Source organism: Carassius auratus, unplaced genomic scaffold (assembly GCF_003368295.1).
Source record: "Carassius auratus strain Wakin unplaced genomic scaffold, ASM336829v1 scaf_tig00035252, whole genome shotgun sequence".
In the NCBI taxonomy this organism is placed as follows: Eukaryota; Metazoa; Chordata; class Actinopteri; order Cypriniformes; family Cyprinidae; genus Carassius; species Carassius auratus.
In genome coordinates this window covers 2,097-74,185 of record NW_020526215.1, presented here as the reverse complement: position 1 = coordinate 74,185, position 72,089 = coordinate 2,097, and the positions used below count along the sequence as shown (strand labels likewise).

The following is a 72,089-nucleotide window of genomic DNA, read 5'->3' as shown; positions in this document are numbered from 1 at the left end:
AAGAACCTTTTTTGTTGAATGATAAAGTTCCATGTTCTTTATTTTTAAAAATTTAAGGAATGGATTTCTGTAAACGCCTCCTTGAAGCAATATATATTTTGTTAAAATTCCATACAAGATAAAATGTACATGACTTGGCGTTCTGAATAATGCACGCTACTGATAAAAAGTATTATGCGTTGCAAAATGAAACCAGTCCTCCTGTGTGCAACAATAATACAGAACCCTCTAGTGGTCGTATGAAGATCTGCAGCAAGTGTGCGTCGCGTCACCAAGTTCTAAGCTGGAGGAGGAGATCTGGAGCTCTAGGGTCCACAGAGTCTCTGTAATCCAGTTTGGAGTGGTCGAGGATGCCATCAGAAGTAGCCTCTCCATAAGACCTGCAGTGCATCGGCACTGTGGTTTTATAGACGTGGGAGCATATTAGTTGCTTATTAGTTTATTCTACCTCAAAATAGTTTAAAAACACTTCAAATTATTTTACAGGTTATGCCACCACAGGAAAAAAAAAAAATAGGTGTAACGAGGTGTTCAACTGGCAACATTATACGTTTTATCGCACAAAGTAACGGATCCATCTGAGGAATCTGAAAACACCTTCAAGAGTGATGATGAAGACGAAACTCACCATGAACCGAGCAGTCAACACCTTCGGACCAAACCAGTGAAAGTCGTCTTTATGGAGTTTCAAAATGACATTTTCTAAACTGCTGAACGAGAGCAAGGATGAATTCCCCTCGGACTTTCTCTCCAACATCAGCAACACCACCTGTGAGGGCATCACCCTCGACTCTCAAGTCATCGGTGTCGGAGTCTTTCTGGCCGTTTTCATTTTGGTGGCCATCGTCGGAAACATTTTGGTTATTCTGTCGGTGCTGTGCAATAAACATTTGCAGACGGTCACCAACTTCTTCATTGTGAACCTGGCCATTGCGGACCTTCTGCTTAGCATCATTGTCCTCCCGTTCTCCGCGTCTCTGGAGGTGCTGGGATGCTGGGTGTTCGGTCGGGTCTTCTGCAACATCTGGGCAGCGGTGGATGTGCTCTGTTGCACGGCGTCTATTTTAAGTTTGTGCATTATATCTATAGACAGGTACATCGGGGTAAAGTACTGTCTGAAATACCCCACTATCATGACTGAACGGAAAGCGGGTGTCATCCTCGTGGTGGTCTGGGTTTCCTCGATGGTGATTTCCATCGGACCGCTTTTGGGATGGAAAGAGCCTCCACCTTCTGACGAGAGCATCTGCAGCATCACGGAGGAACCGGGTTATGCTCTGTTCTCCTCTTTATTCTCCTTCTACCTCCCGCTCATGGTGATTTTAGTCATGTACATTAGAGTATACATCGTGGCCCGCAGGACTACAAAAAGTTTGGAAGCGGGTGTGAAACGGGAGAGAGATAAATCAGTGGAGGTGGTGCTGAGGATACATTGCAGGAGCATGCCGGAGGATGCCAGCACGAACTCCAAAACCAAAAACCACCCGTTCAGAAGTTCACTGTCCGTGAGGCTCATGAAGTTCTCCAGGGAGAAGAAAGCTGCTAAAACCCTCGCCATCGTCGTGGGGATGTTCATTCTTTGTTGGCTACCGTTTTTCTTCGTTTTGCCGTTGGGTATGTATCAGTTATAGCTACTCTGTCTGATACCGAGATCTCGGGCAATAATATTCGTAATGGTTAGAGCAAAAATTAAAACGTGATGCTTTACATTAAATAATAATAATAATAAATACAAAATGAAACCAAATTAAACTACTTTACATTACATTGAAATTTTTTGAACTATTAAAACGCATAAAAACTAATCGAAATCAGAAATTGCCACCAAGTAAATGGGTGTACTCATTACTTGTGGATTTTCTATTAAATACATTAATCCTCTAATTATCAAATAAGATTATACTGGATAAAACAGAACTCAAGCATTACTTTTATTTATTTGGTATTGTATTGCTACTGGAGAGCGCTTTTGGAGTTTTAAAATACTTTTTTCTTTTACGTTTTTATTAATACGTTTTTATGTTATGATATTACACAAACATTTGAGCATTCTGGGGAAATTTTCATTTAGAAACAGGGTTGGTTCCAAATTAGGATAAAAAATTCCAATCGAATCATTTTGGTTACATCGTTCGTAAAAAAAAAAAAAAGAAGAAAAAAAAAAAAATCCGGGAATTGGAAGGGGAAGAAAAGCACTTGAGCAAATAACATGCACATTTATCTCGACAATGTGTTCATGTTTTACTTCATGAATAGGCAAAACAGAAATGTGTAGCCTGACAAAAAAAAATAAATAAAATAAAATAAAATTAAGCTTTAAGCATCGTTACTTTTCTCACCGATTACTTTCCACGCGTCACTTTACTGCATGTTGCATTCACAGTTAATACGATTCAATTAGAAGGCAAATGTGTGCATATGGAATGAATGGGGTTTTGAGCAGGATTTAACATCAACTCAATCTTACTAAATCTGAAGGGAGATTGTATTGATGTCTTACACTTGGTTATTAACGCTGTTGGTCTTTGTTTGGATAGCACAGTTATTTAGGATCCCAAAAAATAATATTGCATATTGAAGTGCAAGAACAAATGTAAAATCATTAGAATACAACCAAATACATGTTTATATGTATTAAATCAAATAACCAAATCAGATTTTGTTCTATTGCTGACTCCAGAAATGTTGCTGAATAAACAAAATGTAAAAAAATAAATAAAAAACAGTTAGGCATTCTGGTATGTATGACTGGAAAATATAAAGAAAACCCTATGTAACAACAGTTTAAATTTGCGATGAAACAAAGCATTTCTACTCCTAATAAACGTCTCCTTTTTTTATGCAACCAGGTCATGCTGAAAAAGAGCTATTGTTTGGTTAATTATCTTTATTAATGTGTAGCCTTCATGTGTGACCATGATATAACTGCACATGACAACAGTACACACCCTGATCTGTGTGTCGTCAAAACAAAGCACAATAATGAAGGCAGAAGTGAAAGGCTTGTGAGAGACATATGAACAATTTCCCCCTTTTTATAAAGGCTATGGCATGAAGAGTACAAGAACATGCTTTCCTCACATTTTGTAGTCCAATAGCTTTTAGTGATTTCATCATAATAGTACGTCTCATAATATCACCGCCCCTTTTATTAAAAAATAATTTGGCTTCCATGTCCTCAAGCAGCCAAGAATGGGTTATGGCTCATTTATAGTTGCATTACCCATGATTTTATGATATTAACACACTAAACACACAAATCAAGTGCTAACAAAAAGCATGTAAATGCAAAAGTTTCAAACATTTACCTATCTATCTATCTATCTATCTATCTATCTATCTATCTATCTATCTATCTATCTATATATATATATATATATATATATATATATATATATATATATATATATATACTGTACACAAAACACTGTCAGTCCATAGTAATGAATTCAAATCTTCCTGTAATCAAACTCCTTGAAAAACATGTGTTTTGTTGGGCCAAACAATCATTAAGTTCTGTGCATGCCAGGGTTAACTGATTCCTATAGAAAAAAAATGATTTTGACATACGCATAATGCAGAAATGATTAATTGCTAAAATTATGCTCAATCAAAGACCACCCCTGGGAGACTGAAGCAAATACATTAAATGCAGTGTTCCAGTCATGGAATCCATTACCCAAGATTATGACACAGAGGCCAAAACGTGTGCTAGAAATGGAAAAGAATAGTCTCCTATTACATTAAAAGGATTTTGGTGTCGCTGACATCATTGTCTAAAGCATGAAATGGGTACATCTTGAGTAGCATACAAATGACAGCAATTTTCATTTTGACTATTATTAGCAATTAATAATTAAAATACACATTAAAAAGAATAATAATGCATGGCTGGCATTGTACATTCCCAACGATGTATTGGTTTCCCCCCCAAACCCTCAATCCATTCCATCTCCGGGGTAATCCAAGAGTGTGGTTTTTTCCTGTCCCTGCTGGTATTCCACTCACAGTCACTATGGGGAAAAAATAGGGCAGCAGTGGTTGATAACATCTGCTGGCAAGCTTTGCATGTGGTGCTGGTGAAAGTCTGGGATCAACTCTTCATTCGTCCTTTTTTTTTTTTTTTTTTTTTTGAGGTTAGAGTCAATGGTTTGGGAAGAGGGACTTTGTTCAACCAGAGAAAATGAAGGACTCAGTTCCCTGACCTCCTTTTGCCCAATGCTCCACTGCCATAATCACAGCTATTAACGAGTTGAGTCAAAGAAGGTGCTTTCGTTTTCCAAAGCCTCAGCAACAGCCAGCCACCAGGACAGAAGAGGCATATGATATGGCTTAGATCCACACGTACGCTGCAGAAGAACAAACTGTAAGGCATTGTGTTATAACGACAGAAGTGAGGGATTGACTGATGTAAATCAAAATAAAAAGTGCTTTTGTGATCCATTTACAGTGCTCTCTAAAATTCTTGACTTTAATTCAATGTTGTCATTCGGTGTTGCAGTCTGAATCAGTCCACTCATCTGGGTAACTACAAGCAGCGCTACTTTTAGCTCTCACATTGCGAACTTTTTCTGTTTTATTTCATATAAATAAAATTTCCACTATCTTACGTCCCAAATGTAGTTGTGGTGAATAATTTCAACTCAGTTTAATGTTTCTTGTCCAACATATTTTACAGAGTAGCTGTGCAATAAGCAGGCAAAGTATAATCAGCTGGTCATTACTGCAAAATGAACCACTTCATGGTGATCCAAGGCCCCTCCGCTCCTCTTATATAATTACACTTTTTGTAGAAGGCTTTTAAAATGACAAGTCTACCCTCTAAATGATGGTCACATTTTTGGCATCAACATGCCCACCATGTTATTGTTAAGATACAGGGAAATGTTTTCCTTATGGTGTGTTTGTGCTAGACAGTGAAAGTCTTATTTCTGGTGACAAACAGAACTTAATGTTCCTGTTCTCCTAAAGGAAATGTTAAAAATATTTTTTCATGAAATTACAAGAGTAATTTCAAGTACAAGTACAAGTTTGATTAATTAAGTTGTTCAATAATCGCAAACATTGTCATTTTTAGAGTATACATGATTAATCTAGTGCAGCAAGTCCAGACGATATATAGATTCACTGCATTTCCTGGCAATGTAAAATTATGCAACATTATGAATTTAGATTTTTGTTATTTGGTCATTCAGTTTCCCAAATACCATCTTTTTAGACTAAAGTGAACTCTCTTTGCGAATGTTCTAAGAAATGCTTTAATAGTGTCTTTGATTTAAATTTCAGCAGCAAAATGAGATGAAAAGTCAGATTTATTTCCATACAATAACTTTGCCTGCCTGTCAAAATTATCTTGAACTTTTCTGACCCAAGCTGTTATGTTAGCCTCTAATACATTTACATCAAACTGACACAGAATGCAGCTTGACAGGAACTTACACATGTAGCCAATAACCACGGACCATAATAAAATATGTCTTGTGGTGATCAGTATGAGATGAGACAACTTTAACATGTGGCTACCTGCCAAACGCTCCTATAGCTCAAATGGCTCGTGCCAGGCAAATGCATTGCTAGAAAGCAAAGACTGCCAGCATGCGTTCAACACTCTCAGTTTACAGCTGTAAATGAATTTCCTACCTGACTGCTTTGGGTTTTTGGGACCCAGAAAAGATTTGAATTTTGATAACCCCCTTTTTGAACCTTTATTTTTAATAGTGTAAAGCAGTACATGCATGTTGGAAAAGCCTCATTGGATATAATTGCAAACTTACTTAATTTATAATCCCATAAATTATATCCCATCCTCATATGTTCATTTAAAAAATAGATATATTTGGCTTATTGATTATGCTTTCAGCTACCACAACATGTCTACTTTAAGATTGGCTTGATTTTCTAAGTCCTTTTAGCAGAATTCCTCAGATTTCCCCTAAAATCAGAACAGCAAATCTGGAAAAGTCAGAAGGTCCAAAAAAATTTCCTGCAGTGTACTGTAGGTACACAGAATCATTCCAGATTGCCCAGAGTAAGGGTTGCCACATTGTACATGATGCTCCGGCTAAAAGGAAGTTTTCTCTCAGTAGCTCCCAAACATCCTGTTTGGTGTGTCTCATAATTACAACAATTACCAAAAAGGAGCTTTCCAGGGACTGGCTTTCATCTCAAAGTCACAGTTGCAACCAATTGACGACCTCTGGCCAAGACCGGGAGCAGCGGATCTCTTTGTTCATCAAATTCTGTTTCAACAAGACCACATTATTTCCAGTTCTCCTGATATTTATTCCCTCTAGTGCTATTTTTATACATCTCCTTTGACAGGGAGGTATTCTGACCTCTTGTGACACTGAAATGCATGGCATGGGCGATGACAACTGTTTTATGTGTGAGATAATGCAGCGCTAGCCTCCTGTCACTCTCTGTGGGCAAAGCACAAGGCAGGGAGGAGATATTGGCAACATATGTGGTGTCTGTCGAAGGTAGACGGAGTGGAAATGTGCAGGTAGCGTAGATGTGTGGGAGGACAGGATGTGGAGAGAGACACAATGTAGACACATTCCATCTTAGCCCAAATCCATTCAACCCAAATCTCATGATCTGTATTTTAGGTTTGTGCAGGCTTAATATAACTAAAATATTGATTTGCCATTTAAAGTAAACATGAAAAAATGGCCTATTTACTCCCTTAAGTATCTTTTGTTCAATGGAAAGTTTCAATGGATGATTAACGTTCTTCATGGAACCGTCAATTTAATTAAGAACCTATATTTTTAAGAGTGGAGGCAAATTAGTTTTGGGGTGAACTATCTCTATTTAGTATGTGGTTCTGGTTTCATTGTGAACAATTCATTGGAGCGTGTTATTCCAAAGAAAACCATTTCTCGTAATCTTTGATCAGAATGCAACAACTTTCTATTTCCACTGACGTCACATTGGGTAATGTTAACCAATAGGTGAATAGCTATTTAAGTAATGTTTTATCAAGCCTGCATTTGGTCCACCCACTTTTCACAACCCAATCAATTCCCAATGGATAAAATCAAATTTTGCCTTGCATTCTTTTTTTCTTTAAACATCCTTCCCTCAGAAACGCATCAAATCACTGGAGTGAAATGGGTTGCAAACGGCAGTTCATGTTGATTATAATGACTAATGGCCTTGTGTGGCCAGTCTATCAAAGGTAATAGTGATTGTTTCGTTTGGAGGAGAATTTGGGGAATGACATATTGGCATTGCTCCCACAGGCAAGAAAAAAAAAAACACTGAAACTAAAGAGAAAACATGCCACGTACTCTCCAACAAGCTGAAGGAAAACAATGCGCAAAGTATATAATCTGTCTGCTGGGTATAATTAGGCACACATGGTTGAAAAGGGTGAACTCGTGAATTTGAACTTTTCAGTGTGTGGGAGGAGAATAGTAGCTTCAGGCTAAGTTTACTTGAGTCGCAGTGTTATTTCCTATGTAAATAATCTTGCTCTAGCTGACAACTAAATGTTTTTCCACCTCTCTCTCTCTATCTTTCTGATTTTTTTTTTTTTTTTTTTGCATCCTCAGGCTCTTTCTTCCCAGCTCTGAAACCCTCTGAGATGGTGTTCAAAGTAATCTTCTGGCTGGGCTACTTCAACAGTTGCATTAACCCTGTAATTTACCCTTGCTCGAGCAAGGAGTTCCAGCGCGCCTTCACCCGTCTGGTGCGCTGCCAGTGCGAGCGGCGCCGCCGAATCCTCCGCCGCTTCTACGACCAGCGCTGGAGAACAGCCATGCGAGGAGCCCGGAGGGACCCGCACGGAGACTACTGCTCTGGATTTCCCTTTCACGAGCAGTGTGGTAACTCTATCTATTCCTGCCAGAGCAAGAGCCGGCCTCTTAGTCTGAAGAGCTGGAGCTTCTTCCCCCCTTTACAGAAGTCCTCCATCCAGCTGAAGGAGAAAATGAACAACCTTTCCAATAAGATTAAGAACGGGACAGGGAAGAGTAGTACGTCTGCTCTGGCCCGGACAGAGATTGACACGGTCTCCATGGGGATCTATAACGACTGCGGCGATCAGAGCGGCTACCAGATCTACGACCTCACAGAGTGCTACGGCCTGAAGGAAACAGACATCTAAACAAAGACAGAGATTACTGTCTGTTTTCTCTGAGAGCTCTGACCCACTGCCAGTTCTTAGGAATTGTTTGAATTTTTTGTTTTTTGTTCTCAAAGACTAGTATTCTTGTCTTAAAACACAGGCCAATGACAAAAGGACAATGTGTGATAAAGAATATTAATTTTTTTCACATGGATAATTTAAAAATATTTCTTTAAAAGAGGGAAAAGTACACTGAATGGAAAAATGTATGTGGTGGGGAGGTAGTGGAGGGCTTATCCGCACTGGATCAGATTCAAAAGACTCATAGCTGCTGGGTATGTGTATACCGTGTTGTCCATGTGGCCTTCGAGAAGTAGTCTGTCGGGTGTTTCAAACTCTCTGATGACCAGCAATGATTTGAACTGTATTTACAATGAGAGATTGTTACAGTTTCTTTGACTTGCTGTCCATTAAGTGTGAATGGAAAACATGTTTGACTGTGATGTATTGAGACACTGTTGAATCCGTGACACTGATTTGTATTAATGATTCACTGTGGTTCACAGTGCTGTGGAATTCACTTTCAAATAATTCGAAATCGATTCCGATACCTTTAAATGTGAGGCACAGTTTGTAACCCAAACAGATTTTGTGCAGATGTTTTCAGTATTACAGAGGGTAGTTGAATACTGTGCTATCCATGTGCTATTCATGCTATTCTCATTTCAACCATGATATTTAAGTCATCCCTAAATGAAAAAAAAAAAAAAAAGATCATAATTCATGGACTACAACAAGTGTTGTTGAGAAAAGCTTTGAGTTTCTTTGTAATGCTGATGTGACAGTGTCTTTGAGTGTCAACTATTAAACATAATAAATCTGAAAAGAGCATGCAGTTGATCAAATATGTCTATTTGATGAATCCTGAAAACAGTGAATCTATTTAATTCAAACAACCATCCCATAAGGAAAAAAAAAATCTGATTATATCCTTTTAATAATGTTATTTGTACACAGCAATGATATTGCATTGAAATCAAGTACCTATCTTGTCAGACCTTTCTCCTGAGAAATACTTAAAGCAATAGTTCACCACCCCAAATTAAATTCAATGATCATTTACTTACACTCATGTTGTTCCAAACTTATAAGACTTTGGTTAATCTTCGAAAACTATTTAAGATATTGCCCCTCCATAGAACGCACAGGTAACCAAAAATAAAGCTGTTATAGAATAAATCCAGTCTTATGCAGAGGTACAATGGCTTTACATGATGAACAGATTTAATTTAGGCATTTACTCACAGATAAACGAAGAGAAACACATGGGAGCTTGTGCGATCGTAACAGGTTTCATTAAAAATCCTTAATTTGTGTTTAGGAGATTAACACAAATCAAATGGTTTTGGAATAACATGAGGGTGAGTAAACGATGATCATTTTTGGGTGAACTATCCCTTTAAGATTCCACAACTTCTCTTAATCACTACTCACACAGGCACATGTGTTGCACAAAAGTTCAGATGTTCATACTTGCATTCAGGATGCTCTTCGGTGGAAGTTTCCAAATCATGCCAGGAAACATGATTATCAGGCTTTAGAGTAACTTGGTGAGTTCATGCAGTGTTACATGCTGTGGCTGTGCTAAGATTTGCCAGGATGAGATGAACTTGAGACGTCTGAGACGAACTTGATACTTAACCAAATCAATACTGAGAACTCTATGATGTCTCCCAAGTCATGAAAAAAAGCAGTCTCTGCACAATTAAATAAGTCAGCTTATCAACTGCATTTTTCGCTGCATTAAATTACTCATTAATGATGAAAAATCTAAGATGGCCAGTAGAGGTCACTGTTAATGTAAATGCATTGCAAATTCCAATAATTTACAACAGAATTGCAAACACAATTGTTAACAAGAAACATTCGAAAGCAGTCTGAATCATCTCATATTATACTTAATTATAAAAGTGACGAGACTGTGGGTGTGAAGATGACTTGGGAGGATAGCAATTGGTTTCCTTTTCCATCTCCAGTTCTGAGAACTTAATGAAGAGAAATAACGGTAGCACTTTAATTTACAGTCCTGTTCCTCATGTAAATACTATGTACTTATTATAGTAATTACAATAACTATGTAATAACTAGGTACTAACCCTGAACCTACCCCTAAACCTAAACCTACCCCATGTAGTTACCTTGTATTACCAGAACTTTCTTAGATAAATACACTGTAAGTACAGTATAAGTACATCTTAGTACACGTACTGTAAAATAGAGTGCAACCGAAATAACTGTGAGTCCATGTCCTCCCCGGTTTCCTGTGGATTACTGAAGACTAACACCAGCAGACATAGCAGTTCTTAATGGGTTCCTTCAGCTTAGCGCGTGTATGTTTTGACTTGTCAGAAAAAAATGACTTTACGTACATTTCACTGTCTTAGAATTCTAAACAGTGCAAGAAATGTCTAAAAAGAAGATAGTTGGAGTGAATTGCCAGGCACGGAGGTAATAGAACATTAAAAATGAAAAAAAAAAAAAAAAATATATATATATATATATATATATATATATATATATATATATATATATATATATACCGGATGTTTTCCAGAGACAATTTCCATTTTCAGAATTATTACATAAATTTTATATTATAAAGAACCCCGCCTCCCAGTTCCTTCATCTTTGCTTACCTCACTATTGAAGCAGGCAGACCAGCTGGGGCCAATTCTCTGTCCTGCCGTAATTCCATAAGCATTATATCAAGAAAAATGTGATCACAACTGAGATTTAATTTATATCATTATGTAATTATTTGTTCTCATACATAGTTTAGTTATGACTCTGCTGTTCCGCAGGTCACGGGTGCTAATCTGTGACAGGGGAGTATGTGTCACACATCTTTGGAGTGTTTCTTTTGATAGCCACTTTATGTGTAGTGTAAGTGCACTGTAACCGCACACTCAAAAAGCAAAAACTTGATGTTCCTGGTTGTTCCTCACTGTGTTTATTATTTCATGCTGCCATATTTTGTTGAACATACCAGAAATGTTTCTGCAAAAGGACATTATGTGAGTCTGAATTGTGCTTTTAACCATTTTAGATTCCCACTGTTACAGCTTGTACCACAGAATGCTCATAATTCTGCCAGTATACAACAGGGAAAGTTCTGTTTGTAACCTTGAGTGCACTTTGCATTAGTGTTAGCAATAGATGCAGTAGAATGAAGGATTATTTGCGGCAAAGCACCAAATCTGTGAAAAATGATGCAGACTAGACATCTAATTTATTCTCACATGAAAAAAATGTGAAAGAAAACACATTTTTACAGGAAGTTCAACACCAAATCACAATGTTTGCATGCACTTTATCACTTGTCATGCTGTTAACCTAACAGAGTTATCTTCATCTCACTGGGTTTGTGTGAGATTTCATAATGTGTTAATCCTTTTAATCTTACAAGTCTTACAATGAATAATACCTATGGTCACCGATAGGGCAATAATACATTAATAGCTTTTTAAAATATGTTTTAAAATATACAAAAATGGCCTATTACTAATAAAGATTCTAAAATATATTTACATAAATATATTTTTGATAATCCATATGGCAAAAAAATAATTCAAGGAAAAAATTAAAAATATATTTATGAAATAGAGAATATATTTTGTTTTAACCCTAATTTGCCAAAATGTATTCCAGGAGCAAGAAAAAAAAAAAAAAAAGAAGAAAAAAAAAAATATATATATATATATATTAGTGCTGTCAATCGATTAAAAAAAATTAACTAATTAATCGCACAATTTTTTAAAATTAATCGCGATTAATCGCGATTAATCGCAATTAAAAGACTGAACCTTTTTGGATATGTAAATGTAAAATGTAAATAATTAATGTAAACTCAAGACAAAGAAACTATTTAAATTCAAAATATGATTGTTTATTGGAATTTTTGTTTAACTTGTAACACAGATTTTCTCATGTACCTACAACATACCTGCAATAAACCATCAATATCCTCCAAATTAACTGTTGGCTTGAAAGCCATATTTATTACAGAAATAAAAACACAGGCATGTAAGTACCATTTGAATTTCAAAACAATCAATGCCAATAAAAAACAAAAATGATTTCCATGTTGAATTCTAAGTGGACTGCAAAAAAATTCCAAAGTATAGTCATTGCCAGTGCTTTAAGTGGGCCGGTACACACCAGTACTCAGTACCGCCACTTCCAAATATAGCTCTTGAGCATACCGCCACCTCTCCGTGCGCCCAGAACGTGCTTGTAGCGTACCGGTACGCTCATTTGGACATCTGTTTTAATAGAGGTTTTAATCTTTTACCTGCACTGCCGATTTTCAGAGCGCCCTTCACAATGCAAGCTTCCTAATTCATCCCATCCAGAGCAGAAACTACATTACCCATTCACCCTTAAGTTATACAAGTGAATAGCGCATGTGTCGCTTTTCCCACTGTTAAGTGTCAACAACTCAACGTGGCCGGAGAAGGTGTGTGAAACTCGTTGTGAGTTAGGCTATACTAAAGCAAAATCTTGAGTATTTATTGTCTGATAAACATTACAAACTGTCTGTGGAGGTTGAGTCATCCTGCAGCCCCCGCTGGCTGTTCATTGGCTGCAGCATCTTTTTTCTAAGTTCTAAAAAAATACCGTAGACGGAAAGGCACAAATTTAGATATTCATTTATCTAATTAATCTATAGCCTATGCACAAAGACAATATGATCTTTTTGTCCCCTTTTTGTTTTAAAGCTTGATGAAGAGTGAGAGCGCAAGTTGCTGCAGCTGAGGAGGACAGTGATGCACGCGCACAGGAGTGATTGACAGTTCGCGGCACTGTGTACAAAAAATACTCCGCTACACAATTATTTCGTTATTTTCGCTTAAGCTTATTAACGTTAGCGTTACAGAAAGGTCTGATTCACGCACTGTTACAGTCATTGTTTTTTTTTTTTTTTTTTTAAACAATGATATTTGAGTTCATGATTTTAATGTTGCTGTTTCTTGTGGCAGACTAAATGAAGAGTAATGTTTCTTGTGGCAGACTGAAGAGTAATCCGGCAGAGTTTTATACTGAAACTTTCCGTCTAAAAGTCCTTCCTTGGTCTTATCCATATTTCTTTGCACGTTGAACACACATAGGCCACAACTGGAAATAAAAAAAACTGCAACCGCGTTAATTGCGTTATTTTTTTTTAACGCGTTAAATATTTCAAATTAATCGAATGCGTTAACGCGCTAATTTTGACAGCACTAATATATATATATATATATATATATATATATATATATATATATATATATATATATATATATATATATATATATATGTGTGTGTGTGTGTGTGTGTGTGTGTGTGTGTGTGTGTGTGTGTGTGTGTGTCTGTGTTAAGCTCTCCTTTAAACTCATATACCTAAACCTCACTCCCATCTGGGTCATGGCACCAGTGTCACGCCTTCTGCTTCTCCCCACCTCACTTGTCCTGGGTTGCACTTCCCGAAAGCAACTATGATCACAATTTCCATCTAGTTCAATAGAACATGCAATCAAAGTTAGCTAATGATGCTTTTGGGAAACGTACCCCTCAGCAGGATTTCTGGCACGGGAGGCAGGCGCAATAACAAAGACACTAAAGTCTATACTTTAACAATATTTTGGCCACCCCAAAAAACATATTTGACCATATGTGCTGGACAGTAACAAGTTTGGGATAATTTATTAGGTAAACAGTCTAGTGGTTATCAGTGCGCTCACTGGCATCTCTTTTTGAGTGAGAGAGGTCCATTCCTTGAACTGAGCCGTGCAGACATATTCTGCAGCCCATGATCATGAGGAAAGCCCTACGGAAGGATCGGTTAAAGAAGCCATAGAGGAAAGGGTTCAGGGAGGAGTTGACATACCCCAACCACAGGAACACATCCCAAATCACAGCAGCAGTCCCGTACTCAATGAAGGGGTCGACGATATTAACAGTAAAGAACGGCAACCAGAAAAGAAGGAAAACCCCCATGATGATGCCCAGAGTTTTGGCTGCTTTTCTTTCTCTCCTCATAGAGTTGCGATGTTTTTGCTTCTTGCTCGAATCCTTGCCCACACCTGCCGCCATCTGCGCCTCCATCGCGCTTATCTGCATGGCTTGCCGCTTTGCCGCTTTGTATATCTTCCAGTAGGCCACCAACATCGTCACCATAGGCAGGTAAAATGCAACAAGGGACGCCATTACGGCATAAACGCGGTTTACCAAGAAGATGCACATGTTGTCAGTCAAAGGAACGTCCATGCCAAGCTTGTGCAGCCCGAGGAGAATTGGGCCGAAGGAGATGAGGAAAGGAATGGCCCAGCAAACCACAATCAGCAGACCCACACGTTTACGGGACATCTTAAACGAATACACCAACGGGTTGCAGACGGCATAGTAGCGGTCAAAAGCAATGCAGCTCAAATGGAAGATGGAGGCTGTGCAGAGCATAACGTCCAAGCTGGAGTGAAGATGGCAAAAGGTTGGGCCGAAATACCAACATCCTTCCACCGTTCTGACCATACTGTATGGCATTACCACCAGCCCCACCAGGAAGTCAGCAACAGCCAGAGACATCACGAAAGAGTTTGTAGGGCACTGAAGCTGTTTGAAGTAAGCAATTGCAAGAACCACCAGGAAGTTGCCAACAACTGTGCAAACGATCCCGGTGATGATGAAGATGTAGAGGGCGACTCTTGAACCGGAGCTCCTCAATGTGGCACAGGGCTCAAATCCAGAGTCGAGTGAAATGTTGCTCCATTCCGTGGAGTTTTCCATGCTGTTCAACCTGGTGATAAATGAGACACATGCATTCAAGATTTATTCCCATGATCATTGATAAATTCTTTGTCTGAACTCACAACATGCTCTGACAAAGAAGAAAAATGTTTGTTCGAGATATTGTCTTGTGTTGCGAATAAACTGATATATGAGAACAAAAATGTCTGTGTCATTTCACCACACCATAATAATCATTCTATTTCACCATTAATATTTTTGCTAAGTGACAACTGCCCCTGAAGTTCCAATAAGGCTGGGAACGCAGAACAGACTGGGAAACCGAGGCCAAATCTGCAATGAAAACAATATTTTGGATCCTTTACTTCTGGATATTAGCCAAGAATCATAAAAAGCCCCTCAACTCGACCTTGTCTCAGGAATTGTATCCCTGCAGCATGCCCCACTGTGACCTTTGGGATAACACCTAACGTGCATAACTGAAATGTCATCAGCATTGTTAAAGCTGAACTCGGTCCCTATTGGGATGTGAGCAAAAACACGAGTTTGAAAGCATGCAATCTGACAAAAGTATTTTCGCTATTGGAAACAATTCAAAGGGATGGTGTAACGTGTTGCATAATTAAAGAAATTCTAGAAATAGCATATTTGAGATGTAATGAAGGAAACTTCCATTGCACATTCTTTGTGTAAAATGTAAGTCATGTGAAATAAAAACCACCAATGAATTCTCTCAGATCCAGTCAAGCGGCAGAGTGTCATTTCCCAGTGACGGACTGACAGGCATGTTTCTCAGCCCATGACAGAACCTGAAAACAACATCTGGAGATGTTCGACGGAGAGGAAAAAGGAAGTATAGTGGGGGAAAAATGGTTTTAGTTCAGTTAATAATACAAATTTAATTACCACCGATGGGACCGAGTGACAGGAAAAGGCAATGCTTAACATTTTGCTCTTCCCTACGCTATCATTTAAAAAGTCATTCTATCATTCTATTCTAATTATAATTTCATTTTCTTTGCTATTTCTTAACTATTTAATGACTGATTATGGATCTATATAATTGCTCCCGTGTGGATATAAGCAAGTATGATACTTTTGTTTTCTTTCTTTTTCTTTTTTTTTATGACACAATTGGTGTTTGCAATCAAGTCAAGTCAATTTTATTTATATTCTGCTTTATGCAATACTGATTGTTTCAAAACAGCTTCAGTTTGGTTCGGCTATTTAAAGTTATTTAATTATAAAATAAGTTCTATTCAGCTATAAGTAGCTCTACTGCAGATAACAGTAATAATAATTTATTGATTGATGTAGCAAAAACTATCAATTTTTTTTTAAACAAATTTGATTCAGCTCTAAAACAATTCTGCAAAAAACAATACCATCGTTCAGGGTGTAGTGATATTCAATGTTGGGTTGCCATTGCTGATGTTCAGTTTAGGGCAATTCACTTTAAGTTTTATTACAACAGCACGATAAGAACTGTTGACCCAGAATAAACATTCAGTCTTTATTTATTTATGTATTTCAGTGAAACTAAAAAATGTTATGCAGCTCTTTCCATATACAATGGCAGTTCACAGTGGCCACATCGGTCCATCTCCAAAAACAACAAGAAACACCAAAAGAGTATTATAAACTTGTTTCACATGGATCTTTTAAACCCAGCCATGAGAATCAGTGCTGTTGTGGTTTCAATTATGATTGTCCCTTGACATTTTGAATGTGAGCGCACAAGTTGTATGGACTAATTGTTTTTATTACTATTATTTTTCTTGTTTTTCATGCATCTTGAAATAAACGTCAGCTTATATAAAAACCTGCATAATAATACTTTTGAAAAAAAAAAAATCATAATTTGTGTTCCACAGAAAATACAACAGCTTGTATTGGTTCATAACGAGAATAAGCAAACACTGACAAAATGTATATTTAGCAGCGAGCTATTCTTTGAATAAATATCCATATACTTCATAATAAAAATTGTACCATGTACTGTAATATATGGTAGATCCTCTACATCTACAAATGTTTATTTAAATATTACTGGGTCTGAATATTGACACTAAAAAAATAGAGAAATGGCAGACGGCCTGATGTGCATTCTATATTTCACATTAAATTGCAATTTGTTCACAATAATAAGGGGAACATTTGAAGAAACACTCGGGTGCTTAATGAAAATGATACAGTTCTTCCTTTTCCTCTGAGCCATTTGCAGTGTTCAAAAATGAGCGGTCTGGAAGGTCAGTATTTCAGACACTGCTTAGACACGCTCACAAACACACGCTGTGATCCCTCTGACTGCTCAGACACAGCAGGTGAGCTTTAAAAACATCCTGCACCTGTGGATTTAACCATCAAGACAATGTTCTGAGAGCAGCTTAAAGAACATAGAAAAAAAAACATATTGTACATGCGTCTGCGTGTGTGGTCGTTCCACATCTTAAACACGACAAATTAAACTCTACCCGACACTTCACAAATGTAAACACTGACTAATTCTAAGTGCATAATAAAGATATGGGGCCATTTTTGATCAAGTTCATAAAGACAGGCAAACCATAACAAAGCGCTCAGCTGTTCCATAACAAAATCTCTCTCCAGGTTAACATGCAGGACAATACCTAAGCACTTTTTGTTCTAACCACTACTGGAGATGAAACAAATGACTTGCCATTTATCCCATTTAAACCAAAGCCACTAGAAATCTAACATGATTGTGCTATCGGTTGCTTTATTTGTTATTCTTGAACGAAACCCATCTCTGATGCGTTCCAAGCAAAACAATTGACCCGAATCAAATCGCCGCATTCTGCCAACTCACTTCAATTATGTATTTACTTTACTCTCAAGGAATTGGATGGAGAGACTGGACAGGGCAGGAATGTCCATTTAAATCAGACACATTAATAATCTATCAAAAGCAGGCTGCATAAAACTCACCTTCCCACAGTTACGAGGAGACGAACAGACCCGTCAGTCATAAAGGGGAACACTGAGGGGACATTCAGGGTTCACATTAATGTAAACTAAAACAATGCTGGAGTTTATCTAGACATACCAGATTTGAATACTTAAAGATTAAAAATATACTTAAAAAATATACATGTAAAAAGGCAAAAGTTAAATTTAGAGATATAATGTAAATAATAATAATAACCGTAAAAAATAATTATTATCATTATTATTATTATTACATGTGCCATACAAGTACTGGACTTACAACAACAACAATAGTAATAAATAAAACCACATTGTTTGTTATCATCATCATCATTATTATTATTATTATTATTATTATTATTATTATTATTATTATTATTATTATTATTATTATTATTATTATTATTATTATTATTATTAAGGTAGGTTTATTTCAGCATGTTACAGTCACAATCACAAGCATGTTACAGTCAAAATAGATCTACTCACCTAAATGACTGCGTTTCGTCTTTCTTTATGATGCCTTGTTTAACTGACTCTCCTTGTTTCCTCCATTTCTACTGAATGACAGCTTCATTGGTGAGGTGAGGATGGTAAAGTGCCCTGTTGTGTGTGTGTGTGTGTGTTATTTTGAATATGGCACATTAATAAGCTCTAAAACAGTCCTCTTGATCAGAATGTAGGCGGGGCATGTGTGTGTGTGGGTGCCTGTGTGTTGGCTATTAAGAGCTGGGCATTGTTATGCAAATAATCCTCACATCCAACAGATTTCCTGCAATGTTTGCGGTTTCATAGTATGGCTAACGCAGACATCAAAGTCAGTTAGACTGGGTAATAACAGAGAGGTTACATGTTTTCTAAATTGTGCTTGATGTGTGAATCATATGAAATGATTGATTTTCCTAAGCAGGCAGTAGAAAGATACTGCTGTATTAAAAGTCTGAATTTTACAGATAACATCAGTAAACACACTGCATTCCGTTCTGATCTCAGAATGAGTTTAGCTCTGCTAGGCTTTGGCCATGCACACAGGGAATCTGTGCCCACACGGCTCCACAGAAATCTCTGCAGATTTTTGGCTGGATCTATTGGGTTATCAGTAGAGATGAATATGTGCAATAAAATTAATTTTCAACATTTTTGTGGAAAGAAAGAAATAATGTTTAATATTTATATATTATTATATATTTAAAATATAATGTTTGTAATAAATAAAGTAATTTTTTTAGGCTCAGTAAGTTTAAAAATGTATAACACCAACAAATTTTATTTTTTTACATTTTCTAAGATCATGTCACATCATCATCTAATACATGTTCATGTTTTTCCTTATCATATTTTACATTCTTATTTGTCCTTAACATTAATGGTAAATGGTCAGTTCTATTTTAGCACATTTTGACAAATGTGTTAAATAACGTGCACAGAACTGCAGATTTCACCCTTAAGATTACTAAATGTCAGTATTTTTACTAAAAAGTGCAGAATCATTTTTGTCCAAGACCAGTTCAACAGTCAGATGAGATACAAACCTATCAATCAAACAAACAAACAAACCAACAATGGTGATAATATTGGTACAAGCCTAAAACATAAGTACAGTAATGTGTTGTGGCTACTTTGCATAATCAACCTGTATTCTTTTGGATCCATTGTGAACATCTGCTCATGGCAGATCTGCAGCTCTCCACAGCAGTGTCACAGGCTGCCTGAGTAACCCTAGCAGAGAACAATTTCAGTAGATGAGATGAGCTCCAGTGTTGCTTTTTATGCATTATCCATTAAAATGTCAAAAAGGAAATAGTCCATAATACCCCTTTCCTTTTTTCCACAACGAAAATGTCAGGCACTTAAAACAAACCACTTTCAAACAATGAGAGTGTTTAAATATACAACACAAAAATCAGTTCATTATATAAAATGTCTGCTTTTTTATGTCAAAACATGAACAGTCATGAGAACAAGATGTGCTGTTATTAAATAAAGTGCCAGAAAGCTGGCAAAGAACACAGTTAAAGGTGGTTACACAACCTTGACAAGTTATTACACATAACTGGTGTGCAATTATGCATGTAAAAGCATTCAGTAACTCACTACACCTGACGCATCACCAGTGTAAGTTAAGTAACTCTAAAAAAGTAATTAATTACTAGTTACTAATTACATCTTCAACAGTGTAATTAGAATACTTTAAAAATTACTTTCTCCAAAAAGTATTTAATTACTTATTACTTTCTAAATCCTATATTAACCTCGATAAGTTAATTATACAAGGACAGACATGAAATGGTTCTTTTAATTCTTTCAAGTATTTACATAAATCATTCTGGTCACACTTTAGATTAGGGTGTTCATGATTATTTTGGCAAGAATAAAAGCTATACACTCTGCACAAGACTGATGAGTAAATTCAGAACCCACTCAAACCTAATTCCCACTTTGTTTTTCCAAATAATCAAATCATATTCTATTTTGTTTCATTTTTTATTATGATTTTGTTAACGTTTGTGAAAACAAAGATGCCTGAATGGATTAACTAACTGTAAGCAGCTTGCTTGCTAATGCATTGCAAAAGATACAAATAATTATTACTAAATTATTAAATTAATTGTAAAACATTATGTAGATGGCCAGAAAACCTGCTTGCTGTAGCACAAAAATTTAGTGTTTAATTGAAATGATGACACATCTCACGATTTGAATGCATCTGAACTGTACAATTAAACTAGTGACTTAAATTTTATTAGACTAAATCAAATTTATAATCTAATTATTGCCTGAAGAAAAAGTGTGAACAAATTCTTGCTTTATAATAATTAAAAATAATAATACATATGGTGATGTCTTCCCCTGTTTTAAAGACATTCTATGGAATAATATACATATGCATATATATACTAAGTAATATACAAATAAATTTGACTTGACACATATATACTGTATTTATATCTGTCAATTTATGCACAAGGCCAAATATAACCCTATTTGTCATTTTTCCAAGCCCACTATACACGTCCTTCTCTCCTCCGGAAACCCCTGCTGTGATACATCTGACAGGTGAAACTGCCCTACAAATACCTGGCTGGAACGTCTGCCTGTGCTCAAGTCTGTCAAGTGTGTAGGATGAGCTTTAATTAAACATGTGGGGTTTTCAATTGCTCCCAGATAAAAGGCACACTCACTCCTTGGCCAGCGGTGTCTCCAGCCCAGTCATTCATATGTAATGTGAGTGTTTGTCAGGAGAGGCACAGAGCATCTGCGCTATTGAAAAAGCAGGCTGAGACCAACCGGCAGGGATGTGTCACAGTGAATCCAGTATAATGAGAGTTTTGTTAATTATGAATATGATCAAGGATACTGTATGACTATAAAGCAGCAGAATTGATTGGAGGTAATCACAGACTACATTACATTTTTGCACACACTGGTTGCATTGGCCTATCCATCCATCCATCTAAATAACTAACCACCCATGTATCCATCCATCCACCCTATTGTACATCCATCCATCCATCCAAATATCTATCCATCCATCAATCTATCCACATAATTATACATCCGATTAACCTTCCATCCATCCACCCACCAAATTATTCATCTGTTCACCCATCCATCCATCCATCCATCCATCTATCTATCCATACAATAACTATAACTAACCATGTATCCACCCACCCACCCATCTATCCCCCCAATTAACCATTCATCCATTGATTAATCCATCTATCCAATTAACCTTCCATCCATGCACCCACAATATAATTTGTGTTTGTTCCCAAAATACTCCTTCCGGTTTGTCACAAGTTTCGGAAAGTTTTTATCGAGTATGGCTCTGTGTGACGTTAGATGGAGCGGAATTTCCTTATATGGGCCCTGAGGGCATGTCTGCCGGAAGAGCGCGTGCTCCCGTATAGCGAGGCTAAGCACAGACATTTCACTGATCAGAGCGATTCACTGATAAGAGCGAGAGCGTTGCGAAAAGTCACAAAAGAAGTGTGTTTTTGGTTGCCAGGGCAAGACAACCCTGCAAAGATTACCAAAAAAAACAGCATTAAGGGACCAGTGGATGGAGTTTATTTTTACAGAGCATTAACGGAGTTGTGCAAGTGTTTTTGTTTGTTCACTGCATTTCGAAGATGCTTGTTTTACAAACAAGGCCCAGTTTGACGATGGATTTGCGTATCGTTTATTTCTTAAGGATGATGCAATCCCAACGAAAAAGGGTCACGATCGTGTGTTGGAACCGCAGGCGGTGAGTAAAACTGCTTCAAATATCTCTTCCTCTTTGTTAGTGCGTCCCTTCCCATGCCGGAGACCCCGGTTCGAGCCCCGCTCGGAGCGAGTCGTTGCTGCTGCTGCTCTCATTCAGTTTCAGCCTCTGGATCTGATTCTGGATCATAAATATACGCTGAATCTGACTGTTAGCCATGGTTTGTTTTGGTTGGTTTTGTCCTCACGATGTCACAGCTTCCAGACGCGCTCAACTCAAAAGCCTACTGGCGCTCGTGATTCTTTAGCTATAAACAATATAATTGTCCGAATAATATATTGTGTACAAATAATACCGATTGTGTCAAATAAACACAGCTATTTAATGAGACAAAGAGGCGATTTAATCATTTTGGGAATTTTTTACATTTACATTTACATTTAATCATTTAGCAGACACTTGGAATGAGGACAATGGAAGCAATCAAAATCAACAAAAGAGCAATTATATGCAAGTACTATAACAAGTCTCAGTTAGCTTAAAGCAGTACACGTAGAAAGTTTTATTATTATAATTATTATATAATACATAATAAGAAAACAATACAAAAAAAGATTAGAAAAGCTAGTGTTTTTTAATTATTATTATTATTATTATTATTATTATTATTATTATTATTATTATTATTATTATTATTATTATTATTAAAACAAGCAGTAAATGAATAGAGTGCAAGTCTAAAAGGGACACTTTTTTTAAAGAATAGAATTAGAACTGAGAGTGCTGTCTGCAGTCTGGACAGAACAAGAGTTCGAACAAGGAGTTGTGCAGCATGTTCTGAAAGAACATGCAATGTTGAATAAAGCAAATCTGCAGGACCGAGCAGTTTTAGCAATGTGGCCTGAGAAAGTCAGCTGATCATCAATCATAACTCCAAGGTTTCTGGCTGTTTTTGAAGGAGTTATGGTTGATTTGCCTAAATGGATGGTTAAATTGTGATGAAACTATGGGTTTGATTGACCCACAAGCATTTTGAGTTAAAGGTGATGGTCCTTTATCAAGCAAGAAATGTCTGTTAGACGAGCTGAAATGTGAAAAGGCTATCGTTGGATCATCAGGATGGAATGAGAGGTAGAGCTGAGTGTCATCAGCATAGCAGTGATATGAAAAGCCACAGAACCTAGTGATGCCATGTAGACAGAGAAGTGGTCCAAGAACTGAGCCCTGAGGCACCCCAGTAGTTAGATATTGTGATATCTTGAAGGACCTATCTGAGAGATAAGACTCAAACCACTGGAGTGTGGTTCCTGAGGTGCCCTTTGCAAATAGGGCTGACAGGAGGATCTGGTGGTTAACTGTGTTAAGCCATGGTTGCATTATATATATATTTTTTTTAAATCCTAAATGAAAGATGTACTGTATCTTGGAGCTACAGTACAGTGCTTATTCATAGCCTCATAAAAAGTGTTATCATATTCTGCATCGTATTATTATTATTATAATTTTGAAGTTAACAACAACTTTAACAGTCTTTGCCTTTTACTTGCTGAAGAAAGCAGGATATCCTTCAATCTGCTCCAGGATGTTTGGGTTAAAATTCTCCTGTTCTGTTGCATCTATGTTACAAGAACAATGATCTGCATCAAGTATGTTAAACCACTCATGGCAGCCGCTTCTCAGGTCATCACAAAAGAAAACATTTGCAGAGCCGGTCACAGGTCATCGAGGAAAGCCCAGGTCCATCTAGCCACATCTCCTAAAGACCCTTCTCACACAACACTTCCTCGCTCGTACAAAATGAGCTAGCCTCGCCCATAATTACTCATACAACCAATGACTGTCCACAGCACACCAGTGCCAACAAGGCATAAAGCCAAAACAAGCATACAGCGAGAACTGTTTCTACTGTAAACATGACCTGTTTGTATCTTATAACAACACCGACACAACAGCATGATCACGAGTAGGAAGTAACCCCATCAGCACTTTCATTGAGTAAAACATTTCACCCATTTGGGGTCTTGGCTCAATGTAAGAAAGCGCCTCTCAGAGGACACTGATCCAGCTTCCGTGACAAGAATCTTAACCGGAGGAAAATTGCTAAAGTGGTCTTGGATGAATGCCGTTGCTACTTAAGGGATACATACTATATTACAGGAAGCAGGCAGCAACCTGAGCAAGAAATGAATTACAAGACAAACATGATTAGCTTTGAATTCTGAACTGGAGTTCGCAATGTACTTTTGAGAGATATAAAATAAAGAATTCATGAGGGATTTGAATTTAATTAAGTATTCAGTAGTGATTAGTGTCAAAATACTTGATTTTGGAATCTTGTTCTGAATGTGTTTGTACTAACATATCTGGGGGTGGGAAATCATTCCAAAAGTTTTGCACAAATAGTGTAATGTCAGAATGTGAAACAAGAAAACTTATCTCATGAGAACTGTATCAACACCTATTATGCTGTGATTAAAATTGGGTGTTGTATATACTGTACATTATAGGCAACAATAGGACTAAATGGGCCTATTTAAAACCCCAAACTTTGAACAGACATTGCTGAATATAGCTTAAAAAACTAATCATTCAACTCCTGAGATGTTTGTGTTTGAATTGAAGATTATCTGTAGGAATAAATTCTAGCAAAGTCAGTTTCCCATTAACTCCAAAAAGACGCAGATATCAGACTGATGGGGCTTAAAACATACCCTTTTCATTTCCCCTAACAAAATGCAGAGCAATTCTATACAGCAATGTCTTGTCTGAAAATTGTGTTTATAACCCCTGTGATAAGGGGGCAAAGGTTACCAGAAAGCAAGGAAGGAGTAATGCCGATGTGGACAGTCCCTTTCAGCGACAGTAATTTGTAGACCGTTAAGACGGAATCTGGAGTTTTTAGAGGTTTGCTGTCAATATGGTACAACAGTTAAATGCTTTTAGTGAAAGCTCCAGTGTCAATGCAAGATAGAGATGGCTGGTTAAAAGCCAGAAGGGGAATGAATCACATAGGGTCAACTGTGGAATGGGAGTGCTATTAATGTAATGGCCTGCTCTCAGCAGTGTCCATAGGTGACAGATTATAAAATACAGTCCAACAAAAATGCCCTGTGGTAGAATTGAATTAATGGAATGAGTGTAGAAATGCAAATAAACACTAATAAACAGTCCAGGTCTAGCCATCGTGAGCACTGGGAAAATTCCCGGTGGCCTGGCGGCTGATTTGCCCTTTATTTATTTATTTATTTATTTATTATTATTATTATTATATTTATGCCTTCTCAATGTACCAAAGATATCATTTCAGATTTTTTCATTCGATAAGAAGTCATAAATTGGTTAGTCTTGACTGGCGGTTCTGCTCTGCGCTGCACAAATCAGATCATGTCTGTTCTGCATTTCCGTCAAACGGTTCCAGACAGAACCGATACGCTGCACTCAATGAAAGAAAGAAAGCGGCCAGAAGAAGAAGGTGAAATGTAGCTACATCACTGACCTGTTCAGGGCTTCAAGTGCAGGTCAGTTTCATCTGTAAATACGCTAGATGATTTTGTCTTTATTACTGTAGTTGAGTATTAAACTGCTAGTATCTGTAGGCTATCACTAGCACCCCATATTATCATCATTCAGAATATGCTGTTCTAAAGGACATCAATATCGATTGTAAAGTTACATTTAATTTTTTTTTGCAGAGACAGATATTCACATGGATTTATTGTAGGCTACAGGGAGGGAGGGAGTTAGAGCAGACAGCAGCACAAAAAATAATATGAGTGACAGGTTCACAACCTAATAATAGTGTATTAGACTTTTTCAACTAATATAATGTAATAATTTTGACATTTGGGCACTTTAGTTTTAACTTTAGTTTTGTGTTTTAATAGACTACCAGTCAAAAAGTTTTGATCAGAAAGATTTTATAATGTTTTTTGAAGTATTTTCTGCTCACCAAGCCTTCATTCACTAAATAAATAATACTCACTCCAAACTTTTGGTACAGTCCATGGGTAATGTTGCAAAAGCTTTTTATTTCAGATAAATGCTGATCTTTGGATCTTAATATTCATTAAAGAATACTGATGTACTCTGTTTTAAATATTGATGATAATAATAATAATAATAACAACAACAACAACAACAACAACAGCTATTTTTCTTGAACACCAAATCAGCATATTAGATGGATTTCTGAAGGATCATGTGACACTGAAGACTGCAGTAATGATGCTGAAAATTCAGCTTTTTGATCACAGCAATAAATGAAATTTAAAATCTATATTCCAATCGAAAGCAGTAGTAAATAGTATTTTTAAATAGTAAAAAAAATATCATAATATTACTGCTCTTGCTGTACTTTGTATAAGAAAAATGCAAAAAAAAATGGACTGGTATTGTATGTTTTGTGAAATATAAGTTTAATCAAAGAGATATTGGGGAAAATAAAGAAAATGGAAAGGGAAGTGAAGTGACGAGAAGGTGCAGTGCAAGAGAGAACCTTTAATTATTTTCCTCGGCCCCAGACAAAGTAGACCTTTTTTATGTGATGGCCATACAAATAATAGGGTTGTCTGGTTTCAGAAATTGTTGTGGATATACAGTATAGGCTATATACAGGACATAACGGGCCAAAATTGCACCTTTTGAGGTACAACAGTTCGTCACTGACACAGGACCCTTAAAAGGACATATTTGTTCATTTTTACCCCTAACAGGTAGGCCTACAAATTAGCAGCTTAAGGGTATGAATTACTACTTTTAAGGTACTAATATGTACAGTGTACTGCTGTAATGTCAAGCTGCTGTACCTAAAAAGGTACAAGTGAGATTTCCCCAACTGAAATTGCGTCCCAGTCTGGCCCTGCAAACAAATATCTGAATAATTGAAAAGGGAAATATCAGATCTTTCTGGCTATTATTTTCCATTTCATTATGGTGCCCAATCAATTTGTGATTAATATAAAGATGAATATAATAATAATAATACATTTCTTTATATAGCACCTTTAAACGTTTCTTTCTCAAGGTTCTTTACATGAAAGCTTACATTAAAGGAAAACACAACAATATAAGAAAACATACTATAAATTCAACAAAAAATAAATCACAAAACAATACAATAAAAAAAAAAAAAAATACAAGCATTCCTGAAAAAGAATGTTTTTGGGAAAAGTTTTAAAAACAGTTAAAGAATTATCATCCCATTGTCAATTGGGAGAGAATTCCACAGATTTGGAGCATGCCTTGTAAAGGCCCTGTCACTCCCGGATCACAACCGTGTTTGGGGAACAACTAAGAGGCTGTGCTGAGAATATTGTAAATTACGAATTGGTGTATATGTTGTTAAAAGATATTTGAAGACTTTTTTTGGTTTTGATATGCACTACTGTTTATACTACTTTTAAGTGTTATATATTTATTTAAATATATATATATGTAAATACTTTTATTCTGCAAGGATACATACATTTTTATCAAAAGAGACAGTAAAATCATGTTTTTAATTTTCTATTCACCAAAAAACCCTGAAAAAAAAATCTCACTTTTCACATAAATATCAAGCAGCACAAATTTGATAATCATAATGATTTGGTGTTCAAGAAACATTATTTCTAAATGGTTATACTGAAGACTGGAGTTAATATATTCAAGAGGAAAACAGTTATATTTAATATATGTGTACATGTACAGTATGTATGCATGTATATGTGTGTGTGTGTGTAATAATATTTGTAAAAATATTGTTGTTGTTGTTTTTACTGTATTTTACATAAATATATAATACGAAATACACAATTCATAAGAAAAAAAAAAATAAATCTTCCCAACCCCAAACATTTGCTTCTTGAACTAAAATATTGCAAACATGCAATACAAAGTAGAAATATAGTGTAATATACTCATGTTAAAAAATCATGTTAAAAAAGTATTGAAAAAAGGGATCTGGTTTAGTAGTCCTCTCCCAAAAGCCAGTATGTCCTCACCCAGCCCTTTCCCTGAAATGGAAGAGAACAGCGAGGTGAGAGCACTTCCGAAGCTTTGAAAATGTGTGGTTAAGAGGACGCTTTTGAGCTCTATTTATAGGTCCTTACCAGCTGTGACTCATTACCGAATAAATATTTCCACTCTTTCTGAAATTATGTTGCCATGTATACACAACTTTTTAGACATTAATGTTTACAGCCGTGATTGTAGTTATGATGTCATTTGATTACACGGTATGGTTTTGTAACTTGTTAGTCATTTTGAAGCACCAATCCTATAATAAACATGTGAATGAAGAATCAGCTGAGGGAATCGGACTGTTGTGATGTGGTCAGACAGGTGAGATGAAAGCAATATGATGCTCCCTGAGGTGAATGTCACAGGGGCAGTAACTCTGTACCTTTATGTGGATGTCACCTCGCAGTTCACAGCGGAAAGTCCTGAAAGTGTCTAGGAGAGACTTGGTGGAACTGCTCACATGGATCCTCAGTGCTAAGAGGGGAAAATAAAACGATATGATGTCAGATCAATCACGTGAGTTTTATTTCAAATGCTTCTCTGACATATCTTCGTAATCTGCTGTCAACACATGCATTATGAGTGATCTTACGTAATCCATATGTCTCCATCCTGGAGGCAGTGTTCACAGTGTCTCCAAATAAACAGTAGCGTGGCATTTTCAGACCCACAACCCCCGCGACACAAGGCCCTGTAACAAGCAAAATGATTTGTTTTTTTATGATTCGGTATTTTTCCACAACACATTTTAAATAGTTTTTCCTTTTCCACTACTCAGCCTATGTTTTGTGATAAAATGTATAATGATGTATTTTATTTGAATTTTTCTCATATGTGTCATAAGCCAAGTTGGCAAGTTGAAATCACTCCAAGAATGCCTGAGCAGCATAAACACTCGTCTGATGCAGAAATGGACCAAATCAGAAAAAATATTCAAATGCATCATTGGCTTTGTATTGAAAACACATCTGAAAAAGGCAAGAGAGAGAAGAAATGAAATGTACTGTATAAACCTTCTGTATAAACAACCAGTCATAATCAAATGTATTTATTAGAAGTAGTCCCCCAAAACTGTATAATGCACAATCTGTTTCTTACAGTAGGTTGTACATATTTTTATGCATACTGAAAAATTATTTCTTTTGCTATACTTTTATTTAGAATTTTTGACAGAGAGGATGATTAATTTTTTTTTAATTTTTGCTTTCTGTTTTGAAATGCAAAGAATATTTAAAATGCATTTAAAATGCAGAATATTTTTGTGATGGCAAAGGTGAACTTTCAGCATCATTCCAGTATTCAGTGTCCCTTCAGAAATCATTCTAATATGCTAATTTGGTGCAAAAGAAACTTTTTTTGTGTTTTTTTTTTTTTTTTTTTTTTTTTTTTTTGTGGAATCCATGATTCATTTTCTTTGAAGAACTGAATGTTCCAAAGGACAGCATTTAATTGAAATAGACATTTCAGTACTTGAACTACTGGTAAGGTTGGACACCCCTTGTATACTTGTTCATACTTTAGTATAAGAGCATACAAATAAAAATAGAAAAAAATAGCTTACATTACATAAATTACAAGGCAATACACTCATAGCCTGAGCACATTTGTTTTTGTGATTGATCAGGGTCAGTGCAGGCCAGTGAATAAACAAGAATGGCACAGCCAAAGAGCTGTCACCATCCAGTTATTACCTGAATGAACTCCAATGCGGACCCTCAGCTGCTGCTCTGGTATGTGTGGACTGTAGAAGCTCCTCATGCCCTGCACCACAGCTAATGACATACTTGCTATTTCTTTTACATGGTCGTCTCCATTTCTGGTAGGCAGACCCGACACTACCATGTAGGAATCGCCAATGGTTTCTACCTGGATACAGCAAAGGACACATGAAGCAACATATTTCCTACAATGGTTAAAATCACCTCGCATGATGATGAGGCATTCAAATGATGTACCTTATAAACATTGTGGTTGTCTATGATATTGTCGAAGTATGTGTACAGGTCATTCAGAACGTTCACTACCTAAAGTACAGCAAAAAGGAAACAAGTGCAGTTTATAGCAGTCAGCTTAAGGATACAGATACAGAGATCAAAGTTTCTGTAAAGTGACAATCGTTTTCCATTGTGGTTCAGCTGTGGGCTTCAGTGCGGTCCATAAATAGCATCATGCGAATGTATTATTTCCACTTTAAGGCTCAGACGGGCGTGTGAGCCAGCAGCTATGCTAACAGTAGCCTGATATCCGTGACAGAGTAGAGTTTTTGGCACTTGTGCCATGTCACCTAATAATGTCAGGAGCTCTTATGTGACATATGAAACCCATTCCAGAGCGTACTATGTGGATATTTGATCTTATAACAGACCATACACAAACAAACACACACAGGCGCATACATAATTTAACAAGTGTAGGTATTTCAAAGTCTTAGACAACGGAGGAAGGCAGCTCCTCAAACCTCCCCAAATAGCTCTGGACATATGTTTTTTGTTAAAATACAATCAGAATCTGAACAAATAACCCCACATAGGACCTATATTGAAAAAAAAAACACACACAACAAATTGTTTTTTAAAATTGCCTGCAAGGAAAGTGCCGGGCAGAAACTCTCTGAGATGCTGTTTGAGTCTCTGCGTCTTTCATCACCTGCATTGGCGTGAGGGATGCTGACATGGCTGTGAAGCCTTCAATGTCACTGAAATAGATGGTTACGCAGTCGTAGGTTTCTGCTCTCACTGTCTTTCCCGCTATGAGCTGAGCGGCTACACATCTAAAAATACAAGAAAAAAGACAGGCACTTTTCAAAGGCAGGTTTCAAGTGGAGGGCTTGGTGAGGATCAGTGGTCTCGTCACGTAGGCTTGTTAGGCCAGGTGCAAGCAAGTTTTTAGGAACTGAAGTGTTGCGCTCAAATTCACTGAACAGTCGTGCCACTTTTGTCTGCACTATATCAACAAGAAAACCTACATCATATTCACTACACCTCCAACTTAACCAGGTGTTAAAGGGATTGTTTACCCGAAAATGAAAATTCTGTCATCATTTACATTATTACTTCCATTACCCAAATCTTTCATTCATCTTCAAAACACAGATGAAGATCTGGAGTATTCAAAGTTAGGATTGGATAAGTGGAGGGAAGAAAATCAAATCTGTTTTGTGTTAATATAATAAGATGGCAAACAATTTTATTAAACAAGATGTGTGAATATTTTCATTGCAGCAATAATTCATCAAATGACAGTCAAGTGCATTTTAACCCAAGTTTATATATCGAACATGTTAACCGTTAAAAAGATATTTCACCCAAAAATAAAAACTCTGCCATTAATTACTCACTTTCATGTTCTTCCAAACCCGTAAGACCTTTGTTCATCTAGATATCAAGATATTTTAATGAAATCCAATTCTCGTAGCTTCATGAAATTACAGTTGAACCAGTAACCTATTTTAACTTACTACATTTCTGGACCTTGAACATGGTAGTTCCATTGCTGTCTATGGGAGGGTCAGAAACCTCTCCGGTTTCATCAAAAATATCTTAATTATTCTTAAGATGAATGGAGGTCATTCCACGGATTTGGAATCACATGAGTGATTAATGACAGAATAAAATTTTTTGAGGGTGAACTATCCCTTTAAGGCTAAGACACAACAAACCAACATAGATAAATAGCGGAAACAAAGCTGACAATGGTCAAAATGAGCTTCACTAAAGACCAAAGCCAACTGGCACATCTTGCACCATGGGAGGCAGTAGTCTGTATTCATCAAACAGAAACACAAACTGGAATAGCCAAAAGAGCATTCTGCATGTGTCCTATGGACTTTGCGTGCACGTAACACCCAATCAGTGTATGCTCTCTTACCAAGAGATGGTTCAACAAATGGAACATACTGCAAAAACTACACCAATAGATGCTCAAAGACAGCCTGACACTTGTCAATAGCAAACCTTCAGCTTGATGTGCCATAGTCTACAGTATATGCATATTTATTTGAAAATCAAAGAATAGAAAAAGGAAGAATAGTTAAAAAGGAAGAAATTAGTTCTAGGTAGCTTTGGATCAGATTTTTTTTTTTTTGGGGGGGGGGGGGGGGTCATAATCTGAAATGTTACCGTGGCAACATCTGCGTGAGTAGTCCCTCTGCTCGCTTCTTCTCTTCCTGGAGTTCAGCGGTACGTTCACTGACTATCTCCTCCAGATTACACGCATACTGCTCCATACGGGACAGCAGGTTATCCAGAATGTTCTCAGAGCCCCTGTGCATACACACGAATGCTCTGCAAATATCATTCTTTATCATTACTACTAACTAGCATTTAGCAATATCACATTTAAGAAGCAGTAATTCTTTATTGCCCCTTCAAGGGCCATTTGTTGCAAAAGAAACATTCATCAGCACACAGTACACACAACACCATTTTTAATTTTTTTTAATCTCCCCTTTCATCCTCCAAAGCCAGTATAAATGTTTAGCCTGATACGTTGTGACAGGGTTGTTCTCGTGGGACTCTATGATCGCTGGGTTGTGTGTCACTGGTCCCCAGAGTGGCCATATCCTGTTTGTTTGTCTACCTGATTAAGCACTGTCATTTGTAAGTGTAATTAATGATCCTCTGTGTCCCTGCCCTGTTCTTCTTTATTACCTCAAAAGCACTCATTAGTCACAACTACCCTCATTTACAGCTGAAACAAGCACAAAGAGGAAGAACGTGCAACTGTAGCAGTGTCAAGACCGCATTAGATTGGGAAGGAGAGATAGCTGTACACTACTGATGCCGCAGCAATGCTTGTTTAAAGTGCCTTTAATCAAACTTATCTCAATGTTAACACTGACTGCACTTGGGAATCTTACTTTGCAAGTGGGGAAGATTGTATCAGCAGAAAGTCTAATAAAAGTGCAGTCTGGAGAGTACAATAAAAGTTAGAGTGTTTGGGGTTCTATTTGTTTTGGTCTGAGGTATTCAAGTGCCAACTGCCAACATGTCACTGTTTTATAGTGTACTGTATATGATGTAAAATTAAAATGCAGATTATAAGGTGTATTAGCTGACTGAGATACATGAGTGAAGATATTTGTTTTATGAAATAAATAATATTAAAACCTTTATAATATAATTGTAGTATTATTTTTATATGCTACTATAGTCTATTAATATTTTAACCCCTTAACTGTCACTCACATTTTTGAACATAGACTTTATAGTGCATGATAAATTCATGAATGAAAACATTTTGTAACATGATATTGATTCACCATTTACATTGTTATGCAATGTCTGATTTTAAAATGGGTTTTAAAGGATGAATTTTTAGATTTTAAGTCTTTTTTTTTTTAACAAAGGTCAGAACTCCTGTTAATAATATTTAACAAAAAACATTGGTAAAATAAAATATATTTGGGAGCCTTAGACCTTTCCAACAATATATAGTTTATCATGATTAGATTAGATTTAATTGTAATAGTGAAGTAAATGTAGGTGTCCCGTATACGGAACTGGGGTACAGTTAAATGAATGTGCTTTTATTTTTACATTTTCAGAATTCCTTTTAATTCTAATTTAAGCTTTAGTAATTGTTTTATGTGTTGTTGTTGTTTTTATTATTATTTCTGTTTATCTTAAATGTATTTTGGTTTTAGTGAGTACTTTAACTTTAAGGCATTCTATTTCAGTTAGTAGCAATAAAAAAAAAGTTTAAGTTAAAGTCTTACATATTATAAGATTTAAGTTTTTTGTATCTTAATTAAATTTAGCTTAATTTGATTTATTGGAAATTATTTTTAATAGGTTTAATAAAAATAAAAACTGCCAGGCAACGATTAATCACGATTAATCACATCCAAAATAAAGGTTTGTGTGTACATAACAGGCTATATGTGTGTGTACTGTGTATATTTATTATGTATATATAAAGACACACACACAGTATATAGTTAGAAAATATTTTCATGTATTTACATGTATATATTTATATTCATATAATTAATATTATATAAATACATTTAATATATAAACATATTGTATATTTTTATTAAATACATACATGCATGTGTGTTTATTTATATATACAGTAAATATACACAGTACACACAAATATATTATGTACTCAAAAATCTATTTTGGATGCGATTAATCACGATTAATCATTGCTCAACACTAATAACAAACTGATACTGTAAATACACACGAGTTCAAACATAAGTTCAGATATCTAATAAGGCTTGATTCAATCAAACCAATTTTCAAAGTATTTGTGAATCAGTCAACTGCACACTGTTAAAAGTTTATTGTTTCTTAGTGTAAACTAAATGTAGCAGGTTGACCCAAGCTTAAACTAACTAAAACCACCTAAACCAACTAAAAATAAGCCCTGATGAGGTGACCTATTCCATCTAAAATGAAGTAAAAAAATGTAGAGAAATATATTGCTCTGTGTCTTGCTTCATTACTGACCCATTAGGACAGAGTTTCTTGATGGCAGTCCTGAGAGAAGAGAAGTCTGGTCTCTCTGCAGGTTTCTCTCTCCAGCAGCTGACTATGATTCCCTCCAGTTCCTCTACACCCTCCGATGGGTCTATGTGAGGCCTCAATGGGCTACAGCCTCTCGCCCTAACCCGCTCCACAATCTCTGAAAAACAGACAGGGAGAGAGTCAACAACAGTCCTGTAAAGTTATCCATCAGAGATGGTTTACTTTAAGTTATAAAAAGAGGCTTTATAGGGAGAGGGAGAGGAGAGTATTATCATACCTCTAGCACTGAAGTGACAGTTGGGAATGTAGAAAGGCCCTCTACGATATACTACCTCTTGAGCAATAATGGCGAAACTGTAGATGTCCCCTTTTTGAGTACCATTAGCTGAAATGGACTCTCTCAGCAGCTCTGGTGCCCTCCATAACAGAGCTTAAAATGAAAACATATTTTAAAATCTACACAAAACGATCTACATTTACATTTATGTGTGGAACATATTTGTGTGTTTATGTATTGAGCTCTAAATAAATACTATATTTTTCATCCAAACAAAAATTAATTTCTTCTTCAGAGTTCTACATTTCCGGCTTACCGGTCCAGGGGTCAAATCCAAGGCTCTGCTCTGAGTCTGAACGCCTGACTGCGTTAAGTCCAAAATCAGTGACCTTCAGGACAAAGCGGCTGTCCACGACACAGCTTGATGACGAGAGGCGACCGTGACAGTGCAAGGGACTGTGGTGCAAATAGTCCATGCCCTACATCAAAGTCGAAATTAATCCATCACTGTTTTATATTCTTCTGTCAGAGAAAACAGTTTAGACTATAAAACACAGACATTTCGACCTTTACAATGTCTAGCATGAGGGAATACTTGAATGTCCAGTCCAGCTTGATAGACTCATTCTTCAAAATGTCCTGAGAATTTGGGGGACACAAAAAACTTTAGTTACAATGACCATTCTTAAAATAATAAGAAGATATCACTTTTCTTGTTCACCCAAATATTCAGTCATAATTTTACATTGTTCCAAAACTGTAAATCTACAATTTTGGTTCAATAATATACACAGCTCTTTCCATAAAAAGAGTCAGTAATAACAGAATTGACATTATATATCAGTAGAGCTGTTCAACTATGAAAGATTAGAAAGCTTATAGAATACTTTCTGGAATTTTAATAAAATAAGGTCTTTAGTACACTTTACTTGAAGATACATTGATGTTATGTTAATTTCGAAGCTGTTATATATATATATATATATATATATATATATATATATATATATATATATATATATATATATATATATTGCAATAAATTTCCTGTATAAGGATTACATTCACTGTCCTAATAGTTACATGTATTTGTTCCTAAACCCTTTATTAAAAAGTCATTATTAAAAAAGCCATAAGAAAATTTTGAAGATAAACATAGTTGGAAAATGCAGATGGAAAAGAAACAATTATCTGCGTAAGAGCACCTCCAGGCTTCCTTTAGGGCAGTACTCGGTAAGAATGAAGGGCTGAGGGGTCTCCAGGGCCGCTCCAATAAATTTACAAAGGTTATAATGGGTCGAATCTCTGCACTGAAGACACATAGGTACTGATTGAGGTACATCATATCACTAACATATTGTATAAAAATGTAATGCATTTGTCAATGTATTGAGCAGAGTTTACATGTTTGAGTTCCGCCAACAGCTCACTGCTTAGATGAGTGCTTCTTAAATTCAGAAAGCAAACAGAACAAATTGTCCCCTGAAGGGGAGAGAGAGAAAAAAATAATTTAATTAACTATGAATCGTTTTATTGGGCAACTAAATCATGCCCAGTTTTTGTAGCATAAATTGTCTTCTACGTTATGTTGGAATACAGTGACGTAAATGTGTAAACACTAAGATCACAAATATTGCACTTTGTAGACTGCAGTTCTGTGTGCTGATGGCTTGTCTTGCATGCTGCAAATTATAGACTCCAAAGAAGCCTGAATGGGTTTGGATCTGTGGGACTGAACAACAAAAGAGGAGAATCTAGATGTTATAGATTCATTCATAGTGCATGTAGCAAATCCATCCAAACAACCCACAATTAAAACAGTAATGATAAGGAGGTAGAATTGGTTATCTCTTTACATGACAGTGTCTATGACATTGTTAATTATATCATTTCTGCCTCACAGTTGCTATTATGTTCTTGCATTACAAAATAAAGTAAATTGTTGGCCAGAATAATTACTTAATCATCTTAAAATGCATTAAATCCTCTTAAAACCTTTGCTGGCAAGGTTGAGGAGTGATGCGGCATCATTATGACATCATCAGCATTGACTGTCCACAGCATCTTGGAGGCGTCCTCCTGGAGTTTGAACTTCCTGGTAATAAATATCAGTTTAATCTGAAGACTGTAGAAAATCTAAGACCGTATTTCTACAAAGCCAATGAAATACTGAGAAAAACTGAAGAACAGCAGTGGAGCTGATTGAATAAGGCTTGCATTTTTGGGCATCAGCTCTAACATTTCAGCTGAATTTAGTCTGGCATTCATGAACTATAAAATCAACAGAATGTTTCAACATAATTGCAGTATAACATGCAAATCTTACATCCAAAATAAATGAAAACGGTGTAACTAGCTCAAACAAATCTCTTGGGAAGTAAAAAAAAAAAAAAGTATAGGCATTGCACTTATGCAAAAGAACACATTTCTACGCTTGATTTCGGCATTGTTAATGTTTAAGAGCTGTTAAAAATACACACTTGAACCATATTACCTGTATAAAACACAGACTGCTAGGGTCCCTGCGGCCACCAAGCCAACAGTAATCCCCAAAGCAATCAAGAATTTTCTCTCTGTAAATAAAACACACACATTTACGATCTGCTGGGTGATTAGCACTCACTTGGTGTCAAAATGCAATTATGTCCATTTATAGAATTATGATACAGCAAAACTGGAAGCCACCAAGGGTAATTCTGTAGGAATGCAATATGAAACAGTCACATCCAGTCACCTTTAATAAAAGTATTATATCGGGTTGCATAAGTCTGTCCAGACTTTTATTACTTCGACCTGTTAGCTTGAGGGATATTCAGTCAGTGAATAGCTGAGAAATCTATATTGCCACTGAGTTGGACATTTGGTTCTTGCAGGCACTGGTACATTATTCAAGATTTTTCTTTTCACCCATTTTTTAATCAAAGATAGGGTATGGGGCAATGCCAAAAAAAGATGAAAATGAAGGGGTGAGAAACCAAGGGATGAGTGGTTCTGTGTGGATGAACTAATGTATGGAGCAAAGTTGAGTATCTGGTGCCCCCTACTGGAAACAAAGTGACTGTACTATGGCCTTTAACTGGCCCCTTGAAAGAGCTGATAAGCAGAAGTACATGAACATGCTTCCAATCCTCATATCATGCTCCTGTGTGTTATTAGCACACCTTTAAAATTAATGAATGATGGGAAGTAAAATGCATCAAACCTAGAGGCAATGAAAGTCCAAATACCAACACATCATTGAAAACTGTGCCTCTGCCACGGACTTGACATTTCACAAGTGTCTCGAAATGTGCAAGGTGTTATGTAATATAATTTTGCAGAATTGTTGCCAGTAATGTTTTTCCGATGAGGGCGGGTTGCCCAATACCTAGATTGATGCAGAGTTCTCCTTGAAAGCCACAGTCTGGAGAGTCTTTGGGAGGAGTTGTCCGTCCTCCAGGCCACTTGATTTGAACCCCTTGTACTGCCTTATAAGTCCCAAAATAGTTTGCAATGACCTGTGTGGAGAACCCTAGAGTATGACTCATTTGACAAATCTAATTCCGAATAGCAGAGCAGTTTTCAGATGGCTTGCACTGGTTCGGTCTAAATAATAAGCATATGTTAGTTGCTCACCTGACACTGGTTATTAACGCCTTGGAATTGTTTCATCATGTAATTTAACTCACGGTCTCCACTCGCATCAATAGTTACATCTCCTTGAATCCCTATTTAACAAAAACCAAAAGCAGAAATATGCTTCTTTTAACTCATATTATATAACATAATACAGCATTGCATGGGCACATGTAATCTTAAATCCAGTTGGTAATCACTGGATATATTTTAAGCTCTTCAAACCTGTAATGGTTCTGTTCCACATTCGTCTAGTGATGGCTAAGCCGTCATATGGGTTTTCTTTTTCTGCCAAAGTTTTGTTTAATGTCTGGGCATACAGCCAGACACTATCATGGGCTATGGCTGCTAGGAATGACACCTGTGGAAATAAAACAGTTGAACTCATAATGAAGTAACCTAAAAGTTGTGCCATCACATGGCTTTCCATCCATTCAGCCACATGCCCACGCACCAAAATTCAGATGTGGTATCATTGACAATAAACTCTATCATTGTTAATATGCATACTAAAAGCAAACCTTTTCATTTGTAGCATAGGTATAGCCAAAGTCTATTTTGGACCTTCTGATGACATTCTCTGAGAAGGCCTGATACCGTTTATCACTGGGTTTATACAGAGACAGGAAAAACAGAGCCTGATAAGCTTGCTTGACTACTGAGTCATATCCATCACCTGAGAAAGAAGAAAACCATACATTATAAATAGAAAATGACATCATGTCTCATTTTATGAGCAGAGTCATTGATTTTGTGGTAATGTAATACACACCTTGTTTCCAGTCAAAACTGCCAAATAGCACCTTTTGCTTGTATGGCTCGAAGCAAAAGAACACGAAATCTCCGTTGGTGAGGCCTTTCTTGTGAGCTTCAATTAGCAAACTGCGGACCACCTTGCCATGTGCTGATATCACAATAACTGGATATAGGCAAAAGGACACAAACAATAGCTTCATTGATTAGTTCCTCACAGATTTTGGGAGAACAAATTTGCATCAGACGGGATTTTTTTTCTTACTGCGAGAGACTCGTGCCACCTCAGTTAAGACCCAGGACCAGGTCGACAAGGACCCTTGAGAAAGAGAGCCATGGATTTCTTGATACTTGGCCACTGTGATGTTATTGTGCTCCGCTTGATACCTTTCGAAAAAAGTTCTAAGATGAGCTTCTTGACTTCATAATAGCAACTATATTTCACATCTAAAAAACTGTACATTTATATGAAAACTGTAAATAAACCAGTACAGTTTCCTTTCTACTTGGTGCAACATTTTTTTTGTACTTAATATATAATTATATATACTTTTATACTATATACTAATATATACTTACATACTTAAAAATCACTTTACCATTAAACTTACTATTTATTTATTTACATACATGCCATTTATAATAAATGTCAATTAACATAGATTTTCCACCTCTCAGTTTCGAGGAATATTACATACCTGATCCCCTCGGCAGAAATAGCCCAGATCTGTTTAATGTCATACACAATACTGATGCGCTGCCAGCCAAACTGCTTACAGATTTCCACAAAGAAAGCCCCTAGTTTAGTAAAAGGTCCAAACACTCTTGTTAAGGTCGGATAGTCCTGAATGCCAAGGGGCCAAGAGAAAAAGACATTTAGCAACTGAAAAGCAAAGTGCATTTTCAGATATAAGTGAAACAAAACATTAAAACGGACCTTCTTATCTAGAAACTGTTGATCAGCACATACGGGACTGATGACAGCAATGTTCCAATAAGCTGCTAGTTTAGCAGTCACTGCGCAGACCTTAAATAAGAATTAGCAACAGATGATAACGCTCCATTTCCTACTCAATGAACATTTGATAGTCCTTCGTCTTGTAATGATGATATCTTGTGACAAATGAGATTATAACGACTTTTGTAATTACTTTTTGATAGCCCTTCATGCGTTAAAAGTCAATTTTATCAGCTTTAATTGGAACTGTGTGCTTGTAGAAAACTGATACCTTAATTTGGAAGTCTATTGTCTGAGTAATGATAAAATGAGTGATTGTTATCTTTGACCCGTTCCGTTTAAACTACGTTACGCTGTATTTTAAATATTTATTTGTTTTGACTTTCAGCTGTCTTGGAAATGAAGCTAATACAACCACGTACATTTGAGCAAGAAGGTCCGATGAAAGCACTGTATTTGTGTTTATGGTAAAGCGCCACAATTTTCCCAGGGCCACGCAGATCATTGCATTCATCGTCCACATAATGGTAATCCAGATGATGACCTGCCATGAATAATTCAACAACATATAACATTAAGGATGATATGTAAATATAGTGTGCATCTTCCTCTTCTGCTCGGTACAAATAGCTCACTGACCTCGCAGAAGGTCCGGACTGCTGTTTACAGAACTGATAGCGATAAGAGCTCCAGCCCCAATCCGACCAATACTGAAAGGAATGGAGGTGTTTGGCATCGAGATCAACAAGGTGAATCTATCACCCAGACTGAGAGGAACCAGGATCATCAAAAAGAGCAGTGAGCCAGGGAGACTCTCGAAGTGCTTCATTACCTCTAAATGGCATATTAGTACAAATTTGCATTCATATTTTACAATAAACACACACACACACATATATATGTATATTTTATTTGTATGTGTGTATATATATATATATATATATATATATATATATATATATATATATATATATATATATATATATATTGCCCATGTAATCAAACGGTGTATAAATATATTTGTTTGAATAGCTTCTAATTGTAGCGTAGTGGATAAATCCCATGTGCTATGCATACTAAATAAGCCTGTAAAATTGTTAAATTAAATTACTTACCACTCGTTCCGAAAGAATAATTCCCGCTTCAACACAGAGTTTGAACAAAATAAGTAAAAAACTGATTTTTTTAAAAAGGGACCTTGCTTTAGAAACTGCATGTAGCGCGGATGGGCAAAATATCCAGTGGCAGACTGTGGCCATATGGTTTTGCTCTGAATCCAGCCATCCACGACAGTTATCTCCCCAGAGTGACTGTAAATCAAGGGTCTCACATTAATACTGCTCTGTATCTCAAGCTCTGGTGTTCCTCTGACATTTGTTTATAGCTAAACAAACATATGAGTAAACACTGGTCTACAGATGTTGTTGTGAATTCTCATGTCCATGAGGTCTGAAAAATCATGTTATTCTGTCAATGCTTTGAGTGATACTGTAGCAATGGTTCTGTTTACATGCATAAGGGCTCTTTTCAAAAGTGCTTGGAAGAATAAACAAGGATCTGTACATATTAAATGATGACATGGATGTAAGCTTCTGAAATAAACTGGTATTTTCTCATGTTTGCCAACGTTCTGTGTTTCAATGAAGAATAGAAAGAAAGAATGTAATTAAGAATCATAGCACGAGAATCAGCTAGGTCAGGAAGAAGAGGTCAAAAGGTTAAATTATAAATAAGATTGTGTCATCCCCTTGCACACTGGCACTGGAGGCTTCTCATATCGTGGGAATGCCCTCTAGTGTGTCTGTCAGTTTCACAGGTCAGAAACATTTGAAACCTTTCTCAGTGAAAAGAAGTTGAACAGCATGAGAGAAAGATAAATGTTGTGGTCATTTTCTACCAAAATATGTCTTCCATCAAATCTGTATTGGGGTTAGTTTGTATCACTGCACGAATACACAGGGTAATAAAAATAGCACAGGAATAGTGGAGAGACTTTTCTGCTTAAAAAAAAAAAAAAAAGCTTTCATAATCTGGAATTTTATAGTTAGCATAAATTTACATTTGAAAAAAATATATAAACTATATACTACATTAAACATCCTTTTAAAAAATATAAATATATATGTGCCCAATATATGATATGATAAATAGTTCAATAGTACTTTAAAAGCATAAATCTTTTTAAACAGTTTTTTAGCATCCCTTAAAACTTAATACAATATTATCTTAATATTATTTACTTTATATTAATCTAACATGCATTTTTGTGCAATATTTTAATATATGAGAAACATCAAATAAATATATTATATTTATTTATGTAATCATTTGTTTAAACTTTAGTTTCTGTTCACAAATAGTGATTCCAGAGTAACCTTTCGTGGCGAGAAATATTTGTAAAGGCAAAAATAGTGTCATATTCATTTTACTTGTTTGACAGAGTCTGATTGATGTTATACAAGTAGCCCTAAGAGTGATGAATAAATTTGCATTACAAGCATAAACTTTTCTGATTACCACCTTTTATCACGTGATGAGCAAATACGTCATCAAATTGTTCCACCAACTGGCTTTACGTGACAGTTAATTCTCCTCTGTTAGCTTGCACAGCTTGTCACTTGAAAAATGTAAATCTTAATATAGTCGAAACAATTGAGACCGCCATTCCAGTCATTCTATAGTAAGCAGCAATCTACTTTTTAAATATAATTTAAACATGTACGTGCGCAGTGTATATTGGTTATTGTATTCATGCCTCAGGGTTTTACAAATATAGGAGATAGGAAGGGGATGCATTGAAAAGTTAGGAAAACCCTTCTTGGAGATGTTGATAAGAATGGAACAAGGGCTGAAATGGTTCCTCGTGTAACTCGATTAAAAAAATGATCGAGGAATTCCTCTGCCTCGAAGCCTCTTTTAATTTATTTTAAAGCTCATGTCAAGTTCTTTCGCAATTATTTTTTAATGTGACACAACGCGTTTACGTCACCCACAAAGTGGAAGGAGACGCAAGGGGTCAGCAGTGTTTTGATTTGACGGCGTGGGCTGCAAAATGGAAGGGCGCGATGGCAATGACAACGGCGATGAGCAAAGAGAAACAAATAGGAGAAAACGACTCAAAATGTCCAAGGTTTGGGATCATTTCATATTGAAACATAAAGAGAACGTTGTGGCGTGTGTCCATTGCAAGATAAGAGCTGGCATACCACAACTAGGGCCCTATGATTTTCGCGATACAGAAGTCGTGGACGGAATTGCGGAATCCAGTCATAAAAACAGAATTTACAGTTTAACGCGGAATGGCAAAGAATTTGGCAAATTTTGAATGAATTAATCAAAAATAGGTCATTGCACTTACATCAAATCACGGTATGGACTAATATCTGTAAATATTAAGCCGGAAAAGTCTATTTAAATATGAATCCTGCATGTTCTGCATGTCTGTGTTAATGAATGGAGCAGAAGCGCGGCTTCATTCATTACACACACGGAAGCGTGCGTGAAGCTCCGGGGATTTCAGCGTCTGTCATCTCACTAAATAAGGACGTGAACACATGGACAACATCTCCAGAACTGCACTGAGAGTCACTTCAAGAGCATTTGACCGTTTGATTTGAGTAAAGGTTTAACCACACAACATTTCTTCCATGTTTTATTTTTAATGGTAAATCTCTTTTGTTTACCAAAAAATTAAGTTTGCCTAATTTTTTATAATTTAAAGATAAATTAAATGAATGTTTTATGCCTTCATTTGATAACCAGAAATATGCAAATACACAACTGAATTTCCGAGGGGGAAAAACATTTCATAAGGCTATTTTAAGAAAAAAATCTAATAAATTAAGTTGTTTTCATGCATTTAAATAATTATGCATGCAGAATAAGGTAACAATAAACACATAGGGATGGTGAATAAAAAAGAAAACATTTCAGAGATCCCTGTAAATGTTTAAGTTTTATGATTTTAATTAATTAGACATGCTTTTTGATTAATACAACTTAATTTAACCATGAAAAAGGAGTGGAGAAAAATTTTAACAAAAAAAAAAATTTTGAATGCCTCTGAATACTCAGTTGATACTTTTCTTTGAATACTGAACTTTGAATACATGTTATCATGTCCCTAAGCCTATGTGCTCCAATTTGAGTCTTTGTTCATTTTAGTTTGATGGCCATGAACAGGATTTATAAATGCACAGCCATTAACTTACTGTATGATAATGATATTTTAGTTTAGTAATAGATATCAATAATAATTATTTCACCTCTTTTTCCGTAAATCATCACGTATGGACCGATATGTGCGGACAGCTACTTCATGTTCCACTGAGCAAGCAGCTGAGTTCAGAGAGCATTTTAAACGTGAATCTCTTGTTCCAACTTCCTGTCCATGTGTTTTTGCCTCCTAAATGCTACAAGAATGCTACCCTAAATGAATGGCACTTAAATGCACTTAATTCATCTGTCAACTTTGTCATTGTTCACGGTTCAAGTACAGACAGAGAAACAATGGGTAATAATTAAATGTTTATTTTTGATGTATGCATTGCATTCTATGCATTTAAAAAAAAAAAATTCTAAAAAAGGAAACTTAGTCGTTCATTTTAAGAGACCCAAGAGTCTTATTTTCTCTTGCATATTTAATATTGCACTTTAATTAATCAAAAACACATTTTATCTGATTACTCAATTAATCGATGGAATTTTCGGTAGAATACTCGATTAGTAAAATATTTGATAGCTACAGCCCTAAATGGAACACATGCTAACTAGCAAATAATTAAACAAGCCCCGTCTAGTAATTTTCTTCCTGGCCAGAAGATGGCAGTCAATACATAAAGCTCAGAATCACTGGTTGCATTACGGAACGCCAGAGTTGTGTCCGAAACTGCTCCCTATCCACTAGTGCACTATATCGGGTGTCAGCCATTTTGTAGTGCTGTCAGAATTCTGAGTCAACAACTTCATTCCCTACATTCGTCCAATACTTTTTACCAACAATTCAATTTGATTTAGAGTGTACAACCGATGTACACTCGCTGAAGTACTATTTCACACAATCCAAATTCGGTGAACTGGCAAGCAAGTTTTGAATAAGAGATGCCGTGACTTTATTATTTCTGTTTTAACATTTTTCATACATTATTTATATTAAAATATGTTATGTAGGCAATAACTCAGTTTAATATTTTACTAATTTACTGAGGTGGCATCACTGTTAACTAACAAAAATGATAATTTGGTGGATAATTTAAATGTTCGTTAATCGCGTATTCATTCTGATGTAAAATTAACGGTGGCCTGAGGACGCTCTACAACCATCGTACCTGAGCTCAATACGCTGCTTGATCGAGTGTCCAGATATTAAAAATAATAAATACATAACATTATGAACGTGTTAACAGGGGCGCTGCACAAGATCCCGGGCCCTATGCATAGGCAGTCCTAATTACCCATCCCCTCTACCACCCTTAGGAAAAATATATACCACACTTTTCAAGGGCCCTCTCTTCCTTTGGGGCCCTGGTAATCATTACTGGTTTTCCCTCAGTCCAGAGCCCCTGTGTGTTAATGTGTTTATTTTATTTTAGTCACGTGCAGTGTATACGTCACCGTCCGAATCCATTCACTTATTTGTTCACTCCTTTCTGATATAGTGAACTCAACTGTTGTGCACTATATAGGGATTAGTGAATGAGTGAGCGATTTCGAACACAGCTCATGACTCATATGGAACTCAAATAGCAGACAGGAGACTGAAATTACTTATAAGCATATACCATTTAAAAAAATATATCGCCAAAAAAACATTTCTACTAACTAGCTAATAATAATAATATCTTGGCTCTGGATTGACACACATTTAATGTAACATGAAACCAAGATAGTTATTTCAAAATAGTATGTTGTTTTTTAACGTCTTTCCCTCCAATTTTCAGCTTTGGCCTTTTTATTATATGTTGTGCAGTTTAATATTAGGTCTTTGAACCAGGAAGATGTTTATATATATTTATTTGTCTGTCTTGTATTGTGTCAGTTAAGTTTTATAAATCTTACTCTTCAAGGTAAATATTGCCCTCTTGTGGTCATTCAGAATTGCAGAGACCCAAGAGTCTGTAATTTTATAGTCATACAGAGCCAAAACAATAAATAAATCAAATCTGTAAATTGTAAGACCATCCACTGAAAAGCACTTTATAAAAAATGCTTCAATCTTGGAAGCCTGGCAAGTTAGTTAATCTATCAGTGTATTTCAAAGACATGTACTTTTGTCAGTGAAGAATAAAAAAATTCATGAAAATAAAAAAACACATTTGACCATTATGCAGAAACAGAATTGGAAAGAAAGAAAACACATTTTTCTTCACATTAACATACACTTTATTCATATCAAGTATTTTTTGTTGTTGGTTTCATGTTTAATTTTTAGATACAACATTAAATACAGAAGGCACTTACAAATATTGTTAAATTATAGAAACATATTAACAAGGATTAAAAATAATAAGAAAAAAATGATAAGGACCAGAGATAGGGCCACAAAGGCCTTGTACAGTACATCTCAAGTAATATCTACAGAGTGCTAATCTAAGTACAGTATAAAGAGGATTTGTTGTTATTAGTTTAATGCCCCTACCATGTTTTCATACATAATTGCATCATTTGAAAAACAGATAGCATATAATACAATTTTTTTTTTTTGTCACTAGTAAGTGGTTCTTGTATTTTTTAGTTGTGGTTTATTTTAAATGTTAGGCTCTGTGGTTTCGGCACCGAAGGAGTACTGGTACAGCTCAATCAAGCGGTTTGCCTCCCTCTGCCCTGACAACAAAGCACCATGGGTAGTAGAATAGTATTTTCTATGGGTGGCCTCCCCAGCAAACAACACCTGTAGAGGCTTTGGGTAGAAGAAAAGAAAATACAGTTAGCTTGACAAAATATATCTCTTAACAAAAAGAAGTATACTTTAGTTTATTTTATTAAGTATACTTAAGTTCAAGTATGTTTTTAAGTATACTTTATGTAGTAAGTATACAAATATCATTGTTCTAGTAGTATACTTACAATATTATCTATTTCAAAACTCCTTTTTCTAGTATATAAAAGTATACTTTTATGTAAACTTTGAGTAGACAACTAGTTTACCTCTGTTTTAGTTTGTACAGCAATTATACTAAAAGTGAACTTATAGGTATACTGATAGTTTACTAATTAGATACTTGTAGCATTTTTAGTACGCTTTGAAGTATAGTCTCAGTAAACTAGCAGTTAAGTAGCGTTATACTACAATTATACTCGTAAGATCTGTAAACTTTACATCATACTTTAAGTATACACTACTGTGTCCCCATTTGAGAATGTGTATATATTTAGTTATGAATATCTGAATATACAAAACATCAAAAGAAAGAACAGGCTTTGAAGAAAGAGCATCTGCTTGTAAACAAAAAAACATCTTAGTCTAGCTTTATGCTTTAAAAAAAAAAAAAACGGTCTGATGATCATGTTAGATTACTTGTGAAAGCACCTGTTGTTGTTTTTTTTTCGTTTTTTTCTTCAATGTTTCCGTGTTTTGGAAACTCGTTACAGAAGATGTGTAATAGTGCCACCTACCATATAACAATGAAAACAATCTCAGAGCACAAGTAGGCTATAGCTCAAATAAATTTAGACTTTTTCTATTTAAGTCAAGTATACTTAAATGCCATTTTAAGAATAATTCTGAGGAGTACATACAATATAGACTGAAGGTGTACTTTCCTATTTTTTTGTTTAAAATAATTATACTAATAATAGCACACTTAAACTTATTTTTCGTAAGGGATGCTCTGGGGCCCAGTAAGCTATTTTAAGCAGGAGTCTCTATCTTTCTGCTATAGAAAAGTTATTTAACAGTCTCAAGCCTCTTGTTCTTTTTGTGCAGTGTGCTCTAAGGGGTCAGACTGTTCCTTTCAGACCCGTAATTGGCCAGAGCATGTTTGTGTGTGTGTATGTGTGTTTGTTTGGCCCTTATACAACTCAACCTTCTCATCTGACTCAAATTTCAGTCTCAAAGTGCTGCACAGCTCAACATGACACATTTAAAAAAGAAATTGTGCAAGCAAGCCTCCTGCCTGACTTTAGAGCAGTCATGGGATTCTAAAAAGGATTCAAAGGTCTTTGATTAAAATAATCAGAAACAAGTATAAGTTTAATTGGAAGATAAGTTCATGGAAAACAAAAATCATAATTTGCCCACTATTCACTTATTTGCCCACTACATGAAAATGCAACTAAAGAGCGGCGATACTCAAAATATACTTGGCTGTTCCAAAAACATACTGCATAAATTCTGTTACCTAAATTATGTAAAGTGCAAATGCCAATTGTTATGCAAATTTCGCTTTAAAAATGTATTCAACTCAGTGGAAATTTCAACTTACTGGAGCCTTAGTGTTCTTGATATAAGGCAGGGGCTCAGCTAGCTTCTCCACATCTCTGCCGCTGGAGCCCACTCGAGTGAAGGAGTAAGAACCCCGGATATAGGGATTACTGCCCCATGAGGAGCGCATGATGCGCCTTGGTTTTGGAATATTCTGGTTCCCTGTTAGAAACATCAAACTTGAAAACAAATCATACACAAGAACACACAAATCCTTCTTTTTTAAGTGTTATTTGAAGTTTTGTTTTTTTATGCTAATTTATGTTTGTTTTGGTGATGTGTGTTAAGTGGACACGTGTTGGACAAGGGAAGTTAATCTTAAGTCTACTGTCAAATAATGACAGAAATTAGGGTACCTTTCAATTATCAGCGGTAAGGTGTGATCAAATCCAATTTCAGCACACTGATTACTCTATATAGGACTGGGGCAGATGGGAGGGGAACCTGCTGTGGATCTGGATTAAAACAGACTGACCTAGTTAAGAGGCATGCCAGTCTGTTGACATCAACTACACAGAATGTGCACATTGACCTTTATATCTGACTTGTGTTCTGTCATGGAAGGGTTACAGTGGAAGACGAACCAGAGTTGTTTAGAGTAAAATCTTTCACACAACCATGGAAACTTTAGAGTGGATGTCGATACGTTTACCCTAGAGGCCTGACCGGGTCGGAGGTCCTTGTTCTTCCCTTATTTAACAGGTACATACTAGGGATAGCACTGACTAATTGACTAGTCAAACTCAATGGTCTGCCATGATGCTTTAAGTTTGATGTCGACTAGTTGCTGGTCCAATAGAGGGTGCAACAGGATAAGAAATCTTTGAAGGACTTACACATTTACGCTCTGTTTTCAAACAGTTAAAATGACAAATAAATGCATACTCTGAAAGGCTCCAGGAGAAGTGTGATTTAATTACTGGATGCTCGAAATTCAACGGGAGAATGCACATTTTAAACAGCTTATTGTACAGGTAAGGTAATCGCCGTTCTAATCTAATGTGCTGCTGCACTGTAACACACACACATAGACTACAGACAGTAGTGTGTACATCACTTGCAGATTGTGACACAGAATAATTCAGCGTGGAAATGTATAAACACTGTTTTGTGATTTCTCAATAAAATAGCTAAGAAACTGAAAAGTTCAAGCATATATTTCCTAATAACTAGATCCCACAGCTTCACTAGTAGAGAGTCGCTGCCAGGTAGAATTCATTTCACACAATCGCTTTCACTAATGCATTCATATAAATGTAATCTTTACTGTGGTACTTTATCTGTATCTGATTTAGAACGAGCAGAAATGATTTCAAACAGTTAAAATGACAAATAAATGCATACTCGCGGTTGAACAAAGGCCTTCGATCCAATCGATGCATTTTTGTAAGAAAAGTATCCATATTCATTAATAACCACTTTAATCTAGCTTGTGCCAACAGTTCCAGGAGCATGACATATTGACATGACAGTATTGCACATGCGCTGGTGACCCATACGAAAGGAAAATATATTTACCAATATATTTCTTAAAATATATTGTCATATATTGTAATATATTATTTTCCCTTTTTATTTCCTAATATATTATATATTTGAATACATTTAATAATATATTAATGAAACATATATTATATAATATATTGCAAAATATACAAATGATTGCCACTTTCAATATATTGCAATATATTGAAAAAAATAAATATATAAAAGAATATATGCCTAATATATTACATGATATTTTCCAATATACTGCAATATATTTTTGTTTCATAAGGGGAGTCTCGTGAAAAACCAACGTTTCTATAAAGGATCAAAAGAAGGAAAACCAGCCTCCTCTTGGCTTATATCAAAATCTTTCGACATTCTTCTTTACAAATCCTTGTTTTGTACTTCTAATTAGTGACCATTGTTTATTTTTTATCTCTCTTCTGTGTTTCCGTGTGGGTCACTTCTGAGTATGCGCAAAGCTGACCTCATACGTAATTCCCCTGGAAATGCTTCCATTTACAACTGTGAGCACAAGCTAAATTCAAGTGATTTGTTAAGTTTTGAATATGGACATTTTTCTTACAAAAATGCATCGATTCGCTACAGAAGGCCTTTGTTCAACCCCAGAGCCATGTGAGACTTTTTTTATGTAAGGGTGATTTTTATTTCAGGTCTTTTGGACTGAAGCAATGCAACACCTGCTGACTGAAATGACAGAGTTGATGATTTTTAAGGTCAAATATTTATATGCGATTAAAATGCGATTAATTTCGATTAATTAATTACAAAGTAATCGAGTCCCGGCCCTAGTTTTTTTATACCCTTATAATACAGCAGTTCAAACAGGATACAGTGTTACTCTTGGCGCATGTGCTCACCTGTAAACTGACGCAGTAGTTCGGTGCATATCTCCGCTACAGTCTCGTCGTCACACTTTTCCATAAGAAGGGCCTCTTCTCCACAGATCCACCCACTCAGCATGTGGCCATAGCGTTCGGGCGGATACAGCACATCAAAGCTGCAGATCTTTCTGTACCACAGCTCTTCTGGGTATGCCTGGCTCTCCAGTTGTGCCTCGTCCTCCCACACAAACTGAATGCTGTTGCACTCGGGGCTCCAGAAAGGCTCTGCAAACTCCAGAAAGATCTTGTCGGTAGTACTAATGCCCAGTTTCTGGATGGCCTGTGCCTTATCTAGTGGCAGTCCTGGGGAGAAGAGAGTCTCGTGAGCTTTCTTCAGCACCCCAAGAGAGGCCGTTATGATCACATGGTCTGCCAGCAGACACTCGCCATCTTCACACTCCACACAGACCGGAGAAGGGCTGGGTCGTTGGTCCTGGTTATGGTCAGCCTGGTCAACAATTTCATCTGTATCATGGGAGCTGCAGTTCCAGTGGATACGGCGGACAGGCTTGCTGAGGTGGAGGACACGACTTGGGATGTCCTGAGCCAGGATGTCAATGACTTTAATGAAACCAGCGGGAATGACATGGTGAGCGCCGGGAATTTCGGTCCACTCACCAAACTCACTTAGAGACACTTCATCCATGCTGGGGGAACTGCTTTCACAGCTCTCCACCTGAGGCACAAACAAAGATGTTAAGAAAATAAGAAGTTATGCGTAAACCTACCAGAATATTGATGTTAAGGTGCTTATTGGCATTAAAACTGAAGTCTACTGAGTCCAGTGTTGCCAAGTAGTAATTGTGTTACTATAATACAATTGCCATGGGTTGTCTTTCAAATCCGCAGGTTTAAGCGACCACCATAATGTTTTAAATGTGCAATATGCACAAATTGCATATTTTACCCAGGGGCAGCGCCAGATAATTTTTTTACGCGAGTGCTGGGAGGGTGCTAGATCAATGACAGGGCAATCTGGGCAACTAATAGTAAATATGACCAAAACAGGTTGTTATTGCATTTCACAGAATACAGAGGCCAAGCGCTCCGTCTGTTATGCCATTTTGCAAACGCATGGCGGTCCATTCCGGGCATTTCGGAATGGTTGAAGAATGTTATAGAGGACGGCTACGCGCTTCAGTTTTGGTGCAGACCACCCCGGTGTTGGCCTTTTGGAAGGTATGTTAATTTAGTGTACATGTACTCAGTACTTGGTAGGGGCTCCTTTTGCTTTTAATTACTACCTCAAGTCAGCCTGGCATGGAGGTGGTCAGTTTGTGGCACTACTGAGGTGGTATGGAAGCCCAGGTTTCTTTGACAGTGGCATTCAGCATCTGCATTTTTTGGTCTCTTGTTTCTCATTTTCCTCTTGACAATAGCCCATAGATTCTCTGTGGGGTTCAGGTCTGGTGAGTTTGCTGGCCAGTCAAGCACACCAAAATCATGATCATTTAACCAACTTTTGGTGCTTTTGGCAGTGTGGGTAGGAGCCAAATCCTGCTGGAAAATGAAATTAGCATCTTTAAAAAGCTGGTCAGCAGAAGGAATCATGAAGTGCTCCAAAATGTCTTGGTAAATGGTTGCAGGGATTTGGTTTTCAAAAAACCCAATGAAAAACACAGGCAGATGACATTGCACCCCAAATCATCAAAAACTGTGGAAACTTTACACTGGACTTCAAGCAACTTGGGCTATGAGCTTCTCCACCCTTCCTCCAGACTCTAGGACCTTGGTTTCCAAATGAAATACAAAACTTTCTATAATATGAAAAAAGGACTTTGGACCAATGGCAACAGTCCATTTCTCATTCTCCTTAGCCCAGATAAGATGCCTCTGATGTTGTCTGTGGTACAGGAGTGGCTTAACAAGAGGAATATGACAACTGTAGCCAAATTCCTTGACACTTCTGTGTTTGGTGGCTCTTGATGCCTTGACCCCAGCCTCAGTCCATTCCTTGTGAAGTTCTCTAAAATTCTTGAATCCAGTTTACTTGACAATCCTCTGCGAAGGCTGCGATTCTCTGGGTTGGTTGTGCATCTTTTTCTTCCACACTTTTTCATTCCACTCAACTTTCTGTTAACATGCTTGGATACAGCACTCAATTTCTTTGACAATTTCTTTGCCCAACCCGCAGGTTACCCGTGGGTCCGCGGGTTATGAGATGAGCCACGCATCACTAATGAGGGCTGCCGCACCACCTCGGTCTGCTTTATATGCACCCCCTCCAGAGATGGCTGAAAACACAGTTCAGAGAAGAGCTTGGAAAACGAGCCATACCCGCGTTGTGCTCGTTGCAGGTGCTTGAACATGCTGAAACCATGGCAGAACCCCAACCTGTACCAGTGTGGTGCCCAGCTGGGTCTGGTCACGCAGTGGAAAGTGGTCACGACGGACGCACTGACAACAGGCTGGGGAGCTCATTGTGACAGGGTACAAGCATTGGTCTACTGGAGAAAAAGTGGCACATCAATCGCCTCAAACTGAGAGAGGTCTTTCTGGCTCTTCGGAGATTCCTCACACAAGTCTGGGGCATCACGTGTTGATTTACACAGACAAGATGTCATAGGTTACGTACATAAACTGCCAGGGCGGGGTACACTTGAAAGCCCTTTACGAACAGGAAACATACCTTTAACTGTGCGCCAATCACCATCTGCTTTCCATTCGGGCAGGGCATAGCCCTGGCTGCCTGAACAGCGGCATGGATATACTATCGAGCGACGTGATACCTCATGGATAATGGAGACTGAACCACAGGACAGTAAGACTGATCTGGGAAAGGTTCAGAAAGGCAGAGGTGGATTTATTTGTGACAGAGGTGAACGTGTACTGCCCTCTGTTCTTCTATCCATCACGCTCTCCCCTGGGCAGGGACACACTCACGATGCTGTGGCCAAAGGCCCGACTGTATACTTTTTCCCTGTTGAAGATTTTGTCACAGGTGCTGCACAAGATCAGAAAGGAGAGGGTGTCAGTGTTGTTAATGGCTCTGTACTGGCCGAACAGGCCTTGGTTTCCCAAAACTATTGGAGATATTAACAGCTTCTCCATGGCTGATTCTGCTTAGGCGTTACCTGCTATTACACGTGGGTGGCTCGATATGGCAACCCAACCCTGAATGGTGGAAACTTCATATGAAGATGGAGTGTGGGAACCAGTAAATTCAGGCTCATGGTCTTGCCGCAATATGTAGCAGCAGGGCTCCACCTCTATTTGCTGTCTTGACTGGGATTGACCAGTGAGAGTTGCAACTTTACTGGCATTGTGCAACAAGATTTCAAGGTTTAGGAAGGAAGAGAAGCCCCAAAGCGTCAGCTTCTGATGCCATGTCAAGTTCCCATCTCTCAGGGAACTGAGGTCACGACATTAACCAAAGAAGTTATGCATGTGTAATGAGTCAAATGTTTTTATTGTATTTCATTTTTTATGGGGGTGCTTTGATTTTTCTTGGGGGTGCTGGAGCACCTTCTAGCTCCTCCCAAGCGCCACCCATGATTTTACCCCCTGGAACGCGATTGGGATAGTTTTTTGCTAGTTTTGAGTAATTGGGCGGCAACCCTGGCAACCTTGACTGACTCTGATAAAGTGACCATTCGTGAATAGCCTTGCAGAAGCATTTGCATTTGCATTTACTGTTGTTTTTACATAGTAAATGCATGAACTCTGCTAAACACCACATTTACTCTTTACAGTTCCAAACTATACTGCTGTAAACAAACACAGGCAGTCCAGCAGACATATAGCCAGCTCAGTGCTGGTTCGACCCTTCCTCCCATAATCTCTAGCAATACAGGAAGGTTGAAATTCAACGTCTGTCCTACTTTTACCTCAGTAATCCAGAGATTTTATTACTATCAGAATTTCTGAGAATAGCCTGAGTGACAAACAGTACTGTGTGATGTTTACAAAGAGGTTTAATTATTCCTGAATTGTAAATACAAGCCCATTGTGAGTCTAGGTCAAAGTGTGAGAAATTATTAAAACAGTGCTATGTTTTTAATCCACAGCTCTGTGGGCGGAAGTCTTCAATTTTGTATTTTGCAACAGAAACTCAGTTGCAACAAAGTGGGAAGGCAGTGAGCTTGACGTCACTGTTGTCTTACAAAGGTGAGGACACATGTTTGATGTTGTCATAGAGTTGTAGTAAATCTGCTCATGACATGAACTCAGCTATTTCCGGTTGTGGCTTGTTACGGAGATGACAAACATGATGCCACACCTATAATTTCAAAATCAGGTCTACAGAGATATATCCTGATTTTTAACTATTCTGTGACTAAACAAACCATGATTTTATTTTGAAAGGTGCCCTGCCCACCTTGAGGTACTGTTGTAGCATAGATAACTTGAGTTTCTTGGTGCCTTCTGAGTCATAGGGATCTAGCATGATCTTCTTGCGCACCACATCTCGTGTGAAGATCCCAACACTGTTTTGACTCTCGGCTCCCACAGGCTTTCCATTCTGGAAGAACTCCTGAGTCAGCTCGTACACCTGCACAAAGGAGGTTGTTTAACGCTGTTAAAAGAGAAATTGTAGAGTCATCAGATCATGAAGCTATCCTTACCACAAACAAGAGTTTAATTGTGTTAGTTACTGAGTTAGAGGGACAAAGGCTCACTCTGAGAACAGCAGCACAGGATGAGGTAACAACCACAAAATAGATTACTTTTACTCTGGCATCTTTGAGCTTGAAGTGAAAAATGCTTTCTCTGACAAAAAAAATTAAATAAAAAATACTTCTTCATATGAGTCACAACATTTTGCAGTTTCAGTAGAATGTAGGCTATACCAAAAGGCTCTTGCATAAAACCAGAAACTCAGCTTTCTTCCATCACCTCATTGTACAGGTCACTGAACTCCTCCACCAAATCCTTTGGGATCCGCTTGCCGTTGTTGGTCTGGTAGTGGGCCACACCATTCTTGGCATAGAGGCTAATGCGGCCCACACTCCTCTCCTCCTCTGTAGTGTGCTCCAGCAGCCCATTGTCCTCAGCCAGGTGGTAGATGGGGTTCCCATTTGCCCCATGGATCCAGGTTGCTCCAAGTTCCAAAGTTGTTTTACCTGTAGAGAAAGTGAGATAGCACCTTGAAAGGGCACATTTTTTGAAGGTTAAGGATGAAGTAATAAAAAGGATGCTATCATGAGGAGACCATTGTCTTACCGTGCTGAATGCTTTGCACTCTGCCTCCAATACGGTCTGAGGCCTCTAGCACCGTAACATTGGTGAAGCCGTTCTCCAAAAGGGTTTTGGTGGTGGCAAGGCCGGCCAAGCCCGCGCCAATTACTACTATTCGGGGTTGTCGATGTCTGTGTAAGGCACTACTAAGAGGATCATCAGTGCTGTCTGAAGATATTTCACAACTTTGCATGCCGTCCAAACTCTTCTTCTAGGGAATCTGGGGAGAGGTGAGATGGGAAGAAGCTATTAGAGTAAACACCAAGCCCTCCAGCAAGACAAATAACAGAGATTATTCACCGAAAGGAGGAAAAGAACACATCAAAGATACAGAACATTTTATACTTTACATCTTTCACCACGTGGTTGTAGGAATGACTGCAACACAGTCCCTTTTCAAGCCATAACCTTAAATAACACCAATATAAAAATAAGGTTTCTTATCTGCAACCTCATGTTGAGAGTGTTTATATCAACACTGCAGTGTTGAACAAGAAGAAAAAGAAAGCAAAAAGGCCGGAAGTGTGAATTTGTGTCTTTAGATGGGTCAAGTCTTCAAATGAGAATCAGTATGGAACAGGGCAACACACTTGCAACAACATAATGGAGATAATCAAACTGAGATGACCACAAGGAAATTAATGTGCTCTTCACATTTCCATTGAGCCTTTTCAGGCAAGGTCTTCACATAAACACACCAGCTTATGTGTGTGACAGCCACAAGGAAAACATGCACCTGATGTTGGAAAGACCTCATAAAAGGCGAATATTGTTATGGATACAGGATGTTATCATGGTAAACTAAACTGATTTTTTTCCTTTCATCAAAGTGAAAGAACAATGTTCTCTTCTTTACGCACACACTCTGTATCTGTCAACATTGTTATTGTACCCCGTAGGAATAGCCACACACATTCAATGAGGAAGAGATCGACATCTGTGAATGAATATGATTTAAATGAATTAGGTTGTGGCTACTATGCTCTCAGTACAAATCACAATAAGATCCTGTTGGGAGTTTGCCCAGGCCAAATTCATTAACACAGTCTGTTATCAGACTGTGGAGAGGACAGGAAGGGCTGCTCTGATGCACAGTGACATTCAGAAAGTTTATTATGAACACTAGAAGGAGCTTGCTTGGTGGCTGCATTGTATCTGTTAAGAATGGGTCGTTTCCTTCTTGAGAATTCTGAGCATGTGACTTCAAATGACTTAAGCCACATCAGCAGATTTCAAATATGGCTGAACTAAAAACTTTAGATGGTTTGTTAAATTTGTTGATTGATTTACTGAACATCATTTTCCAAAGATAATTGATTCACCAAGCAAAAACAACCAGTGTCAGGGCAAAATAGCAAAACATGAAACCTTATCCTATAACGTGAAGTAATATGTATGTAATAAGGATTAGGTAAACACATAATATTTTGTTACAATGAAGTGCTGGAAGCATGAAGCATAGAAATATCTACAGTAACTAAGCTTGTGAATATGTGTTGCTGATCTTCATTGACCTCCTGTTGAACTAAGAGAAGCAGTTTATCGATGACTCACAACCAGAAACTCCTATAGAAAGGATGCTTTACAGTGAGGTGGAGAGGTTATTTGATAGGGTCCTGAAATGGAAAGGCATGGATAAACTCAACTGCAACTACTGGTTCTAACTCCATATGTACAGTGTTTAACAGACCCACATCTCTGATATAACTAGTGCTCTCTACATCGTGAAACACATCAGAAGTTGCTGAAGGCATTACAAACAGCTGTACCAGATAAAACATAACTACAGACATTTTCCTTTTTTCAACACAGTAGTTATGGTTGAGAGAGTTTGTGTACGAAACATTGTATGCATGAAAGGTCCTTGCCTTGTGGTACATCTGGTTTCAAGGCAGAAGCAGAAGGTCATATCTTGTGAAGTTAGGATGAAGCCATAACGGAAAATAAGATAAGACATGGTTTAAATTGTTCCAGTCCATGGATTTTACATTAGATGACTCATATAAGGCTGTCTTTTAAACCTTTTTTTTTTCTTAGGTTCATTAGGTTTAATGTTGAGGATGTTTTGCCCCTTTTCTACCAACAGGGTACTAGGGTTGGCGACCAACGTAGAACACAAGAAAGTTTTCAAAACAACAGCAAATCGGGCAAAACTAACACAAAATGACCCTAGACTGCTGATCCAGAGACATTGCTTAACATAAAAAGAGAACTCATATATTTTGAAATTCTCCTATTTGAGCAACCTCAAATCACACAACTCTGACATCACTGTGGCTCAAATATATATATATATATATATATATATATATATATATATATTTATTTATTATTATTTTTATTTTTTTTTATCAATGGATTTTAAGGGTGTTATCCTTGTAGGAGGATAATAACAACACAAGGTCCCGGCACCTCACTTGCCACAGATTAAGGGTGGGTTTTTGGGATGCATACACTCTTCACAACCTACATCCTCTAGAATTACACCCCCAACCCCCCCCCCCCCCCCCCCCCCAATCTCACATTGTAGGAAAAAGGCTGTATGAGCGCTGTGTAGTTTTCCCCTCATCCCTTCCCATCAGCATACTCTCTTTTTAAAAGCAGACTTGAAACTATTATACAGTCCCATATTTAACACCTACAGTCAAAATACAAAAAAAAAAAAAAAAAAACAGGTCAGGCACTGAATATTTGCAGAAGATAACCTTCACGAAGCTGGCAGAGAAATATATTTCCTGGTGGGATACAATCTTGTAGCTACAGGAAAGGATTTGATCTATACAAATTAATCTATATTAGCCTATTGCTGTTACGCTCATTTTAAAATCCAAACAAAAGGGACTGTGTGCATAAAAGCAAGAAGCACCTGGGTCATTTGAGTAAAGATAAGCGAAGTTTGGTTGCTGATAAAGTAGCAGCACAAAGTGCGTTCAGTGGAATCAGCGCTGCCACGTAACTAACGTTACACTGTCACGGGCGAGTGATAAGAAATAAACCTCAACCTAGAATATTTACCAAATATCCTTTTCATGAAATCGACCATAACCTATTTTCTGTAACCCTTTTTTAGATAACTGGACATTTAAGTCGTAATTTATGTGTCAGCGCATTATTAGATGCACATTAATGAAAACTGAATTGTAACACTGTCCTTTCGAGAAAAATAACGGGGTTAAAAAAAAAAAAAAAAAAAAAAAAAAAAAAAAAAACGAAAAAGACGGAGAAACATCTTCTGTCCGATATGAGAACACGGATCAGTCATGAGTCAGTTTTGTATACGATTTTGTTTGGAATGACCGTATCTCCGTTAACAGCCCACATCATTAGAAACGCGCAGTACTGTAGCAGTGAAAACACACACAAATCATCTTTTGATATCCATCTATGTAGCATGGCTTTTACCTGACTTTGTCGTCTTCAGCGTAAAGCGGAGAGCGATCCACTGTTCTTTGTATATTCGAAGGCAGCGTCTCGCTTTGTGTTTATGTGTCTTGAAACCAGAAGCAGCCAGTTTAGACGATGCCGCTGCCTCCTCGCTGAATAAATATGAGGAACCGTGACGTGACGTACCGCCACGAAACCGGCGCTCGAGCGAGTCCTTGCGTGACTCACTGTTTGACATGGGGCGTTTGAAGTAAACGCAAAGCCCACCCTCTTATAGACTGGTAATGAGAGAGTAGAGCTTGTTTTGTTCAGTCTTTTTAGATTACGGCGAAAGCCTATCCTTAAGCAAACAAATAAATGCATGGTTGGTTGAACGAATGTATCAATCAATATTTCAAAGTGTCTACACAAGCTGCACAAATACTTTCAAGTCGTTATAGCAATAGGATAAGCTGCATATTAACCTGCATCCATGGCATTGCTTAACAGATTAGTTCATGTACATTAATTAATGACAAGACTATCTTTATTCAGGAAAAATAAACGCAATTCAAATTAATAGGTAACTACTGTTTTGGTTTGTTAATTTGAGTATTTTTGTGAAGCTAATAACAAAAAATAATAAAATAACAAAAATATTGATATTCATAACTCTAAGTTAAAATTATACCTTTTACCTTGAATTTAACATGTTTCCAAGGTGCAAGGATTTATTTACTTACTTATTTTTATTTTTGTTTATATCACTATTTATTCCAACATTTATTTATTACAAAATGATATAAACTCATTTGTAACAATACTCGATTAAAACAAAGCAAAAAGAAAAAATGACTAAAAGTGATGTTCTATTATTTCACATGTGAGTATATTTTTAAACTTTAATTGCCTAAAGATTATTTCTTATCCAACCGCTGTTATGTAATTCACAGAACACCGTAATATGGCATTGCTTTTGGGTAAAAGATGTACATTTTACTCACTTACGAAAATTAAATGCAACATTTGAGAGTGGCAATCTGATTTTAATGTGTATTTTAATTTTTAAAAGGATTAATCCTATTAGACTTGCATTCATTTTTTTTTTTTCTAGCTCTCATCTCTTGTTAGTTGTTCTAATATAAACCCAGTTCAGCAGATTCTCAACCTCCCTTTGTTTAGGTTCACTAGAACACAGTGTCCTTGTGCACGTTGTGGTTTCTCACTTTGTCACGTCTGTACTGTTCATGTTCTTATATGGTTAACCCTAAATAGATAATTTATCTTCTAAATGCAAATAAAACTTGATATTGATTTAGTTCTGGGTGCGTTGGTTTATGCATTTATCTAATCATTTTTACACTGTGTAGTCTGTGTAGTAATTAACAGAATATGACTATTTGCTATTAAAGAAAACTTGTATTAAGGAACATCATTTAATAAAATCCATCCTGGAATATGCCAGTGCCATTCGATTAAAGGCCTGCATTCTACAGGCTTTAGTTTTAAAAAAAATTACAAGAGGATTAGCAGTGGTCAGTACGTTCCTGAGATGTAAAACTAGTTAAATCCCATTCATGAATGGGTGCCAAAGCACAACTCATTAAAATGAAAACACTAAGGATTAGAAGCGTTCCATTTGGGAATTAAAAAAAAAAAAAAAAAAATATATATATATATATATATATATATATATATATATATATATATATATATATATATATATATTTGTGATCCCAGATATAGTTACAAAAGTCCAATCTGTTTTATGGACTGTTTATTATATAGCAGTATAATTTGTGTAATCCAAAGCTATATTTTGGATGTTATTATATCTAAATGACTTTACTCTGGCTAAAAAAAATTAAAAAAAAACCCGGAGAGAAGCAGAGTGTAGGAGAGGTGATTGTTGACAGCATAATCTTCTCTCAAATTTAAAGGCCGGTCAGAATCCTCTGTTATGACAACACTGCATATACCTCATTAACATCATTTATTTGTTTTTAAAGTTTCATTTACCACTGGCATATGAAGTATTTCACAATCATACACAGATTAAGATATGCTTGTTGTGCTGTTTTGTAAATTCTCCCTATTAGTGCTGACTGGATCTAAAATGCTGTAGCTGCTGAAAGAAAATGTTGACTGAGTTTCTTTAATTACACACAAACATGCATGTGTGCAGGCATAATTACCCATAAACACAATGAGTCTTTCTAATCTTTGAGAAATCGCCCACTTGCTAACAGTGCTGTTATCCACTTTGAAACTAGTCTAATACATGAAGTTGGAGGCAAACCGCACTGTCACTGGTTTGTGTGTGTCATCTGGGTGATTTTAAAGCAAGCTTTTCCACACAGAAAGGCTGCTGTTACGTGGCCAGCATGTGAATGGATACGAGCCTCTTTAAAAAGTGGAATGTGGTAACAGGCCATCACCAGTCGACTGGTCTACTAGAATGGCCCTTCTGTTGGTGACTTCAGTGCATAGTGCATAGCCTGCACATTGTGAATGCTGCCCGCCTAGTCTCCATTTTCTCTAGCAGTCCAGTTGGCATTGGCCATGTGCCTCAGCACAAAAGAGAAGGAAGAAAATGTCTTTTCATGAATGGGAGGAGAAAGCAAGCACAGGAACAGGGTGGAATCATTGCCATTATGCAGCTTCATTGTGGATGTTGGCAGTGGCTACCTAGTGATTTTGTGTTGTTTTGGTTATAATTAATGATACCATTTTATCTGGAATGGGGAGGCTCTTTATATTTTTTGGAATTTATATCATGCATTTCTTATGAAATTAGCAGGAACAATGCATAGTTATATATATAAAGCCTCAAAAGTAAATAGAAGTAGCATAAAAGTGGTCTGTTTAACTTTTCAACAATGCTAAATCATTGCTATTCTCTAAAGATTGAGGACAAATTCAAATGTGATTCCCAGTATAAAGGTTTTACCAGAGCCATTTGATCCAGGATCAGCCTTGGAAACCTAAGACGTGCGCGCGCACACACACACACACACACACACACATACAGACACACACAAATTGTCTTTTGTTTAGAACTTTGAACAAGAATAATTACACTACTATTCAAAAGTTGGAGGGCACTGCGTGCAAGAAAGAAAGAAAGAAAGAAAGAAAGAAAGAAAGAAAGAAAGAAAGAAAGAAAGAAAAAAGAAAAATATATTTTTTGTGATAAAAAGTATTACATGTAAAGAATGATGCAAACACAGCCAGCTGTAACATGCTGTACCTAATGTGAGAGGAATTTTAATTGAATGCACATAAAGACTCTGTTCTTTGAAACCAAAATGAATGAGTTCCAGCCAGGCAAGCCAAGACTGTCACATCACTGCCTGCACTCGTACGCTATCTCACCCGCTTTTTTTACTTTCCCTCGCAGCTCTTATTGCGCAACACTCTTTGCCCTAGCGAGCTGGCTTTCTCTTCACTGTGGTTATGTGACACAGTGTCTTCAGGGCAGCACACCCTTCCATTTTAAGATGCTTACATTAAGACTTAACAATAAAGAAACAAGTATGCTATTTACGAACATAAAACCACATTTTGTGCTCAAAGCAAGTTTCTGTTGTGCTGCACCAGTTCTTTGGTACTCAGTGCAAACCTAAATGGCATTGATGGTTTGTAAACTATGCTGAAATTCCTGTTATCCTAAATAGAAACAGGACTAGAAAATTGGTGGGTTAATTCAAAGCTGGAATCTTGAAACTTGGTGTTTCTTTGTAACTGTGAAATTTGCCATAGCAATTTCTACCCAACTATAAAAATATTTCCTAAGTTGAAGTAAAAATATACCTCATGTTACATCCAAACTATAATAATAAAGGGTCACGATGAATGCTGGGAGTCTGCATCCTCTTCTTCCAACAGCTGTTATGTTCCTTGTGCCTTCCGCCCCGCTATTCTTAGGCTGTGGAACTCTGGCTGAGGTGACATCGGGCGGCTGTCTTTCTGTCCTGTCTCACTTTGGGTGTGTCTGTAATAACATGGCCCATATCCTCATGTCTGAATCATAGGAAGGAAGCCTGTGACGGTGATGGACTCAAACAATTCATCTCCATCCTCCTCTCAGGTATTTCCTCAGAATGGGAAAGACACATCCGGAAAGGGTGGGACAGACCTGATTACCTTCATGGGTCGTGGGTCTATGTGGGGAACAGGCCACAGGTTCTTTGCAAATGTGTGGTGTCTTTGAGTGAGTTCCTATGCACATTAGGAATCTGGTGGAGGTCTTTTCATATATAATGTTTTTGTTGTTGGTCTGTTAAATTTTAGGTTCCACCTAATTTGTATTTTTTATTGAATTATATGGAAATTAATGTTTATTTAACTTCTTGGACAGTTTATTTCCCAGGGGTTGATTTTTATCAAAGCAAACAGATTTGAACTTTTTATTATCCTTTACTGTGTGTGCCTATATATGAACCAGAATGCATGAAACAGTAGAACCACTGTGTTTCAATCAAGTTGCAATCAGACATGTTACATTTAGCATGAGCATTTTTGATGTAAAATAGGTTGTATAATTTCAGAATTGAAAGCAAAAACAGAATGGTCTGACCTTAGCTTTGTGAAATTATGCTACATAAAACTAGATATACAACATTTGCACCTTTTGATTTTAACAACGTGTTATTAAATATTGAAATTACCTAAGATTAATGAATGTTTAAAACAATCACATTTCTTCCATCTTCCGGCTGCATGTCTTCAGGTTCCCAACAGTCAGCAGAAGTGAGAAAAAAGTGTTTATTACGTTTGAAATCTGGATATTTATCTTACAAAAAATGCATGGATTTGCTGAAAGGGCCCTTTATTCACCCCCCGGAGCCATGTGAAGGACGTTTTATTACAGATTCGAGCACTTTATTTCACATCTTCTGAACAGTTGACAAAAAACACCTGCTTCAGACGGTGTATCTAAAATCTATAACCATTAGTCAGAAGTGTATATGCATTTACAGGTATTTCCTCGTAATTCACAACGCTGTCTATGTTGCTAAGCGGCTTGAACTGGGATTTAAAAAAATAATAATAATAATACCGTGTGTGTATAATTCAAACTAGTTTACCGCTTGAACCGGTATATCACCCAGCAATACTGTGTTGTTTTATACATATTATTATATTTCACAGCCTTAATTTATTTAAGAATTGTTAGATACCCTTATGGTTTTTATTGTTTTACAATGCCCCCTGCATGCAGACATACAATGCCTTCATTTTAAATATTAAATTGTTATTAATATAAGTCTCTTATGCTTATTAAGGCTACATTTGTTTGATCAAAAATACAGTAAAAACAGTAAAAACAGTAATATTGTGAAATTTTAACAGCCATTACTCCAGTCTTCAGTGTCACATGTTATAAAAATTATTTTTATATGATTATGCTAAAAATCTTTATTGCTCTTAATGAATCTTAATTTTGTCATATTGTGTCTTTTTTAAGATACACAAAACTCCAGCAATTAAATTATTCCCAAAATGTTTAAATTGGCAATTTCATCATCACAGAATGCTGTTAAACACAACATACATTTCACTGTGGAGTAAATACAGTCCAAAGGTTTATTTATTTATTTTTTCAGCAAACTGTTAAAGTGCTAAACTAGACTTGTTATTTTTATCAAGAAGGTGGCCATAATAATAATAATTCAGAATATTAAATGGTTCCATGACACCTAGCTCAAATTAGTATGGACATACTGGCCATAATCATAGTACAGTGAAGTCTGTACTTTACAGTCTGTGTATTTATGATATCTATTAGCAATATGATGTTAGCGCTGCAGTAGCAGAAATGGTTCCCACAGTTTGTTAAATCACCTTCAAACCGACAAATTGATGGTCCCTCTCCTCCAACGTAGCTCAAGTACAGCCGAATTACCCAGTGATACCAAACATGTATCGCTAAATAAACATTTGATACAAAGCTCAATTCATCATTTAAAAATTATCTTTAATCAAAAAGAACTATGCAAGGCTAAAGCAAGCATGGTAGATAGATATATTAGCATCAGAGGCTGCAGGTTCAATCTTTTCTTGCCCTCTGCCTCTATAGCTTGCTGTAAAATGATACCGTAAACAGTCTGTCAGCTGCGTTAGTCAGCATACCTTCACCGCCAGACAGTCCGACTGAGATGAGGATCATGTTCTACACAAACAAACTCACCGTAACAAGGCTGAAACTAGTGATCAGTTAAAAGATTTGTGCTTATTTCCACAATGTCATTCAAGTCTCATTCAGATTTGAAAAGACATGAGGATAATATATGAGTAAATAATGTAAATAATGACAGAATATGTGAACTATCCATTTAAGCCATAAAGGACACACACAGACACCCTGGACAACAGTCAGGATTTAATGGATTTATGTTTAAAGAACATTTGCTTTGGGAGATTTCACTCATTTTCTCTTTACATTCTATGTAAAAGCTTACAATAACGTTCCAATGTTTTTTTTTTTTTTTTTTTTTGTTTTTTTTTAGTGCTTTAAAGAAGAAAGGAGACATTCTTAATTAAAAAACAACAACAACAACAAAATATTTTCCCCCCATGGAATTATCCTTAAAATAGCCAGCTGTGATGTATCCACATAAAATAGCCTAATATGAAACATTTTAATCGGTGTGTTTGTTAAATGTCAGTCTGACCATATTGGTTCAGAATTGTCAGTTGAACCTCCTGCAGTTACACTAATCTAAGAAAAACCCTGCTGGTTCTCTGTACAGTCAGGGTGTTTGGTTTTGGTGGGGCTGGTCTCTCAGATCACTGCATATTAACCACGCTCACCCAGAACTAATGACTTCACATTGTCATTCATATTTTTCTAACAGACCTGTCTGTCACACAGCATATGGGCCAACAGCTGTGTGTCTCAGAGATAGCTGCTGTTATTCTCCAGCTCGCCAAGATTTCCAAACAGTCTAAGATGACAGAAGAAAGCACACTGCAGATGTAAAGGTTAGGATTTAGTAATTATTTTTCAGACTCAAAGTTCAAGTGAATTTTTAATTAAAAAAAAAATAGAAAACACAAGAATATGATATTTATGCAAAGTATTTTCAGCTTGTACAGTAGGTTAAAGCAAGTAGTTTTGTATTATTTTGCAACTTTGTCTAAATTCCACCTACTTAACTGTAGGGGGCTACATTTATATGATGTATTTGTATGGCAAGTAGGTGAAAACTGCCTGCTAAAGCTGTTGAAAATGATTCCAGAACATACATTAGACTTTGTTGTAATTTTTTTTGGAATTTTGTGGGTTTGATTCTCGGGCCGGCAATATCACGAGTGAGGTGCCCTTGAGCAAGGCACTGAACCCCCAACTGCTCCCGGGGCGCCGCAGCATAAATGGCTGCCCACTGCTCCAGGTGTGTGTTCACGGTGTGTGTGTTCACTGCTGTGTGTGTGCACTTTGGATGGGTTAAATACAGAGCACAAATTCTGAGTATGGGTCACTATACCTGGCTGTATGTCCCTTCACTTTTAAAAGCAATAAGCCATGGTTTACAGTAAATTTAGAACACTCCAAACATCCCCACTCCGCATCATGCCTAAAAACACTTCTTAGTCACTTATTGCTCTAAGAAATACTACTTACCACATTCAATTAAAAATCAATGCCTTGAGATATTATTTAAACAGACTACAAAAGTAAACAGTGCCACTTTATATTAGGTGGCCCTATTTAAAGTGGCTTGCAAAAGTATTCATAGCCCTTCATTTTTTTCACGTTTTGTTATGTTGCAGCCTAATATTAAACAGCTTTATATAACCTCTGTTAGCTTGAATGGGGACTGGCAGACATTTTCAGGTTTCTCCAGAAATATTTTATTGCGTTCAAGCCAAAGCTCTGGCTGGGCCACTCAAGGACATTCACACAGTTGGCTTTAAGCCACTCCTGTTGTGTGCTTATTAGGGATGCACGATAATATTGGCACAATATCGGTATCGGCCGATAAAAGCTTAAAATGACCATTATCGGTATCGGCCGATATGAATATTTCTGCCGATGAGCCAAACCGATATTGTCCAAGTGAAATAATTGACCTGTTTTTCAGATGTGAATGTCTGTCTACATTTGTAAAATAATAAATTTATGGTAGAATCAGTACAGAAGAGATACATGGATTTCTCTTCAGTAAAATTAAAGTTTAAATATATCAGTATATATTTGTATATATATCGATATCGGTATCGGCATCGGACAAAATTATTTTGAAAATATCGGCATATCGAATATCGGCCAAAATCCAATATCGTGCATCCCTAGTGCTTATTGTCATTGTCCTGATGGAAGGTGAACCTTCTGCCCAGTCTGAGGTTCTGAACGCTCTGGGCTGGGTTTTCATTGGGGCTATTTCAATATTTTGTTCAGTCCTTGCTACTGAAAAACAGTCTCAGAGCATGAGGCTGCTACCAGCACACTTTACTTTTGTGATGGGACTCTGCAGGTGATGAGCAGTGCCTAGTTTCCTTGCTTGAAATCTTGTCTGAGGGTCCTTTAGGTGCTTTTTATGTGTCTTCACTAGGGAAAGGATTGAGTTTGGCCACACCACCATAAAGACCGGATTGGTGGAGTGTTGCAGTGATGTTTGTCCTTCTGTAAGTTTCTTCCATCTGCATATATGATCATAGAGCTCAACTACAGTGGCCATCAGCTTCTTGGTCACAAGTATAACTAAGCCCCTTCTCTATTATTTGCTCAGTTTGCTTCTAAGCTCTACAGGTAGTTATTTTGACCTCAGGGCTTGGTTTTTGCTCTCAGCTGTTTGACCTTTTAAGATATGTGCCTTTCAAAAATCATACCCATTCATTTTGAATTTGAAATAGTAACATCTACAACCAATATGAATGCTACTGAGCTAATTTCAACTGTCCCAGATAAGTGTATAAATACTTATGCAGTGGAATCATTTAAGTGCATGGAATGTCGATTGATGTGGGGGAAAAAAAGTAATTTAAAGCAGTTTTTAACATAAGGCTGCAACTTAACAAAACACGAAAAAAATTAATTGAATGTCATTTAAATTAATCATTTGATATAGTGAACTTATTGTGTACATATTTTTTTATGTTGTGCTTACATTTAAAGGGAAACTACCTGCATGTAATTACATCTGTAATTAATCCATGTAATTACATTTATGATTACACTGTTGACCCATAGCTTACACCTTAACCCACACTTAAACCTACATATACAACCAAACCTGTCCCTAAACTTACCCGTATCCCACCTCAATAGCGGCAAAAGTTTTTTACAATTAAATATGATCAAAAAAGGACATTGTATTTATTTTTTTGATGCAAGATCATAGTAGTTTTGTGATTTAGTCTGAATCTTGAAGTCTAGTCTGAGTCTCTCTTCTGCCTTTTCTGTCCAAACCTCTTGAAGTGTGTGTATATCAAAGAACAACCTACTTAACAACAATCAATCTGGCTTCAAAAGTGGACACTCCATGACTTACTATTGCTGAAACTTTTCCGCTCTGCTTACTATTGCTGAAAATCTTCAGCTGGCATAAGTGAACTCCAAATCATCTGTTCTTCTGCTGGATCTGTCTGCAGCCTTTGACACTCTTAACCACCAGATCATCCAGTCCATTCGTTCTGACTTGGACATCACAGGTACAGTACATTGGTGGCTTGTACCTCAGGGGTAGATCTTTCAGGGTTTCCTGGAAAGGACTGGTGTCATCAGTGACATTAACTAATCACTGGGGTGCCTCAAGGTTCAATGCATGCTCCTCTTCTTTTCTCCAGTTATACAACCTCACTAAGCACAGTCACACAGGCACATCGCTTCTCCTACTACTGATATGCAGATGATACGCAGCTCTACTTTTTAGTTCAACCTGATGATTCCACTGTCTCACCTCATATATTTTCCTGCCTTATCATACATGTCTGGCTGAATATTGAAATATACTAAACATGGTCTGTCTATTGCCTAAATTTTCTGTTGCCTGTCATTACATTTATCGAGTTGACTTGTGTGTTTTTTCTTTCACGTTTCAGAAATGTGACATTATTTCCAGTAAGGGAGCATATGAGTGCTGGATGCTCCCTAGTTTTTGCAGTGTACTGTTGAATTTTTTGAGGGAGTGAACGTTCCAGTGCACTGGAAGGATTTCGCAATTGAGACAGCCCCTAAAATGGACTCCCTGATCAGTGCCCTGACTACTGAACAAGGGATCTGATTGAAATGCACCCTAAGTTCTTGTAATTTCAAAACTGAATTACAACAATTCTCTATATCTTATGTTTTACACCCAAAAAAAAAGAGCAGATGAGGTCTAGTTAAAACCTCCAGATGCATCCTGTCTTTTTGCAGCATTGAAGCTGTTCTTTATTAACTGTGCATGCTACTTGTAAATTAATCTGTAGCGCTGTTATTGTAATTTGAAGACTAGACAGGCCTTCTAACCACAAGCACGAAAAGGAAGGAAAAAGTGACGATCACATCTTTTAAAAAGATGCGTGGTGCATAATGATAAAAACAAGTACAAGATTGGAATAGTTCTGAAGTCTCTTATGCTCACCAAGGCTGCTTTTTTTAAATCAAAAATAGCATATATAGAGTAATATTGTGAAATATTATTACAATTTCAAATAATTATTTTCAATTTGAATATATTTTAAAATGTAATTTATTACTGTGATAGCAAAGTAACATTTTCAGCATCCACTACTCCAGTCTTCGGTGAAGTTAATAATGATTGAATACCAATAATTACTTATAATAACTGTGCACCAAATCAGCATATTATAATGATTTCTGAAGGATCATGTGATTTTGAAGACTGAAGTAATGGCTGCTTAAAATTCAGCTTTGTCATCTGATATTAGTCATTTGATAGTTTAAATATATATTCACAAAGAAAACAGTTATTTCATAAAACAGTTTTACTATTTTTTTCCAAAACATTAACTAAACTTAATTATTCCAACTTTTACCCTGCAGTGTACGGTATATATGTCAAAATGCGAGTAATAGGAAAACTGCAGTGTGAAGTGTCACCCTTAACTTGTTCTGAAACAGCTCTTGAACATCTAGAGCTACAAGTGACCTGAATGAAATGCAATGTACATGCATGTGAATACAACATTCTTTGAAAGGTAGAGAGAGACTGATAGCAGTTAACACTATTGAAAGAAAGTCACAGGGTTCAGTGTTCACATTTCATTAGTAAAAGAGGCCATGAAGAAGATGTGTTATTCAACTGTTCCCTAGCTGTGAGTAATGCCACAGGCTGAACTGTGAAGTGTCTGGAGTGAAGTAAGTGTCCTCTATCAGCTAGCAAATAACCAATTATTTGAGGGGCATTCAAATGGTATTGTGTGTTAACAGTGCCTTCAAAAGGACACCCCCTTTGCAGACATTGCCTGGAAATATCTTTTTCTACTAAGTGATGTGAAAATGGCAGTTGTCTTTGCACCTGTATAACCACAATTACTAAATTACTACTTTTTCACTCATATCTGTTCTTAAGAATTAAAGCAAACACAAATCATACAAATCTTTAAGTAAAAACGTAGAATAGAAATGCATACTAAACAATTAAATGATGTATGAAGCATCGGGGGGGGATTCTTCCTTTTATCATTCCGAAAAATCTGGACATCTGTGACAAGTCACTTGTCCATTTATTGCCATGGTGTTCTACAAAAAGTGCTCAGATGAAGTCTTTAAGCATTAAGTACACTGTTGAAAGAGTAAATCTCTTCTAGTCATTCAAACATGAAGACTGCTGTCTGATCTGCTGTCTGTGTCTGCTTGTGCCGGAACATGAATTTTTTTATGTTCTGCAGAAACCGTGGAAACTTCATATATCATCTTTATACTGAAAGGGGGAATCTGTGATTCACAGATCCTCTGATGTATCATAACCATAAGTGTAGCGTCAAATGAGGGGATAAAAGGACAAGCAGAGTGTATAATTTCTAGCGCTGTGGAGACATTAATATAGGTACAGGTACATTAATATAGGTACAGATTAATATATAACACTACTCAATTCAATATCAAGTAAGACTTCATATGCATATTCATATACATATACCTAAGTTTCATAACTTAAACCAGGCCATGAATGTTAATTTGCTGCCACCTATAGGATACATAGATGTAGATCAAAAAGAGAAAACATGTCTGTTATGGAAACAGACTTTATTGATTTGATACATGGTTGTGTCTATGTGTCTACATATATATATATATATATATATATATATATATATATATATATATATATATATATATATATATATATATATATAATTAAGGGATTATTTACTGTAGAATAAAGGCCTTTTATTAAGCAATGAAGGGGTTTATTGTATCCTAGGGCCACATCTTAAATTACATAACATAATTTACTACACTTCTACTTACCAAGTCAATAGAATAAACAGTTGATTGGAAACTACTAGAAACGTATTTTCTTACCACTCATTTTCTAACAATGCCTGGTCTTATTATTTCTATATCACTCTAAAAAACTAAATAAAAAACCTGAATGTTCACCCACAAGCTTTATCTTCACATGACAGAGCGCTACTCCCTCCCAGCTATGACCTCTGTAAAGTCTCTCTCTATTTTTGTTAAAGGT

The 72,089-nt window shown here is 36.7% G+C and overlaps 4 protein-coding genes across 4 annotated transcripts; 1 reads left to right on the top strand and 3 right to left on the bottom strand.

Moving 5' to 3' along the window:
* The first annotated feature begins 260 nt into the window (after positions 1-260).
* LOC113081905 (alpha-1D adrenergic receptor-like) lies at positions 261-8,825 on the top strand. The gene is made up of 2 exons (XM_026253805.1): positions 261-1,614; positions 7,557-8,825. The coding sequence occupies exons 1-2, from the start codon at positions 693-695 to the stop codon at positions 8,108-8,110; spliced, it is 1,476 nt and encodes a 491-aa protein (XP_026109590.1). The 5' UTR covers positions 261-692; the 3' UTR covers positions 8,111-8,825.
* A 4,733-nt stretch (positions 8,826-13,558) lies between these two features.
* On the bottom strand, positions 13,559-18,355 carry LOC113081903 (5-hydroxytryptamine receptor 4-like). Its single transcript, XM_026253803.1, has 3 exons — positions 18,293-18,355; positions 17,804-17,855; positions 13,559-14,903 (listed from the first exon to the last, which is right to left on the bottom strand). The coding sequence occupies exons 2-3, from the start codon at positions 17,842-17,844 to the stop codon at positions 13,829-13,831; spliced, it is 1,116 nt and encodes a 371-aa protein (XP_026109588.1). The 5' UTR covers positions 17,845-17,855; positions 18,293-18,355; the 3' UTR covers positions 13,559-13,828.
* Positions 18,356-27,832: 9,477 nt separating this feature from the next.
* On the bottom strand, positions 27,833-41,295 carry LOC113081904 (atrial natriuretic peptide receptor 1-like). Its single transcript, XM_026253804.1, has 27 exons — positions 41,208-41,295; positions 40,732-40,926; positions 40,515-40,636; positions 40,072-40,161; positions 39,833-39,978; positions 39,400-39,521; positions 39,154-39,300; positions 38,903-39,057; positions 38,607-38,742; positions 38,382-38,473; positions 38,134-38,263; positions 37,261-37,339; positions 36,762-36,861; positions 36,406-36,498; positions 36,171-36,248; positions 35,972-36,076; positions 35,334-35,405; positions 35,083-35,245; positions 34,767-34,919; positions 34,472-34,646; positions 32,132-32,296; positions 30,660-30,783; positions 29,969-30,037; positions 29,705-29,879; positions 28,606-28,704; positions 28,396-28,487; positions 27,833-28,006 (listed from the first exon to the last, which is right to left on the bottom strand). The coding sequence occupies exons 2-27, from the start codon at positions 40,919-40,921 to the stop codon at positions 27,959-27,961; spliced, it is 3,120 nt and encodes a 1,039-aa protein (XP_026109589.1). The 5' UTR covers positions 40,922-40,926; positions 41,208-41,295; the 3' UTR covers positions 27,833-27,958.
* Positions 41,296-46,817: 5,522 nt separating this feature from the next.
* Positions 46,818-59,678, bottom strand: LOC113081902 (spermine oxidase-like). The gene is made up of 7 exons (XM_026253802.1): positions 59,488-59,678; positions 56,071-56,305; positions 55,744-55,970; positions 55,226-55,399; positions 50,884-51,583; positions 48,516-48,676; positions 46,818-46,990 (listed from the first exon to the last, which is right to left on the bottom strand). Exons 2-7 carry the CDS (start codon positions 56,276-56,278, stop codon positions 46,838-46,840), a joined length of 1,623 nt encoding a protein of 540 aa, XP_026109587.1. The 5' UTR covers positions 56,279-56,305; positions 59,488-59,678; the 3' UTR covers positions 46,818-46,837.
* Between the last annotated feature and the right edge of the window lie 12,411 nt (positions 59,679-72,089).

Bases quoted from the DNA above. Each gene is read 5' to 3' on its own strand.
- LOC113081905 (XM_026253805.1), top strand. From the start codon at position 693: ATGACATTTTCTAAACTGCTGAACGAGAGCAAGGATGAATTCCCCTCG. The intron at 1,615-7,556 runs GTATGTATCAGT...TTGCATCCTCAG, and splicing joins TTTCTTCGTTTTGCCGTTGG to GCTCTTTCTTCCCAGCTCTG.
- LOC113081903 (XM_026253803.1), bottom strand. From the start codon at position 17,844: ATGACTGACGGGTCTGTTCGTCTCCTCGTAACTGTGGGAAG. The intron at 14,904-17,803 runs GTGAGTTTTATG...ATTTATCACCAG, and splicing joins CTCCTCGTAACTGTGGGAAG to GTTGAACAGCATGGAAAACT.
- LOC113081904 (XM_026253804.1), bottom strand. From the start codon at position 40,921: ATGAAGCACTTCGAGAGTCTCCCTGGCTCACTGCTCTTTTTGATGATC. The intron at 39,522-39,832 runs GTATGTAATATT...TTTTTTCGAAAG, and splicing joins ATTTCTGCCGAGGGGATCAG to GTATCAAGCGGAGCACAATA. The intron at 39,301-39,399 runs GTAAGAAAAAAA...GCCTATATCCAG, and splicing joins GGTGGCACGAGTCTCTCGCA to TTATTGTGATATCAGCACAT.
- LOC113081902 (XM_026253802.1), bottom strand. From the start codon at position 56,278: ATGCAAAGTTGTGAAATATCTTCAGACAGCACTGATGATCCTCTTAGT. The intron at 55,400-55,743 runs GTGATGGAAGAA...TCCTTTGTGCAG, and splicing joins TCAGTGACCTGTACAATGAG to GTGTACGAGCTGACTCAGGA. The intron at 48,677-50,883 runs GTGAGCACATGC...TGTTTCTAACAG, and splicing joins ACTACTGCGTCAGTTTACAG to GGAACCAGAATATTCCAAAA.